Genomic DNA, 72,089 nt, shown 5'->3' on the forward strand with positions numbered 1-72,089 from the left:
AAAAAATACAGAACAGCACATCAAACAATCTATTTGAGTATGGGGGGCAGAAGAGGAGAGGGTAAAAGGACAGTATGAAATTCAGCTTAAGATAAAAGTTTTATTTTAGTAATCATTGAACTAAAAATGGCTATTCCACTATTTTAAGACTTAATTTAGGAGGCAGCCAAAATTGTTTGTTTGATATGGAGAAACCATTTTAGGGTATTGTGCAATGCATATCCCTCCCTCCATCCATCCATCCACCCATTATGATCACACTTATTTCCGGTGAGGTTCAGAGCAGCCCAGATGTCCTTTCCACCATCAACTCCCCCTGGGGGATGTCAAAGCAATCCCAGATATGGTGGGACATGTAGTCCCTCCAGCTTCTCCCCCAAGGCCATCTGGGAGATACAGTCCCTCAAGCATGTCTTAGGTCTGCCCCAAGGTCTCCAAACAGTCAGCTATACCCTTACCAGGGGTCTGAACCACCTCTTGGAAGGAGCGGTAGCTTGACTCCGGGATCGCTGAACTCCTTACACAAGGTGTGTGTGTGGTGCATGGTGCGTGAGTGTGTGTGTTTGTTTTTGTCCTTTTATAATTAGTCTAATTGTAACTGTAACCATGTCTGTTATTTGTTGCATATTGTGTTGTATCTTATGTTGTGTATATTTTATTTTTGTCTTTTGTCAGGACCCCCTCGAAAATGAGATGGTACATTTCAAGGGGTTTTATCCTGAAAATAAAATAAAATTTGTTACAATTTGTTACACTATCATTGAGAGTGAGGCTAGCCACTCTACAGAGAAAATGTATTGAAAATACATTCTCTTTGAATACAATGTCAAAGAATATATGTTTGTGACAAATCCATGTCCAATGGACATCTAAGATTTATATATATTCCTTGTTTGCCCGCTCTCGGTACCCATTGCATGTCTGACCGTCCTGGAAGAAGGATCCCTCTCTCTGATTCCCTTCTCAAGGTTTCCTCCATTTTTTGTTTCCTAACTAGCATTTAAGTAGCATTTAGGCTGCTACCAATAGAATTTGAAATTTGATGACTTTGGCAATCCCTTGAGTCCCTTAGGAGTAGTGTTTTACATCACTGTTGCAAAGACGACTTGCCTCTGAACTCCTGATGTGATTTGCTACTCTCTTAACCTCCTTGCAGGCTGGTTTGTCAGATAGCTGATATGAAATGATACAACTTACACATTACATCCTCCATTGATAAGTCTCTTAGAAAGGGAGAGGAGGCGGCACACACATACACACACATGGAGCAGCCTCTCATTTTGAATCAAAGAAATTAAAAACTGTGTAAGGACACTAATGGATACTGCTGCATACACACACACACAACACACTGTGTTTCTGTGACCGCTGGACAACGCACACTGTTCTTCTTTCTCTCTGTTGGATAGAAGATCTTCTGTTGTTATTTGACTCACCAGCATCTTGTGCAGTGAGCTGTTTCATCCATCTGAAGAATACAGAGTTTGTTAAACTAACCTGTTGGCTTCTGCCTTTAATCTATGGCCTATATTGTTCTTTTTCACTGCCTCACGCTACCGGAAACGATTGTGATGTGGATAGCAGGGATTGCCTTTACCCCACGGAAGGAATGGTGTCAAACTGTGAGTTGACTGCTCTCAAGTGTACTGTCTGATTGACTCTGTCTGGACTCTGGGAGGGAACTAAGTCAGAGCCAAGAGCTCCCACAGTACACTAGAGATCAGATGACTTCCAGTTGCACTGCTTTATTTCTTACTAATGACACAAGACTGGCAGAGTGTGTCAAGTGTTGAACTAAGAGAGAGAGAGAGAGAGGGCAGGCAGGCAGGCATAGAGAGAAGGAGGGAGGGAGAGCCGGGCAGAGAGGGAGGCAGAGAGAGAGGGAGGGAGGAATCCCCTGATTCAATCTGATTCCCTGAACCAGCTGGTATCAGACCTCAGCAGCATGTGTCAACACCAAGACACACACCAACACACACCTAGAGACAAAATAAAGTGTACTGACCTCCACTTAAAACAGCACTACACAGATAATTGGAATAACAAAATGAATAACCAATTAAAAAAACTGAATAAACTTCAGTGCTATCACACACTTAACAGAGAAATTACATTGGCCAAATACCTTAGCATTTATGAAATTAAAGAAAGAAAAATATACAGACTTCGGGACCATAACCTGAAAATTGAAAAAGGAAGACATTCAAAAACCTGGAAACCCAAAGACAAGAGGCTCTGCAGCCCTGTAACCTCATGGAAACTGAGACAGAAACACACTTTCTGTTCTCATGTCCAAAATATGACAAGATAAGAGAAACCTATGACCCTAAATTTAAAGAAATATTGCCAAATTTTAGCAATTTGTCACAGATAGAAAAGCTGCCTCTGGTCCTTGGTGAGGATGAGACTCTGTTACTGGCAGCAGGATCTGTATCAGCCTGCCACCGCCTCAGACAGAGAGAATAGACCAAACTGCTGAAGAGGGAGGGAGGCAGGCAGAGAGAGGGCCTGAGCACTGTGAGGCAGGGAGAGAGAGGGAGGGAGGGAGAGACTATGAAGCCTCAGCCTCCCAGCAGCACTGTCTGCTGCTCTCTAACCTCTTTACACTATGATGTTCTCTATGGGGATTAAATGGCTGGTGACAGCTGCACTGATCAAATGGATCCTGAGTGAGTTCTTAATAACTTACTGATCTTTTGTATTGAGATACTGTTGCCTCTGTTTCATCACAGACAGGCTGGTAGTTTGTATCAAACAGTTAATTCAGTGAACAAAATGAGCAGAGAGGTTCCAGTTCCAGTCTTCACATTAGTTATGTTATCAGATTAGTTCAGGTAGGTTTACATAGTAGATGATGTGCTCTGCTTTATGAATTATTTCCTACTAATGAGACCAGATTGACAGAGTGTCTCTACAGTAAGCCAGGCTGTCTCTCTGCTTCATAGCATCTGTATGAAGTGTGCAGTGAAGTCAAGTGAAATTATTATTGTATGCACTAGATGTACATTTTACATGGAGCTAGTAGGCTGTGTGTGTGTGTGTGTGTGTGTGTGTGTGTGTGTGTGCGCACGCGCGCGCACTGTGACTGAGTCATGTGTGATTCCCTCTCTGACATCCCAAACCCCAGCCCTGACATCCTCTCTCTGAAATCTCAAACCACAGCCCTGACATCCTCTCTCTGAAATCCCCTGACATCCTGATTCTGTGTCTATATTGTGTAATTACATTAATCATCACACTCCACAGTTATTTTAGCAGAGTAAAATCACACACATCCCAATATTAACCAGCAAAATATGGAACAAAAGTAGAGTCTCCACACTGAAAGCTGCTGCCAAAGTGGATAACTGTATTATTTTATGTATCTATTTGTATCTATTTATCCACCTTGGCAGCAACATTTACTCTGCAGACTCTACTTCTGTTCTTTATTTAAACACACACAAATCGTTGTGGTGCAACTGATAGGAGTGTGCAGATGATTTCATGTGGTTTACATGAAATCATCTGCTGTTTCCTCCATCTGAAGAATACATAGTTTGTTAAACTTGTAACCTGTTGGCTTCTGCCTTTAATTTATGCTCCATATTGCTCCATCTTTTTCACTGCCTCACGCTACCAGAAACTATTTTTTCAAGGGTGGTATAGCTGGTATAGTTGCAGTGGTAGTGGTTCCAGGAGAGGTAAGAAAAAAACAACATCAAATACACGAATTCTGCTACTACTGCTATTACTGCTGCTTCAGTTTCAGTAGTGGCAAGAAAAAAGGAAAAAAAAAAGCCCCTGCAGTCGCAGTGGTAACGGTAGTAGTTCCAGGAATGGCAAGAAAAAAAACAAGGGGGGGATGGGGGGGTGAGGGGGGGAGAGAGACCGTGACCAGGGAGACGTGTCAGCAGTGGGACTATAAAGCCTCAACCTCCCAGCAGCTCTTCTGTCTGCTGCTGTGCTCCTGCCTCTTTGCACTGTGATGTTCTCTATGAGGATTAAATGGCTGGTGACAGCTGCACTGATCACATGGATCCTGAGTGAGTATTTAATAACTTATTGATCTTTTGTATTGAGATACTGTTGTGTCTGTGTCATCAAAGACTGGCTGGTAGTTTGTAGCCTATCAAACAGTTAATTCAGTGAACAAAATGAGCAGAGAGGTTCCAGTTCCATTCTTCACATTAGTTATGTTATCAGATTAGTTCAGGTAGGTTTACATAGTAGATGATGTGCTCTGCTTTATGAATGATTTCCCACTAATGGCAGAGTGTCTCTCTACAGTAAGCCAGGCTGTCTCTCTGCTTCATAGTGTCTGTATGAAGTGTGCAGTGAAGTCAAGTGAAATTATTGTTCTATGCACTAGATGTAGTTTTAAATTAAGTAAGGAGGGTGGTGTGAGTGTATGAGTGTATGAGTGTATGTGTGTTTGTGTGTGCATTGTGACTTAGTCGTGTGTGTGATTCCCTCTCAGACAAAACCTCAGCCCTGACATCCTGATTCTGTGTCTATATTGTGTAATTACATTAATCATCACACTCCACAGTTATTTTAGCAGAGTAAAATCACACACATCCCAATATTAACCAGCAGTTAATATAGATTAAGTATAGATTTAACATCAGTATATACATGTCTATGTATGTGTGTGTGTGAGTGTGTGTGTCTGTGTGTGTGTGTGTGTGTGTGTGTACGTGTGTGCTTGAGTATTGAGTCATTGGGAGACTAGGGGAGTATTTGTGAGTTTGACTGCCATGGGGAACACTGTTGTGATGGTGTGAGGTTTTGGTCTTGCTAGACCGCAGCCTCTTGCCGGAGGGGAGATGTTGACAGATGGGGTGGCTGAGGTGAGAGGGCCACGATCCATTTCCTTTTTTCTTTTAACTTAAGGGTTGAAGTGTGTGCTGTGTGTCCCGGTGTGTCACAGTGACAGTCAGGACCCTTGATCATGACCCTCACGTCATTCAGGCAAAAAACACATAAGAGACAGAGTAAAAAGAACAAGGACACATAAGAAACAAAAAAAAAAAAAGTGCAATAAAAGGACAAAGACACACAAGTTCTGTAAAGACATTCATGTTGAGAACTACTAATGGGACTAACAGGGGAAATGACACCCAGGAAGTGGGTTCAACTGAGGGAGAAACATAATGGGAAGTTCAGAAACTGCATGTGATTATATGAGGCTTGGGCAGATATTCGATATAGATACAGAAGGTGAGTATCCTCACAGAGTCATTGGGAGATTAGGGGAGTATTTGTGAGTTTGACTGCCATGGGGAGAAAACTGTTGTGATGGTGTGAGGTTTTGGTCTTGCTAGACCGCCGGATGTTGAAATCTTATCTACCTAATTGCCCTCTCTAAACTGCTAGTGTCACTTGCTGTCTAAAAAATAACTAGCTTCATAATGTTACTCCAATGTTTGTGTCTGTCTGAGAGAGGAGATGGAAAGTTACAGAAGGTGAGTATCCGCACAGTCAGTGGAAGACTAGGGGAGTATTTGTGAGTTTGACTGCCATGGGGAAAACTGTTGTGATGGTGTGACGTTTTGGTCTTGCTAGACCGCAGCCTCTTGCCGGAGGGGAGATGTTGACAGATGGGGTGGCTGGGGTGAGAGGGGTCAGCCACGATCTTTTCTGCCCGCTTTCTGGTCTGGGAGGCATACAGCTCTTGAAGGGAAGGCAGGTTGCAACCGAACCAAAGGTCTTTTCTGCGGCCCGGATGATCCGATGATAGTGGTGCTGATGTTCTGCTCCCACTTGAGGTCCTGAGAAATGACTGTTCCTAGGAATCTGAGTGACTCATGAGTCATCAACAGAGTTTATCATGGAGAAGGGCTGGGATGATTGTATTGAAGGCAGAGCTGAACTCCACAAACAGGATCCTGGCGTATGTTCCGGGGTGGTCCAGATGCTCCAATATAAAGTGCAGTGCCATGCCGACAGCGTCATGTACAGACCTGTTGGCTCTGTAGGCGAACTGCAGTTGGTCTAGATCGGAGTCGGTGATGGTCTTGAGGTAAGTTAGCATGAGGCGTGCAAAGGTCTTCATTACCACAGAGGTCAGGGCGGCGGGTCTGTAGTCATTAAGGCCTGTGATTCTTGGCTTTTTGGGGACTGGGGTGATGGTGGATGCTTTGAAGCATGCAGGAACTTTGCATTCTTCAGGCACAATGTCCTGGGAAACAAGATGTGTAATGACTCAGCAGAAATAATGAAGCATATTATTTCTTCCACACAAACCATTCATTTAAATGGGACTGTTGTCACTGTACATGTAATGGAATCAAACTTTGTCCTGGCTGCATGTCTGCTATCCACATGTTATCCACAGTATAAATAGGCTATGCACTCATTGATCTGTGTTCACCTAACTGTAACACCTACTAATGTATGCATGTATGCATGCAACGGACTCCTCTCCTTCTTTTAACTGCAGTGATCAACGGCTCAGTTCCTTTACACACTCCAGATGTTTATTCTTTTCAGTCCAGCAGTCTGGATATTACAGAAGGGGAGGGTGTCTGCTTGGATGTCTGCCATCCAACTGGATGTCTGCCATTTACAGGGATGCAAACACATGTATGGTGAAAAAAGAGAGAGCTACCCGAAGTCGGAAAAAAAAGGGACGTAATGTGGGCGTGCGTCTTCAGTCATTAATCGGACTATGCTCTGTAGCATGTAAACGGGAATATGAATGGAATATTCTATAAGCAACTCATGTAAACACATTGATCAAAATATTGTCTTATTTAGAATAAGGTCAATAGTCGGATTATTGCAGTCCATGTAAACGTAGTCATCTTGAATGTTTTTCCATAGTACAATATTCCAACAATTTCTATCATTAGCTTAGTAGTATATTTACCCGCAGACATTTTACACCTATGGCTTCTCTTTTGTATGTCGCAAAATGAAACATGAGCAGCGCTACAGTGATACTCAACTTACTATCAAGTGATTATATGATATGCAGCGAATCAGTACGCACACACACACACACACACACACACACACGCACACACAGCCTCAGTCCTGTTGTAAATGAGTATCAGTATTTTAGCTGAGCACTAACTGGATGTATGGGTAATGTTAGTGTTGCTCAACATTGTGAAGCAGAAAACTTGCCCACATCTCTGTTCTGTTTTAGGATGGATTTCCTCTTTTAGGTTAGCCAGAACAAAGTGTGAAGCCAGAAGAAATTAGCCATAGAACAGTGATTCTCAACCTTTTTCATATCAAGGACCCCTAATTTAGTCCACGTTAGAGCTACGGACCCCCATTTGATTAGATTTTGTGTCTTGGATCCAAATCTGAGAATAATCTATATTGTTAGATATGATTTTGTCCAGAATTACTATCTGTGTTGTACGTAGAGAAAAGATAGTGAAACTATGATCAAAACAGTAATTCTTCTACATTCTCTGTGTTAACTTTTTGTAAATGAAATAATGGTGAAGTTTAACAATTCATCCATTTGCTGGGGACCCCCTGGAACCCACTCAAGGACCCCTGGTGGTCCACGGACCCCACCACTGCCATAGAATATTGTCAATATTGCCACTCTACTTATTATGCAACAGCTAAATATTATTTGGCTAAACATGGTTCTCCCTCTTCAGTACTCTGTGTTGGCAGAGACCATGTAACCTAAACATCTTTCACAAAGGGAAATGTGTTGGACTCATAAACTTAATACAACAAAACCTTCAGGATTTAATGATGATTTTTCATACAAGCTGTTGAATAAAACATCAGATGTCCGTCTTATGAGCAAAGCAGTTTATGGAGAGAAGCACACAGCAGTGGAGTGCAGTTCTCTGAACAAACAGGTTACATGTTTATGACTTCAGCAGGAGAATCAAGCAGTGTTTAGGGTGGAAAGTGTCCTTCAGTGTCTGATGGAGACAGGCACATGTCCTGGGAAACAAGATGTTTAATGACTCAGCAGAAATAATGAAGCATATTACGTATTTCTTCCACACAAACCATTCATTTAAATGGGACTTTTGTCACTGTAAATGTAATGGAATTAGACTTTGTCCTGGCTGCAGGTCTGCTATCCACATGTTATCTACAGTATAAATAGGCTATGCACTCATTGATCTGTTAACCTAACTCAACACCTACTAATGTATGAATATTTGTGACCATATGATGCAAATGACCACCAGAGCTGAGTGGAGTTTCCCTCTGACTATGTGTGTGTGTGTGTGTGTGTGTGTGTGCGTGCGTGCGTGCGTGCGTGCGTGTGTGTGTGTGGACCTCCACAACTGCTAAGAATCTACAACCGCTCACTGTTATGTGACTGATGAATTGTGTGTTTGTCTCAGCCATGCCATCCTGATTGCGTGTGTGTTAACATTAATAATAATAATACACTTAATTTATATAGCACTTTTCAAAAAACAGAGTTTACAAAGTGCTTTACAGAAAAAAAAGACAGAAAGATAAAAGTTAAAAGCCAACCCGTAACAATGGGTTTTGAGACGCGATTTAAACATCGTATGGGAGGCAGACTGTTCCACAGTCTAGGTGCCATTACTGCAAATGCTTTATCACCCTTTGACTTCAGTCTGTAGGAACAGCCAAGAGATCTTGGTTTGAAGACCTAAGGGACCTTGTGGTCTGGTATGGATGAAGCAATTCCATGATGTACTCAGGCGCCTGGTCATGCAAGGCCTTATATGTAATTAGAAGAATTATAAACATATTTCTGAACTCTATTGGAAGCCAGTGTAAACAGGATAAGACAGGTGTAATGTGTGTTGTATGCTTAGTTTTGGTCAACAGTCTTGCTGCAGAGTTTTGAACTAATTGGCAGACTGATTCAGGCAGGTAGACAATGCATTGTCTAAACGTGATGTCACAAATGCATGAATAACCCATTCAGTGTTGTGAAAAGAGAGAAAAGCACTGATTTTGGCAATATTTCTTAATTGAAAAAAGCATGACTGTACCAACTTCTTAACATAATGTTCAAAATTTAAGTTTGGGTCAAAGATGACCCCTAGGTTTTTTGACACAGGCTTTGCTTGCTTATAAAAGAGCCCAGGTACTGCTGATTTGTTTAGAAAAGCATTCAGGACCATGATAAGAACTTCAGTTTTATCTGAATTTAGCTGGAGAAAGTTGTGAGCCATCTGATCCTTGATATCAGCCAAACAATCACATAAGATGATCAGATATACAAGAGCAGCACAGCAGAGTAAAACCACACACATCCCAATGTTAACCAGCAAAACATGGAACAAAAGAGCAGATATTGAAAATGTAAATAAACATGGAACAGAACTAGAGTCTGCACACTGAACACTTCTGCTAAAGTGGATACATTTATCAATAGTCTGTCTAGTTGTTAATACATTAATGAATACATTAATCATTTTTAAATTAGTTCACATATTTAGAGAAAGAGAGAATTTGATTGATGCTAGAAAATGAGAGACCAAGAGTAGGAGGAGCCGCAGGAGGAGGGAGAGAGAAGGGTGAATACTACAGTAAGTGAGTAGAGAATGAGGTGTTGCAGCGAGGTAAAAGCAAGGCTCTATATTTACACCTATCCAAGTAGAGCTGAAGCTACGGGGGACTCGGGCCTCTCTTCTTCAGGGATTGGGCAGCGCTGTCTATCTTCTTATGAGATGAGAACACAGCAGACACCAAAATCATCCATGGCTCCCTGGCAGATCATTGGCTACCCCATGCTTTTCCACTTGAAATGTTTATTGTTTTTCTTAAGCAGGGCCGGCGCTCCCTATAGGCTGAATAGGCAAATGCCTAGGGCCTCGCGCATCCTTTATTTATTTTTTTCTACAGTCGAAAAAAAAAAAAAAAGTTGTTGTTGGATAAATGACGTGCCAGTGATCATAAAACCCCAATCAAAAGTACTGATTCTGTGAAGCCCCCCCCCCCCCCCCCCCCCCCCCAAGTAAGAGATAGATCTTATTGGTTGCCAAATCTACACTACTTTATGAATCATTTCCTACTAATGACATAAGACTGGCAGTGTGTCAAGCATTTCTACAGTCATGCAGGGGAATTTAGTGAGGGCGGAGGAGAAAAACAAAGAGAGAGTAATGTTGGTGTGGAGGAGCTGGGGAGGAGCTAGTCAAACCATAAAAACCTCCTAAGTGAGTCTGCACAGAGCCACACAGCCTGTCAGCACTTCTTTACACTATGATGTTCTCTATGGGGATGAAATGGCTGGTGACAGCTGCCCTGATCAAATGGATCCTGAGTGAGTACTTCATAACTTATTGGACTTTTTCATTCATATTGGAAGTTCCAGCTCCAGTCTTCACATTAGTTATGTTATCCGATTAGTTCAGGTAGGTTTACATAGTAGATGATGTGCTCTGCTTTATGAATGATTTCCTATTAATGAGACAGTGTCTCTCTACAGTAAGCCAGGCTGTCTCTCTGCTTCATAGTGGCACTTTAGTATTTTCCACATCATTGTAAGTAGTGGCTACTTACAACTGACCATATTTCTGTCCTCAATGCTCCACTAGGAAACAAAGAACAATCAATGAGAGCAAAAATGAACTGAATCATTGAGGTCATATGTTCTTTCAAATTATCATTCTATGCACTAGATGTACACTTTACATCTGTGTGTGTGTGTGTAAGTGTGTGTGTGTGTGTGTGTGTGTGTGTGTGTGTGTGTGTGTGTGTGTGTGTGTGTGGACCTCTAACACTGCTAAGGATCTACAAGCTCTCACTGTTATGTGACTGATGAGTCATGTGTGTTTCTCTCTAAGGTCAAAACTCAGTTTTAACATACAAGAGCAGCACAGCAGAGTAAAACCACACACATCTCAACATTAACCTGCAAAACATGGAACACAACTAGAGTCTGCACACTGAACACTTCTGCTAAACTGGATACATTTATCAATAGTCTGTCTAGGTGTTAATACATTAATGAATAGGCTACACAAATAGATTTTCAATGTGTGAACTCTACTTTTGTTCTTTATTTAAACAGAGACAAATCAGATTTAATGAACTGATAGAGTCTGCAGAAGATTATCATGTGGTTTACAGAGAGAGATTTGGTCAACACAGTGTTCCCTCTTGGCTTGGAGCCCAGCACAGTGTCGGCATGGTTGCCAACACACTGTTGGAGCCAGCTGGGTATATAAAAGGAATATTACCAACAGAGTATCTGACAGGAGAGCAGCCGCACACAGATACAGTAAATAGCAATACAATAACTTAGCAGTCAAACAACTTCTGTGAAGACATTTATGTTGTTATTTATGTTGAGAAATGACAACCAGGAAGTACAGCTGGTGAAAGGGTTGAACTAAGGGAGAAACTCTAAGAACTGAATGGGAAGTTCAGAAACTGTATTACTTAACCAGTTAGCTCAGTGGCTGAAGGAAAAAAAACTCTACACATCAGTCCTGTCAGTGACCTCTGATGTATAGTACTAGACCTAGTACATCAACGTTGATGAGTTTAAAAGCTATGATTGGATGGTTGTTTTCTACCATCAATGACACTCGGGTTAACTTAGCAAAATTTGTATGGCAATACTAACAACATATTTACAAGAAGGCCACAGGGAAATTCTGACTTTGGCCCATTGGCCAACTTTGTAGCCATATAAGTTAATCAACTAAAATTCAAGATAGAATTTCAAATGCAAGTCCAGTTGTAGAGAAGAAATACTAAATTCAGGTACTGAAGCAGCAGCCAAAAAACACCAGCATCCGAACCGGAAGTCAATGTCATCTCACCTCAACTCAGTCACTCAGAGAGAGGAATCATGGAATTAACTTACCTGTTAAGTGATGAAAACATAGACACCAAAATCACCCATGGGTCCCTGGTAGATCATTGGTTACTCCATGCTAACACTTTAGCATACACTATGTTGAGTGATAGTAGCCCACTAGCATTATCCAAAGTAAGAAGACTGACCTTTTAGTAATAAAAAGTTGTTAGTGATTTTTAGGGCTGTAGTTAATCATTATCTCACTACAGCTGATTTAACTCACTCAATAATGTGCTAAAGTGTTAGCATGGAGCTAAACAGCCAATGATCTACTGGAGACACATGGATGATTTTGTTGTCTATGGTATGTTCTCAATACTTAAAATGCCACCCATCTTAAGAATTCACATTCCTAAAGCTAGAAATCAGAGAGAACAGTTGAATTGGTGAGGTCACTGGGATGTAAAATCAGGGGCTGCTCTATAGACAATGAATGGGGCTCTGACCTTGTGAAGCTATAAGATGCTAAGTTGAGTTGTCACTCAAACTCAGTCAAATGAAATTTATATTCTAGCATTGCTAACAAGTATGAAGCAGAATTTAAACCTCATCTGGGCGCAAGAACACACAAAAAAATCTTATGGGTCAACAAAGTCAGCGGCCCTTTCTTGTTGTGTGGCACAGTGCCAGATTTGACATCGCACTGACATCACAAATTCAAGGGTCAGTTCTCCAGTTTTAGCAGTAGGAAAGAGTGGTGCAGTATTGTCTGAACTGTCCTGGGGCACAGGAAAAACATGTGAAATAATCATCTGACATTTCATTTTGAATGTTTTTCCACGATACAATATTTCAACAATTTCTATCATTAGCTTAGTAGTATATTTACCTGCAGACATTTTACACCTATGGCTTCTCTTTTGTATGTTGCAAAATGAAACATGAGCAGTGCTACAGTGATACTCAACTTACTATCAAGTGATTATGATGTGATATGCAGTGAATCAGCTAGTAGCACTTTGCTGAACATCTACTTTCTGTTACCTGATAATTGAGTATCAACGTTGGACGATTCAAATAAAGTATTACCGTGCTTTATATACTAATTCCATTCTTTTGAAGCCTTCATACACTAACAAATGATTCCATCAAATGCCATATGTCATGTCAGAGACATGTCGTGATTCATTTTGCTCATCCCAGCTCCCTCTGCCATCTTTCCTGTTACTCTTTATACTGTCAATAATAAATATTATAATAATGCTAGCTGTTTAAATGGAGTTTGACTTTCACTACAGTGGGATGAATAAGTTCTCCCTCTCTGTCTCACTCTGTCTCTTTTATCTATACAGGCATATAGGCTTATTTGATATAATTTCATCATGCATGTTGTGCATTTCATGCATCTGATTCTTTTTTTTTTTTTTGCAGTTACAGCTGTGCTGCTAGAGGGAGAGAGTAAAATCCAGAATGTGTCGGGGAAAGTTGGAGAGAGCATCACTCTCCAGACTGGAGTTAGTGGCCTGCAAGGCGACTATCAGGTCCTCTGGTCAGATGACTCAGATCAATCTGTCCTAGTCAACTATAACGAGGGCAAGTTGAAGCCAATCTACATTGAGAGTTTCAGAGGAAGACTCCAGCTGGACAGAGGGAGTGGATCTCTCACCATCACGCACCTCAACATCAACGACACCGGACTTTACCTCGGACAGATCATCAATGGAGCCGGATCAACGCACCGCTTTAATCTAACGGTCTTGGGTGAGTAGTAGGAGACTTGAATTCTCAAAGGAACAGTTCACCCAAAGAACAATATGACCTTTAAAACTGCAAGTCAAATGACACGCTGCATACATACTACTGCCACTATTTTGCACAACCTGTTAATGCTTGAATCCATACTTTTTTTTGAGCAGCTCCATTTTTTTCTACATTAATATGTCTGAGTGTTGGAATTACTGGTTGAATATGTTCATATAATCCTCTGGATCTCACAGTCTGTTGTTTCTTGTTTCACAGAGGCTGATCCTGTCCCACCAACCTCTGCAGCCCCAGTTACCACTGCTCCCTGGACTCGTCTAGCAGTCGGCCTAGCAGTTGGCTGTTTTGCTGTTGTTTCATAGTGCTGCTGCTGCTCTACTGTGCAGTAAAACATGCAAAAATTGGAGGTTAGTATTAACAGATTTCTGACTTTGTATGAAACTAGAAGCTATATAAAAGAAGAGTATAATAAGTTGTAACTACAGTTATCAATATTAATGATATGTGTTATATATATAAAACATTTAGGGTCCCAGATGAATGTTAGTAATTTTAGTGATTTTTGGAAATTTTTCAAAAATATCAAACATGATACAACATCAAGCATGATAAATAGAAATAATTAACAAACTGCTATTAGACACATTCTTTAAGATACTGAATTTAGGTGTTACTCATGAATGGGTTAAGTTTGACCCACATGCCTGTCTGCTCTTAGATTAATACAGAACAGGGTTAGTACATTATGATAAACAGGTTTTATTTCCATCACATGTGCTTTACTAAACACAGTTGGGCATCGTGTTCCATTTCCAAGTGTCCCTTTTCTTAAACAGGCTGCTTTTGCTAGCTTTCGTTCTTTATTGTGGCTACGTTTGGGGGCAATTGAACATGCCCCTGGTCTTTAAAATGAAGCTTTTAATTTCTGCAGCAGTGCTAACATCTGCTTCTTGTTCATGTTTTCTCTCTCTGCACAGGAAACTGTCTCTCTTCTGCCAGCAGAACAACCGTCCAGGAGACAGCGGAGTGGTCTGATGTCAGAGTTTGACTCTGCATCAGATCCAGCTGAGAACACACACTGACCTCACTTCTCTATGGATATGAAGCAAAGATCGGCAGTTGATTACAGTGGAGTGTACTTTCAGGTACAACCTTCAGGTCATGGTGGGCAGCATCTGGTGAGCAATGTTCAATTTGGGGATTTTTGTTTTGATGCAGATTCCTCACACATGAATGTATGTTTAATCTGAAGGGTTTTGTGCTGTATGATGATGCTGCTCTCTCTTATACTGACTGATTGAGAATGTAGAGTTTTTTTTTCCTCTTAAATGTTTTCTTCCTTTGTGGCCGAAAGGTTATGCTGCATAACTGTAGTACATCTTCTGGGTCTGGGTTCAAATCACAAATATTTTTTTAATGTGTATGCAAATGTATTTGAAAAATAAAGTTGATTTAAAGAAAATGTAAGCCTCATTTGCCCCTTGATAGAACAATTTCTAGTCTGACCTTTCCGACTGCAGCCTGTAGAACTTGTAGAAACTCATTAGCATTATCACAAGCACGAGGCAGTGGGTTTAAATGTGAGCAAAGTCCTTGACGGGGGACTCAGCAACACCTGAACAAGATTTGTATGAGTGAATAAGGCTCAGCTACAAGGCCAGTGGATGAGAAATCCCACATCAATCTGCTTGTGGTTTCAAAACTGGTAAATATCTATGAAGCTTGCTTAAGAATACAGATAAGATGAGATAAACACTATAAACACATGAAGGGTCTGGTGAGGTCTGGTCTGGAGAAATGAAAACAGACGGTGGTGAGTCATAGAGGTGACAAAGACGTCTCAGTTTGAACAAAGAAGTGGTGAAGAGATACAATCAGAAATCCTTTCCCCCCCCAGGAAACCTTTTTTTATTGAATCTATTTTTTCTCTGCTCCAGTCTGAGTCTCTGTCTACCTGTCTTTACTTAATGTTATGCTACTCTATAGCTGAAGAGCTCTATAGCTGAAAAATATGTGGAAATGGATTTAGCTTTCCCCTTGAATTTTCCCTTAACTCATCAATAAGAAGCTCAAAAACCAACTTTGCTTGATTCTAAGTAACTATGTACCATGAAATGATAGCTAACTGAACAGTAATAAACATTTGCCAAGGCAGGCCGACTCTCACAGAAATATGCTCTACACATGCTATGTGCATGGTAGCACAGCCGTTACACTGAAGGGCTAATGCTGAAAACTGCCAGTCTGCCAGCTCAGTGTTAATAAACTCTTGAATTTTTGTGTATACCCAAGGAGAAAGCCATCATAAAACCATAATAAACCTGCCAGGCTTGTATCACACTAGAATCCATCACTGACACTCCCTGATCCCTGGTGCTAATATGCTAACATGCATATAAGTCAAGTACTACATATTTGTGTGGTCTGTATTCGTCACACACCACAACTGTGAAAGTGTTGAAAGTTAACATGGTTAGCTGAGACCAATGGATGGCAAATTCAAGTTCAAGTTTGGCTAATTCCCCTCTTGCTAGCAAACTTCAGTGCTGTTAGCTTACATTCAGGTTACAACACTCATGTTAGCATGTGCTACTGCTACATAGCATTAGCAACTGGTATGTCACTGAAAGTGCTACGCAGGGCATAATCTTCGGTATGCTTTTCACGTTTGTTGTTTTCCTTTTACTTCTTTGTGTTTGTCTTTACCAGCGTGAGAAATACCCAGAAGAAGGGTGACATATCCCTGAAAAATATATAGGACAGTTGTATGATGCTAAAGGACTTACAGGACAGTTTTATTTCTTCTTTTCTTGTTCAATGCATTTCATTATGAAGAGATCAAATATCAAAGAGAGATCAAATAGAGAGCTGTTAATGTAATTTACAGAAGGAAAAGTATTTATTTATAAGTAATATAACATAATAGTAATAGTAATAGTAATAATTTATAAGGATTTATAAGTCTTTCTACAGATAAGCCACTGGTATTATTTCATCACATCAGTGGTACTGGGTATCTGTGTATCATGACACTTCCTCTGTCTGCTTATACAGTCCACAATGGGTATGTGTGCTGTGCTGTGCTGTGCGTATGCCAAACCCATAAACTGGACACACACACATACACACACACACACACGAGGGAAAGCTCTAGCCCTGCTCATACCCCCATACCCCTATGCCTGAATAGAGAGAGAGAGAGAGAGAGAGAGAGAGAGAGAGAGATGATAGCAGGGTAGTCTTCTTCTTCTCTACCACTAAATCTTTCCCCTCCTCTTAATTTTACACAGACCCAGAAGCTGCCCTGTCAGGCAAATCCGTAGTCTTTCTACAGATATTTATTTCATCACATCAGTTGTATTGGGTTTAGTGGGTGTCTGTGTATCATGGCATTTCCTCTGGCTGCTTACAGTCCAATGCTTCTCTCTGGTGGATTTTTAGATCAGATCAGTCAATGGAAGTAAACTTTACCATGCAAATAATATTGACTGCCAAACAGATCAATATGGCAAATTATCTATCTGAGAGGATAAAGTGCAGTGCAGCACATAGCAGCACATTGTATGTGGTGATGGAGGTGCAGTGTTTCAGCTGCATGATGAGCTTTGGTTGGTTTATAGATACTTCTGATGCACCTGAACAGATCATAAGTGAGGTGACCTGGGTGGATGTTTTGGCTCTTTATGTCTCTTTCCCAGCCAACCCAGTCAGGGAGATCAGTTCCCAGCTTGTGTCCATGTAGCATGGATAGTAAATGATGTCTCTTCATCTTGAGGCCGTCCCTGCAAGCTCTATGGTGGCTCTGCAGTCTGTGAGGACCAGCAACATGTATGTAACATAACATTTTCTAAGTGAAGGCAGCCAAATCCCAGCATGTTGATGCCTCCATAATACCAATGTGGGGAAACCCTCTTTCATGCCAACTGGACACATGAGCGAGACTGAAGAGGTGCAGACTGGAAGACCTCAACACTTGATGAAGAGGAGGTTTATCTTCACTGCTGTCAATACAAAGAAGAGATTTTCAAAAAGAGACGTTTTGATAGGAATAAACAGGGTTCAGGAATGTTGACACCATTCAATATTTATTTCTCTGTCATGCAGCGGCTGCAGAGAATACGCTCCTTTCTTCCTGTGTTAGTTGTGGTTGCAGCTTGACATAACACTGTAGTCTTATGCTGACAACATAACCAGAGGTGAACAGTAACCATCACTGAGGTCAACGTTCCCAATAATGACTTCCAGGTTTCATCCACTGGTCAGTTACGACTTTACTTTCAGAGATCATTTCTATAGTTTCTGACTGGAGAAATGTGTTTCTAAAGTGTTTGGTCTCACTAACCACCATGATGAGTTGTGATATTTCCTTCTGACAGTGAAGTGGACAGTGAATAATGATTCAGTTCATATGTTCACTGTCATTGATGACTGTTCTTTGCTTGCTGGTGCAGCATTGACAGAGGAAATATGATCTGAGTCGTTACTTTTAGTGATGTGGAAAACAATTTTATCTTATGTCTTCTAGCAGTCATGCTAGAAGTCATATCTTAACAGTCATTAAAGACGATGAATTAATGAACTAAATCATTTTCCACATCCTTCCAGTCTTCAGGTTGACTACTGTATGTTTCTGATGGTGTAACAGCAGTTCAACACTCATTCATTCAAAGCATCATCCAACTATAATGTCAACACAATTACTGAAGATTTTCAGGATAGTTGAAGGACCACTTCTCTTGTTGAAGCTCTTCTGATTTATCAACACTTCAGGAGTTTGTATGCCAGTTATTGGATTTGTGTGCTGCTTTAAATTTAAACATCTTATTAGACATAAAAAAAAAAAGATTAGAACCAAACTTGTTTTGCTTTGATAATGCTGAACGCATAAAGAATTTATTTTCTACATCATAGTAAACAACCACTCAGATCATCTTCTCTTCCTCAATGCTCCACTAGGAAGCAAAGAACAGTCATCAATGACAGTGAACATATGTGAGTTACTTACAGTATTTAACTAAGTTTCAGGCTCTCATAACAGTAACACAGCCACAGAAACAGACTGACTGACTGCTGCTTTTCCTTTTAGATCACTTCTTTATAGAAACCAAATACTCACATCAACACTGCACTCACAACATCTAGATCACATATTCAGCCTTATCCACATAGGATACTAACGTTTCTTAATGATGTAATTTTATGGGACAACTTCTGGATGACATGTTTTCCTTTACAGTCAGCAAAACGTCTGTTCCTCACAACTTTGTAAATACTGTAATATGCAATATTTAATAGTTTCACATGGAAAAGGTTCATTTTGATGATGTCATGTCTGACAGTTTTATGTGTTGTGTGATACAGTGAGGAGGCAGAAGGATTGATGAACATGATAAAATCACAATTTGCTTCAAAAGAAACAAGTTTAATGTCCTAACAAATGGCTTTATTCCTCATTTTACAGTTTTTCACAACTGGTTACAAGCATTTCTCAATACTGAGTTCACTTTTCAAAACACTTGATGCACAACAGCGTTTGATGTGGGCCAAACTGAATGACTGTTCATTGCTTTGACACAAAATGCATTCGATTTGCATGATAAACTTTCATACACTACATAATGTAGTGAATAACAATGTTTTTGATTTAAAAAAAAAAGATATTGAGAGATTAGAGACAATGACATTGTGGGGTTATTTTTATTTTTATTGTAAACTGTTGTTGGCATGTCTGGAAAGTCCTAGAGATCACACAAGGCTGAAGTAATATTTTACATCAATATCCAATAAGGACATCCATACCTCAATGTGGTTCTCACCCTTCCCGATGCTGCTGCTGCTGCAGCTGGAACACTGATCACCTAAATGTAACCGGTAGAGTTACTAGTGTGGGTGCTGTTGGCAGACACACCCACTCCCTCAGAGTTCCCCACAGCCACTTTCTGAGAGCTTCACACCAGAGTGCTGCCAATCATTCATTTAGGTGTGTGATATTGATATATACCTCCCAGGTAGAAGCACTACCAGAAGGCTCCCTCCTTTTGCCCTTATGCTCTGATGTCCTTCATTGAGAGGTATGTTTTATTGTGTAGCCTTTGTTTCCTGCAACCGTTTCATTTTAGTGATTGTTGCTGTTTCAGAGGTACTGTTCCAGTACTGCTGCACTTTGCCTTCCACCATAGTGCTTCCACAATAGGTTGCTGGGAGATCCATGGTTGGTAGGAGACACAGACTCTGTGGGAGTGTTTGTGTCCACTGAGGTAACCTCCACATTCGTTTATCCCACTTCTCAGTATACAGTATGTGCTCTGAGCAGAGCAACTAACAAGCTGTTTGTATCTTCTAGGATGTTTGCCACTGCTGCTTTGCCTTGTTCTATTTTGATTTTGTTTTTATCAAAAACTGCAGTTGGCCTGCAGCCCTCTATTGTCTCAATTGAATTGTTTGGTAACTGTGAAAGTTATTCTAACTAATTAGAACTGTTTTAGGAGATCTAGGATAGTAACTGGTGTGTTACTCTTAAATTGTGGTTGATAGACTGAAAATAAATTATGTTTTTATTGTGAAACTCGCATCTCTGTCCTCTATTCTGTAGACTTAATCTGTGTATGTGGAAACCCTCTTTGTTATAAGTGAGTTCAACCAGCTAGTTCATTGGGTGAGTCCCAAGGTGGCGTAGTCAACTTATTTTGCCTATAACTAAGATTTAGTTGAGCCATCCCCATGGCCCGGTCACATAAAGATTATGAATATGTTAGAACTTAATTGAATTTAAAAGTAATTGTGTAGCTGCAAACATACCTTAGTGTAGTAGCAACTGCTTACATTGGGTTACTGCTCAGACCACCAGTTAAACACCTATAGGCTGTTTGCTTGAAGTGTATTACATGATGAACTCAAGAGCCAAAAGGGCCAGATAAAGCTCAAGTGACACTTACTCCACTCCAAACAAATGGCCATTCAGGCTAGTGGCTAATTAAGTAAATTAGTGCATGCAATGCACTGCACATGAATAGGTGTATACAGAATAAGGCTTGGACCTGGTCCTCCCACTGGCAGTCTAGTCCCTGCAGCCCAGACCCTCTCTGACCTGTAATTTAAGAAACTAAATATGTAACACATAAATAGACAAGACATTTAAACGTGCCATAATGAAAAGGCAATTTCCTGCTGTCAGGTGAAACACCCTCCCAATGTGCAGGAAGGGTGACGTCTTGGACTTTCCCCAGCTTAACTAAATATCTGCAGCTGGTTGTGGAGATGTGGTGGCTGATTTTGAGTCAACATTGACATGCATCTTCAGGTAAAGATATGACTCTTAATCCTATCTGTTCAGGATTGCGTTTGTGGCCCCAAAACTCCTCAGCCATAACCAAATCACTCCCAGCTCCATAACTGCATGAAGTGCAGGGGTTAAATTGAGATTTGTGATGTGATGATTGGCAGATGTGTGCATGTGTAACAGTTAGAAATAACCTATTATGAATTTCTACAAAATTGATATGCTTGTCTTACATATAGTTTTAGAGCCAACTGCATAGATGGGGTTCCTTCTCGCGCACCGTACGTGCCTCAGCAAAGGAAAAATACTTCCCAGCTGGAGGTGGGTACACGTGAGCAATGTTGCAACCAATATTTCTATGTTTAATGCTTTAAAATTGTTTTTGCAACAATCATGTAATCGGAAAGTTGCAGACATTTATGTGCAGGAATGGTAACTTTATCCACGAGCAGCACTTTTGGTTGCATGTTGAGCTAATGCTAGTTAGCTAGCCATGCACTTGCTGGCTTGCTCCCGGCCATAATGTTTTCTAGTAATTATTTTAGATAGTAATTTTTCTACTCTGTTACACAGATCTGAATGCTTGCAGTTGCATAACACTGTTGATGACGATTGTGTGTTGCTGATTTTTGTACCAGCTCCAGAATAAAGAGAACCAGAGTGAGAGCAAGTCCTGTGTGGCCGTGCCGTCCTTCCTGCACCATAGACATAAGGGGACACATCCACCATAAGTCCACAGATAGACACAACCCTGCAGTGGCTGGATATTATGTTTTATAAGTAGAATATGTCAAGCCTTTAATCATCTCTTGGACATGAAAGTATTGAACCTTATCTTGAGTAAACACAATAATGATCAGTTATTATTTTTTTTAACTCTGAAGACAGGTTTCCAGCAACTTAATACACTCTAGTTGATTCTTTCCAGTCCACCAGTCTAGACACTTTTCTGTTTACCATGACAGTGTTAAATGATAATGTTATCTTATCTACCTATCACTCTCCCTGAACTGCTCTTTGTAAAAAAAAAAAAAAAAGAGGCTGTTTATTTATGTAGCATACTATCATACTGTAATGTTTGTAAGACAATGTGGCACTTCCTGTCTGACACAACTAGTTTCATAATGTTACTCAGTGTTTGTCTGTGTGAGGGTGGCAAGATGGAAAGTGACAGAAGAACAAGCAGCTGTGAAAACAAAGAGAAGCTCTTCTTAATTCAACACTTAACAGGACCTGGGTCCATGTTGAAACCAGTTTTAAGATGATTTATGATTTTCCCCATTCTGGATTTGATACATGGACTAAACTATAAATGTCTGTTAAAGGGAAAGTCACTCAACTCAGTTATTTTTCATACTATCTGGTTCTTTCTCTTCCTTTTCTCTTCATTGTTGTTCATATAAATGCAAAGTAAAGCAGTTGTATGAATAACAGTGTTACTGAGAGTAAAATGTGCAAAGATTCATAACAACAGTCGTGTGTAGAGAACAAGCAGGATCCTTTGTGTTGACGGCTGCAGGCAGGAGGAGAGAGTTTGGTGAGTTTGTTTTTCATGGCAACTCATTACAGTTGTAGCTACAGTTATAGTACAGTATGTTGTAGCATATTATAGAGGTGAATTGGATCAGTTTTTCGTGTGAAAATAACCTGGTCCTGCTGCTCCTAGTTGCTTTAGCCCCTTCACAGACAAAGGCAGTTCTCCATGGGGGGTTGGATACTGGAGGTGGTAGGGAGTTGATGGAAGTTCGCTTGTCCTCCAGGGTGGCCGCAAGGCTCTTTAGAACTTGGTTGTGGCGCCAAGTGTACCGCCCTTGGGTGAGACTGGTCTTACACCCTGTTAGTATGTGCCGGAGAGAGGCTGGTCTGGAGCAAAGGGTACAGCCTGGATCATCGCCAAACCACTGATGGCAATTGGTTGGTGTTGGAAGGACGTCGTAAGTAGCTCTGATGGTAAAGCTCAAACTTCGTGCTTCCATGGCCCACACATCCCTCCAGCTGAACCTCCTCCTCTCCACACTGTCCCACCGTGTCCACTGTGCCTGTTTGCCAAGGGAGACCGCCTTGGCCCACCTTGCAGCCTCCTCCTGACGGCGTACTTCCTCCACCACCATCTTCCTCCGTGCTGGTGCAGTGGCCTTACTCCAAGCTGGGCGGTTAGTTGTTAGACCAAGGCCTCCTCTTCCGTGCTGAACATTCCCCACAATGTCAGCATGTCTGAGCGCTGATGTTGCCTCCTCCACTGCTGTTGCTGGTGTCCATTTGCGTCCAGTAGCCAAGGTTGGTGCGTTGTTCCTCACCACTATGTCTTGGGATTCGTTCAGTGTCATCTGGAGTCGCGTTTTTGCGCACTTGAACTCCTCCGTGAGACTGGTGAGGGGCAATTTGAGGACACCATCTCCGTAGAGGCCTATGGTGGTGAGGCATCGTGGAAGTCCGAGCCACTTTTTGATGAATGCTGTGACTCCTCTTTCCAGCTTCTCTACTGTCGAGATGGGGACCTCATAGACTGCAAGGGGCCACAACACCCGGGGTAGGAGTCCAAATTGGAGGCACCAGGTCTTTAGCTTCCCAGGTAGTTGGGTGTTGTCAATGGATTGTAGGCCAGCGCTGATGTCCTTGCGCAGTTGTTTCACCTGGTCTCTGTCCTTCAGGCTTGCATCGTAGCACCTTCCGAGGCTTTTGACAGGCTGTTCAGATACTGTGGGGATTGGGTCGTCTCCGATGAAGAATTTCAGGCCAGCAAGCACTCCCTTCACCACTGAGATGCTGCGTGACTTAGATGGTTTGATCTTCATACGGGCCCAGCTGATGTTCTCCTCCAGTTTTCTGAGCAACCTCCTGGTGCATGGGATGGTGGTGGTCAGGATAGTGATGTCGTCCATGTAGGCTCTGAGTGGAGGGAGGCGCACACAAGAGCCGACTCGCTGTCCACCTACAACCCATTTTGAGGCTCGAATGATGATCTCCATCGCCATGGTGAACGCCAAGGGAGAGACGGTGCATCCGGCCATGATGCCTACTTCCAGGCACTGCCATGAGGTGGTGAACTGGGGGGTTGAGAAGCAAAACTGCAAGTCCTGAAAGTAGGCTTTAACCAGGGCTGTGATGGTGTTTGGGATGTGAAAGAAGCTGAAGGCAGTCCAAAGGAGCTCATGGGGCACAGAGCCAAAGGCGTTAGCGAGATCCAGGAAGATGACGTGGAGGTCCTTTTTCTCCAGCTTTGCCATTTGGATCTGGTGCCAGATCATGCTAGCATGTTCCAGGCACCCAGAGAAGCCTGATACCCCCGCTTTCTGTACAGATGTATCGATGTACTCATTCCTGCGCAGGTACTCGGCCATCCTCTGTGCAATGATGCTGAAGAACACTTTACCCTCCATGTTAAGTAGGGAGATTGGGCGGAACTGGCTGATGTTCATTGCATCCTTCTCCTTTGGGATCAAGACCCCGCCTGCCCTACGCCACACTTTGGGTACAGTCTTCTTCTGCCATACTGTCCTCATGAGCCTCCAGAGAAACCTCAAAACATCTGGTGCGTTTTTATACACCTTGTATGGGACCCCATTTGGCCCAGGGGCTGATGCTGTTCTCGCCCGATGAACTATGCCTTCTACCTCTTTCCAGGTTGGAAGGCCGATCTTAAATTGATGTTCTGGGGGGGCGATTGGTGGGATGTCTGATGGGATGGCCAGCTGTTCGTAGCGCCTTGGGTCAGAGTGCGTTGTTTTCAAGTGCTCCTCCAGGTCGTTCTTTGTTGTCTTTAGAGCTCCACTTTTTTCTTTGGTGAAGAGAGTTTTTAGGAATTTGAAGGGATCTTTGTAGAACTGTGTTCTTGTGTGTTCTTTCTTCCTCCTTCGTTTCCTTAAATTCTCTGCTCTGCGGAGGGATGCCAGACGGATTTTAATGTCGGCTTGGAGAGCGCTTATGCCCTCCTTTTCCACTCCAGAGGCCTTCTTCCACTGTTTCCTGAGCTGTCTTCTTTCTTGAACGAGGCGCCTGATCTCTTGTTGCCTCCTGGAAACTGGTGGGGTAGGAACCTCTTTAACGCCTTGAGTCAGTTCAGCTCAGCTCAATAGTGCTTTACTGACATGAAAGTGCAGCAAACACACAAAAAAAAAAAAACGAAACGGGACAAGCAAGCTTGTCTTTATTGTAATCACACAACACACCACAACACTTGCATGCAGCGACCACACACACACACACACGCTGACAGGTGGTCGGTGAAATTTAGTCTCTGCTTTTAACCCATCCAAGGCTTGTCCTTCCTCCGGGGGGCAGCCAGGACCAGTGGGCAGCTTTACAGTACAACTTCAGTCGTCGTCGCTGGTCAGGCGACGATCTTCTGCATGTTTTTAGTGAGGGTCCTTACCAATGTTATATGGAGGAAACCCCATGTGAGCACGGGGAGAACATGCAAACTCCACACAGAAAGGCCCTTTTTACGAGATAGCCCACTTGGGCACAATGTTGCCATAGCAGGCATTCCAGTTGAAAAATGGTAGCTAGCATGAAGCTAACCTGAAAACATATGAACAGTTGAACACTGATGTTATTATGAAACTTGTAACAACAGTAATGATACAAACACACAGAGTGAGTCTGACTGGAGAAAGGCTTCCTGGTTGTCCCTGCTACAGGTGGACGACCTCCTTCCTCTCCCCCAGCAGAGAGGGAGCTTCTCTTCTCTTCTGCAGTTGAAGTTGACCATGATGATGTGGAGAGATCTTGTTCATTTTATTGTATGTGTCACATTCAGTTAGAAAGTGCAGCTCTCTCTCCTCTGCTGTCGACCCTTTTCCATAGCCAGGCTGAGTCTGTGCTTTGTTAAGGTCTTCTTCAACCCTTAGTCAGATACTTTGCTGCTGGGTCAGACAGAGCCATGTTAGCTAGAATATACATTTTTATAGATTTTTAATGGCACAGAAACATAATTTACTTATTTACACACACACACACACACACACACACACACACACACACACACACACACACACACGTGGAGCAGCCTCTGTCATGTTGATGGCACAGCAGCAGAGAATCACATTGCCATGCTGGTGTTCCCTTTCCAAAGAAATGGAAAAACTGTGTAAGGACACTAATGCATACTGCTGCACACAAGCTGTGTTTCTGTGAGCGCTGGGAAAGGCACTGTTATGCTTTCTCTCTGTTGGATAGAAGCTCTTCTGTTTTTATTTCACTCACCAGCATTTGCAGTGCAGTGAGTGGTTTCCTCCTTTTGAAGAATAGTTTGCTAAACTTGTAACCTGTTGGCTTCTGCCTTTAATTTATGCTCCATATTGTTATTTTTCACTGCCTCACATTACCATTAAATGATTTTCAAAGGTGAAACTTGTTTTTGTTGTTGTAAAGAATAGCATCGTTCATTTTAAAAATTGCTATCCTATTTTGTTTTTAGGCCTATTTTTTGCTGTATTGAATATGACATTTTGTATTGGTATTGTGTCATAGTTCAGCATTGTGGTATCATGACACTGTAGTTTGGATAGTAGATTAGATGAATTGAGTTGTTTGCCGCTGTAATCTCACCGCTTTATGAATGGTTTCCTGCTAATGACATGAGACTGGCAGTGTGTATGTGTTGCAGGGGAATTTAGTGAGAGGGGAGGAGTAAAAACAAAGAGAGAGGGAAATACTCCAAGCGCGTGGGTAGGGGAAGAGCGTCACAGAGGCACTCCGTACTTAAACAGTCTGCACAGAGAGACACAGACTCTCAGCAGCACTTGATGTTCACTATCATGTTCTCTATGGGGATTAAATGGCTGCCAGCTGCCCTGATCGAATGGATCCTGAGTGAGTATTTAGCCTAATTCAGTGAACTTTGTGTTTGTTTGATCAAAGAGAGGCTGGTTGCATATGCATTTGTGGGTGTTCCAAGGCTGAGGCGCAAAATAACGGGAGTGAGTTAAGGAAATTGGCAGTGGACGTGGTTTATCAAGAGGCGGTAGCCGTTATCATCTGTTGATTGCGCACGGAATTGAAGACCTATAGGAAAAGCATGTCTTATTTTGCGCACAGAATGACTTCACCGAGACTGTCTCCGGAACCGGTGTGCCAATGTACTTATCCCCGAAAGAAAGTGTATCCCCTGGCCGCGGGAGCGCGCATGCATTCAGCGAAGGTTGCTACGCTTCGATTTCACCTAAGTAAATGAAAAATAGCAACATGTGGATTGTTTAATTCATCGTTTTAGTATTGTAGTTTTATCAACGAGGTTTTGCAAAGTAACACATGGCTCATCTATAAAAATAAATGCTTTTATTCTTCTGTACGTGTTATCGAACTTAGTATTATTCATTGCACTGAACTGAGAATGTCTAGTGAAAAACCAAGGCAATCATATATTTTTCCTCCTATAATTTGACAATGTTATAATGTACCACGTAGTCGATTACTTAGACATCCTATGTTACTGTTTGGAAGCTAGATCCAAACACGCTGTTATTCAACCTTTTGTAAGGAAGTTGTTCATTCAAATACACGTTCGGTACTGTAAAATCAAGATCACTGTAATCATTTTAACACATTGCTCGCCTCAATTACATCTACTTGACCCGAAATGTACATTAAACTGAATGCAGCATTGTAAACAATATTTTGTTCCTGTAATCCACTTTTCCATTGCAAATGATAGCCTACCTTTGGATATTGTTGTAAATTATTCTGAATTCCCCCTCCTTAAAGGGTAAATAAAAATAATCATAATAATCATCATGATAATAATGTATTGCATTTATATAGCGCTTTTCATAACACAAAGCCATTAAGGTACTTGTCCTACCAGACTGGACATGCAGTCTACCAAAATATGTAACCCCCTCTATAATGCACAGATGATGCAATGAATAATACGAAGTTCGATAACACGTACAAAAGAATAAAAGCATTTATTTTTATAGATGAGCCATGTGTTACTTTGCAAAACCTCGTTGATAAAACTACAATACTAAAACGATGAATTAAACAATCCACATGTTGCTATTTTTCATTTACTTAGGTGAAATCGAAGCGTAGCAACCTTCGCTGAATGCATGCGCGCTCCCGCGGCCAGGGGATACACTTTCTATCGGGGATAAGTACCTTGGCACGACACCGGCTCCAAGATCAAAGTCACACAGTCATACACACTCACACACATACTACACAGCATAGCATGCACTCATTAGATCGCATCCCTATTACAATTGCAATTAGGTGTAAACGAGTAGGCTATTCCGAGTTTAAACTGCACCATTTAAGCCTCACTGGCAGAACAGCAGAATGCGCACTCAATATGCAGACTATCACCTAAATCTACAAAAAGGAAAAGTCGCGCGCTCTTCTCTGAATTTGAACCAATTTCTAAGTGACATTGCCTTGCTAAAACATGTGTGCATAGTAACTGTCGCGACAGTGGAGAGGTGTGTGCGCGGCTTCTCCAGCTATATTTAACCGTACCTTCACCAGGTCTCCATCCCTCCCACACCTGTCACCTGCGTCTCCCTCAGGCTGTGCTGCACTTCTCCTCCAAGAGAGCAGAGAGGCTTTACTTTATTTGTGGAAAGTTCTGGTTCACTTGCTCCGCACCTATTACCTCAGCTAAATCGCGCTTCTGGTGCCCAACTGTATTCATTGTATTTGTGTCCTTCCAGAGTGACTTTCTACGTGCTGGTATCTTTGCAGCTCTTTGGGGTTTTTTCAGGTGTGCAGTGAAGTCAGGTGACATGGAGTTATCTCTCTCTCTCTTTCTCTCTCTCTCTCTCTCTCTCTCTCTCTCTCTCTCTCTCTCTCTGTGCATATAGTATATGTATGGACCTCTACAACTGCTAAGGATCGACAAACTCTCACGGCTGTGTGACTGATGAGTCATGTGTGTGGATTTCATATTCAGATGATGTCATGGTGATTTGTGGCTTACAGAGGGTTGAGTGGGTGAGGCCAGTTTGGCACCGACAGAGTAGGAGATACAGTAGCAATACAATAGCTAACCAGTCCAACAACTTCTGTAAAGACATTTATGTTGTTATTTATGTTGTTGCTAACAGGAGAAATGACAACCAGGAAGTACAGCAGGCGAAGGGGTTCAACTGAGGGAGAAACTCTAAGAACTTAAGGGGAAATTCAGAAGCTGTGTTACTTAACCAGTTAACTCAGTGGCTGAAGGAAAAACCTCTTTACTGTAGTCCTGTCAGTTCAGGTACTGAGAATAGTATACTTAGGTTTATACTTTTTAATGATACTAGAAGTTTACTTAAAGTACAGTAACTTGTCGCGACAAGTATTCTTAAGGTACTTAAGCCACAACAGGTTACTGTTGCAGCAGCCTAACAGTATGACCTCATGAGTCATGGTGGCTCAGTGTTAGCAGTGTGGCTCCCAGCCAGAGGATCCTGTGTTGGAGCCTCTGCTCTTGCTGTGTGGAATTTGCGTATTCTCCCACCTGCTGGGATAGTAATTTACCCAGACGTATTTGTGTTAGTAAACTTCAAGTATGCTAAAAGTATAGCCTACAGATATAAACTTAAATGGACTATTTCAGTCCCATCAAGTACACTGGTAGTTAACTTTAAGTATATTTACAAGTATACCTGTCTAAACTAAACAGTGGGCCAATTTAGTCCTTAAGAGCAACAAAAAAGTAAAAACACTTATAGCTCCTCAAAGTTAGTATACTTTTTATACTTAAGCATATGCATTTTTTATACAATTTTATCATGCATGTTGTATATTTGATGCATCTGACTCAAATATTTGTTTTATATTTGCAGTTACAGCTGTGCTGTCAGAGGGACAGAGTGAAATCCAGAATGTGTCGGGGAAGGTTGGAGGGAGCATCACTCTCCAGACTGGAGTTACTGGACTGCAAGGTGACTATCACGTCACCTGGTCAGATGATGACAATTCTGTCCTAGTCAACGATTATAAGGGAGACCTGAATCTAAACTACACTGAGAGGTTCAGAGGAAGACTCCAGCTGGACAGAGGGAGCGGATCTCTCACCATCACGCACCTCAACATCAACGACACCGGAGTTTACCATGTACAGATCATTGATGGATCGTCAAAAAGACACAATCGTAGTTTTAATTTAACTGTCTCAGGTGAGTAGTAGGAGACTTGAATTCTTAAAGCAACAGTTTACCCAAAGAACAATATGACCTTTAAAGTTGCAAGTCAACTGACACGCTGCATATGATACTACTGCCACATCCTGTTAAAGTTTGAATCCATACTTTTTTGTTCATTCCATTTTTTTCAACGTTAATATTTCTGAGTGTTGGAATTATCGTTTCCATATGATCATATAATCCTCAGTTCTATTCTTATTCATAGGAATAGAGCAAATGAGTCAATTCCCCTCCTGATCTCACAGTCTGTTGTTTCCTCTTGTCTTGTTTCACAGATGCTGATCCTGAACCACCAACCTCTGCAGCTCCACTTAGCGCTGCTGCTGCTCCCCGGACTCATCTAGCAGCCGGCCTAGCAGTTGGCTGTTTTGCTGTTGTTGTCATAGTGCTGCTCCTCTATGCAGTAAAACATGGCAAAATTGGAGGTTAGTATTAACAGATTTCTTACCTTTATTTGAAACTAGAAGCTGTTCTTTTTCTCGCAACAAGAAGAAAAAGCCAGTTGGGGGAGACACAAGAGTATAAAAAGTCATAACTGCAGTAATCATCAATATTAATAATATGTATTATCCTATTTTTACCATATACATATGACATTTAGGGTCCCCTGGTTAATGTTAAAGTCATTCAAAATATCAAACTTTGACTACCATTTAAGGCACGATAAATAGAAATGATTAAGAAAATGCTATTACACAGATGTACCCATGTGCCTTGAGAGCACTCGCACCAAATTTCATCCTTCTACACCCAACAGAAAGACATCTGTGGCAGTTTTCCCTAACATACTCATACATACGTCAGAAATGGGTTAAGTTTGACCCACATGCCTGTCTGCTCTTTGATTAATACAGAACAGAGTTAATACAATATGACAAACAGATGAGATTTTCATCAAATTTGCATTACTAAACACAGTTCTACATCATGTTAGTTATATTAATTAGCTGTGTTCAATCAGAAACAGGCTGCTTTTGCTAGCTTTCGTCCTTCATTTTGGTTGTTAAATTGGCTTAAAATTAAATCCAGATGGCATTAAAGTTGTAGTACTCTGAGAAACCCAGAAGCTAACGCGACACAAAGTGAGAGCGTCGCACGAGCTTCTGGCGGCAACGGATAGAAATCCTGTACAGCAAACAGAACGAGGCCGCGGGAAGGTCTGAGGGAGGACACGCCCGATATTTATGCTGTTGTTGCAGTGAATATTCAGCGACAAGGAAACCATTGAATGGTAAAAAGTCGAAATGGAGCTAAGTGAGGAGGATTTTAACAAGTTTATTGCTGTTGTGGAATGCGTATCTGGACTAGACGTTCTGGCTTGTTTGCCCGGAGGGTTTGGGAAATGTCTAATATATCAGGCCCGGGCGACGTTGAGCTCCACGTTAGCTAAAGAGGGATGCAGGTGCGTTTCTATTTACAAGCTGCACACCAAACACGCTGAGATGACGCTGAGGCTTAAAATCCCCACCCCCTCAACCATGATTCGTGGTTTTCTATGTCAATGTTTTTCAATGTCAAGAGTCTGGTAGCGAGACTAAAGTTGTAGTAGAAAAGCTGATATCTAGCTAGCTAGCTAAGCTAACCGGCACCTAACTGGCTAATAGAAAACAGGCCAATTTTGCGTTGTCACATTTTGGAACGAGCCTTGTCTGCTTGGCATTTCGCCTCGCTGTACTTGTGTTTTTTTCACCGTTCTGGCAACCTCGTCTGTTGAGCTAGGGAGGACGGGTCAACTTTGAAAGTAGGGCTGAACAATGTATTGTATTTTTATCGTTATCGCGACATGAATTTCCGTGATAAACACATCGCAAAGGGCTGCGATAACTGGAGCATTTTATGCAGGCTGTAGTCGCCCGCAAGTCTAGAGTGACGCGAATTGCGTGTGCCTGCGCAGGTAACATACAGAGAGGCAGAGAGCGAGAGAGCTTGCTCCGGCCAGCAAACGGTAGCCTACAAAAATGAGTGAAAAAACAAATGAAGAAGAGAATGTAAGTGGAGCAGCGTCTGACGATTTAAACCTGCAATAAGCGACTTCAGACCCTATAACCAATCCTGAAACTAACGTGTGCTATGTGGAGTACGGTGACCAGACGTCCCGGTTTGTCCGGGATTGTCCCGGTTTCAAGATGGGTGTCCCGAGTCCCGACAAATATCTGTAAAACACTAAAATGTCCCGGTTTTCAACATTCACTACCAAATTGTCCCGGTTTTCACCACAATTAAAATAATAATAATAGTATTATACTTGTTTTCAGCGCTTACATAGACGTTTATCATGTTGTGTCCCGCTCATTATTACCTAACCCAATCAAAGAACATAAACAATGCACCACGCGTCTGAATTCAACACTGATTTGTCTGTATGTGTGTCAATCAATCAATGTGTCGTTGTCAAGGCTGTTGCTAGCCTACGACGCTTGTGGCTCTGTCTGACAGAATCTGTCAGTACGCTAACGGTTAACTTAGCTGTCATGCCGAAGAGAAAGTCGGTCTTTTCTAAAGACCTCCAGAAGGCTTTCTCTTTTCTTCGTGAAGTAGTCGGCAACAAAAATGCTGCGTTCTGCACACACTGCAAGAGTACATTTTCGGTCGCGCACGGTGGAAATGCCGACATAAAAGATCATATTAAGACGGCCAAACATAAGCGGTGGCTACAAGCTAGTAGTAGCACCGTTGCAACCTGCTTCAGTGGGGCAAAGTGGCAGTGATCTGAAACTGGCCGGTGACAGTGATCTGAAACTGGCAGCTCAGGAGGGGACCTTTGCAACCATCTGGTGAAACACAACTAGAGCTGAAAGGTATCTGACAATCAAAAAATATGTTATATTACACCAGTGCAATCCTTGTGTTTTGTGTTTACTAGTGTTATTATACAGTTTTCAAATAAACTATGTTTTGGTGGATTTTTGGAGACAAAACATCATTTTTTGTTTGCTGAGGAGCTGTCCATGGTGTTGAAAGGTGCAGTCACTAGGTGTGCTAAGCGCTGAAATAATTGTCCCCCATCCTGATGAAAACGCCTATGGTGCGTGCATAAGCACATACATGTGCGTGTGCATGAACGTGCGGTACACTTAAGGGTCCCGGTTTGGGGGTTTGAAAATGTGGTCACCCTAATGTGGAGATTTCCATGAGACATAATGATATAAACAAATAGCCTCACACGCGGACCAACTGTGTTGCTGTATTCACCTCTTTTCCAAAGCTTGTTGTCAAAGTCGGTCTGAATCGAAGATTTTCCTGTTTTTTTAAACTAGCTGGTCTCCTCCCATCCCTGAAAAAACTTCTCGTAATGGCGGAATCGATGAAGCGAAACGTGTTCAAGTAGTAAACTTGCTACCTACCTCTTCACTTGTCATTGTGGGACATGTAACCTTCAGCGGGAGAAAAATCTGGCAAAGTGAGACTGGTAGGCCTAACCGGCAACATTTCTCCGTAGGTATGTTTATTTTAGCCATTAGCCTTTATGCACGGTTTGTCCTAAGGGGCTTCCGTAGTTTCTGTCACCCTCAAGTGGTCGGAAAATCGCTTAGTGTAGCTTTATATAAAAGACAAGGTAATGTTCGGATGTAGGCTTTCAGGGAATACTGGCTGTACTTCTTACAGCTTTTTTGATTTTATCTAAGACAAGGAGAAGATGGTGGGTGGCATCTTTTGTGCTTTAGGTTTTGGCCTTTAGGCCTATTATTTTCACAAATAAAGTTTTCAGTGCTGGAAATTTATTTAATTACACAGCCAACAATATTCATTTTTGGGGTCCATACTTTCAGCACATGCATTCAGAGACACATCTATTTATCGCATTTCATATCACCATTGCAATATCCAACAAGTTTGTATCGCACATCGCATATTTTCTCCATATCGTTCAGGCCTATTTGAAAGTTGTGTTTACAAGCTACAACCAGTAAAATCCTACTCAGTATGCCTTTAACATAAAAGTTTGTGCTCTGGCATGACACCCTTAGAAGAGGCTGGTCTTCAAAATGAAGCTTTTAATTTCAGCAGCCAGTGCTAACATCTGCTTGTTGTTCATGTTTTCTCTCTCTGCACAGGAAACTGTCTCTCTTCTGCCAGCAGAACCGAACGTCCAGGAGACAGTGGAGTGGTCTGATGTCAGAGTTTGACTCTGCATCAGATCCAGCTGAGAACACACACTGACCTCAGCGAAGCGAAGACCAGTGAATTACACTGGTCCATCTTACAAATGATTCCTGCTGTTTACTTGTGTGATGCTATTTTACTGTAATGTGAGATGCACTGATTCACACTACTTTTGCACAACATGTACTTTCAGGTACAACCTTCAGGTCATGGTGGGCAGCATCTGGTGAGCAATGTTCAATTTGGGGATTTGTGTTTGATGCAGATTCCTCACACATGAATGCATGTTTAATCTGAAGGGTTTTGTGCTGTATGATGATGCTGCTCTCTCTTAAACTGACTGATTGAGAATGAAGAGTTTTTGTGAACGGCATACACTGTTAAAAACCAAGAATGTTGGAGATTAGCCACATGGAAACATCTCAGCTTATGCAAAAAGTCATATACAGTGAGTTGAAGCACCTTCATTATGGTCTAAAGAGCAGATTGATGCTATTAGATATGATCTTCTCAACTGTCTGAGATGATCTTCCTGTTCATGTCTGTCAGAAAAATGTTGAGTTTATTTATTGTGCCAGACCGAAACAGGTTGTTGGATGTAAGGATGAAGTTGGTTTCTGAATTGCAGCATCTTATGCTAAAGAGACAAGATAAAATGTAAAGGGAAACCTAAATGTGTTTTAACCAATAAAATGTCAATACACAGATTTTTCACCTCAGCCATGTAGAGTAACATTTTTTAACATGGATTTCTATTGAATTATGTCATATGGAATAACCATAACCGTATCAGTGTTTTCACTGATATAACAACTAATTTATAATTACAAGCTTCATTTTTTTTTTTAAATTGCAGGAACAAGAAACAGTGCTCATTTAATTATTGGTTAAAAGAAAGTTTCCTCTTCAGTTTTGTCTTCCTTTGTGGTCAAAAGGTTATGCTGTCAACCACAAATATCAACCACAAATATCTTTTCCATGTGCATGGAAATGTATTGGAAAAATAAAGTTTATTTAAAGAAAATGTAAGCCTCTCTTGTCCCTTGATAGAACAATTTCTACTCTAACCATTCCAACTGCAGACTGCAGAACTTCATTAGCATTATCACAAACATGAGGCAGTGGGTTTAAATGTGAGCAAAGTCCATGAAAGGGGACTCAGCGACACATGAACAAGATTCCTACAGGTGAATAAAGCTCGGCTATGAGGACAGTGGATAAGAAATCTCAGATCAAACTGCTTGTGGATTCAAAACTGGGCAATCTATGAAGAAGTGACCTGAAAATACACAAACAAGATAAGGCAAAAACTGTACACATGAAGGGTGGAGAAAGGCAGTGTCCACAGAAAAATGAAAACAGACGGTGGTGAATCATAGAGGTGACAGAGACGTCTAAGTTTGAACAAGGAAGTGGTAAAGAGATACAATCAGAAATCCCCCCAACTTCACCTTACCGAAGGGTTTGATTATACTGTACAAATGAAATGAAATTGAATTAAACTGAATTAAATGATAGGTCTAGTCTTATACTCTATGCGGCAACCACAGTGTATTTCATTATGAATCCATTGGAGAGAGATCAAATAGAGAGCTGTTAATATATTTTACAGTAAGTAGTCTTTCTACAGATAAACTACTGGTATTATTTCATCACATAAATTGTATAGTGTGTCTGTGTATGATGACACTTCCTGCTTATACAGTCCAATGCTTCCCTTTGGTGGATTTTTAGATCAGATCAATCGATCCATTTGGTTTCCATTGCATTTCATTTTGTGAATTTTGTAATTACTGTATGCCAAAAAAACTCAAAGTAAAAGCACACTGAAAAGCACACATTTCTATGACTAGTTCCTGTAGCATATACTGTAGTGCATTCTATAAAAAGGAACCATTCTGTTTTGTAATAGGTTTGCAAAAAAAAAAAAAAAAAAACATAATTGATACATTTCTTATACTATCAGCCAAAGAACAAAATACTTGATCTATTTACAATTCCCAAAGAAGAAAATATAAAAAAGAAAAAGTAAACATACTACTTCAAAGACTGACAAAGTGGTGCATCTACTGTAATGCTGCCTGTTGTAGTGTGTTTTAGGTCATTGTGTTACGACTGACAAAGTGTTCCTGTTGGAGAAAACGAGTGCTGGTGTTTCAGTAGAATGATTTGACTTTGAGACATGCATGCAGTGTTTTGGTAGTTTTGGTGCATTTTGGTCATGTAAAGAACTGTTGTGCCAAGCTGCACGTTGGTGCAGAGAGCTGTATGAAGAGTTTTGAAAAAGCGAACTCAGTATTGAGAAATGCTTTAACCAGTTGTGAAAATATGTATTTCTGTCAGGCCAGAGAGTGTATGGGTTATGTCTTTGTCTATGTCTTATGTGTGCATAAACAATAAAAATGGGATTATTAGACTATTACGTCAAGGAACTATTAGTATTGCAAAGAATGTAGAGTTAGTTTTGCCAAATGATGAAGGGTTTAGATGGTAGTGTGAACTGGTTTGAAAGCAGGAGCTTAGTTTGGAGAAATGTGTCAAATCACATGAGAGAAATTAACAGCCTGTTCCTCAGTATTTCAGAAATCATGAATGATGAACTTCAGATAATGTAAAGTATATTTGCTTCATTTTCTGAGTATACATCCCCAACCTCATGACCATTTTTTATACTGTACCCATATGAGCTAAAGCTTCTTTTCTGATCTAAACTCAAGGCTTTGTTGAGTTTCTCCTCAATACAGCTGCCCTTGTCAGTGTGAACTGGTGTCAGTGAGCATCCACACTGGTTGTTGCTCCAGTGGTTCGCAGTACAGGACCTTTAAAGAAATCACCGCTCATTATGTATGTACATGTATGTGTCAGTATTTTAGCTGAGCTCAAACAGGATGTATGGGTAATGACACGTGAAGCAGAAGATTGGCCCACCAACTGTGGAAAGTGACTGCAGTCTTATTTTTCTTGCTCAGGGAGAGACTTTAAGATTATTTCCATGGCTCTTCTGCTTCATTCCACAGTTCACAGTAGAGAGACAGGAGAGCAGCCACCAGGAAGCCCCACAGAGAGACTTACTCATACACTTTTACTTATTACTCATACAAACGCAGCAACGCAGTCCACCATGTTCAGCCTGTTTGTCACATGACTGAGCACAAAGCGGTTCGATCAAGGCTAACCTCCTGTACTGCAGTCAGGCTCTTCAATGCCATGCTGACACTGTGCCAAAAGAGCAGCAAGGCTCAAAGCAGTAAGCAAGCTGATGGTAAAACTGAACATGAACTGAGAGATTATCTAGAGCTGTCAAGGCCCTAAAAGCCTGTTCATGTGTCAGCCATTGTTAAACCTGGTTTAATATACAATTAAAAGAGATAAAACTCTGATTGAATAAGAATACATAAAACAGCATTAGCAGGTACTGACTCAGGAATGATCATTTATCAGCTTGGTTAAACAGGGAATGGCAGATTTTCCATAATGTTCGATCGTGTCCTGTTTTGCTGCATTCTTGGTGGGCCTGGCAGACACAGTTGGTTGGGAGGAACTGGTCCTTCAATCATGATGTCACTGCATTTTTGGCATAACTGGGGAAGAGCTCCTACCTCTTTTCAGAGAGGACAAAGGTTCAGGTGGTAAGGGCAGAGGAGTAATGCTGGGAGGTGTGGACCAGCATGATGCCACTTGCTCGCTTTTGGACTTTCTCCAATGGGATTGCTGTTTGGTTAGGGATGAATGCCAGGCTGGTGTGCAACATTCCAGAGAGTATACAGCACTGATGCAGTACTGACTGCAGGTTGTGGGGTTGACTGGGGGTCCGTTGCTCGGCGATTGACATGTCGTCCACATACTTCCATCTACTTGGATGGGAGCGGAGGGCGCTGTCAATGACAGTCAGAAAATAGGATGGGGCCCAGCAAGGTCCTCTGGGCCATGGCACAGGATAGCTGAAGCCAGGGTGATAGGGTGTTTTGGTATCTCACCCTTTGTCTTCTAGCTGTTATGAAAGCCAGGATCCAGGGTAACAGAGCAGGTCAACTTAAAAGGTGGCCTTCTAAGGCATTTGGCTGCAATATTGTGATCTCTTCTGTTGAAGGCGTTGGAGAAGTCTACAACGCTGTATGTTGACTGTGATTGGTGTGTAGATTTGTGGAGGTAGCCTAGGACGCAAACAAGGACATCAGTCTTCAATCTCCCCTTTCTGCAGCCAGATTCCTGTGGGTCAATGCTCCACGCGATGTCTCTCCATCGCATCTGTGGTGCATTCAATATAGAAACAAATCTCTGCTAAAGCTAGAAACCTGTGGTGCCATCAGGAAACCCCACTTCTACTAGTCAACTCAGGCTGAATTAGTGGACTCATGAGACAGAATGGTGGAGGATAGGACTGCATGTTGTACAAGGATGGAAGACGGGGAAGGTGGCTGTAGAAATGTGGTGGCTGCTTCTGATTTGACTCTGTGAGGAACTGAGTCAATACTGACATGCTCTCCTCAGGTAAAGGTGTGACTCAACCAGGTCTGTTTCCAGTGTGAGTTTCCTCTTTCTGCTGCTGGAGGTAGTGGCAGACGAAGAAAGGCTTGAAGGCTTGACAGTTGTGGTTAACCAGATGTAGAAAGGTAACAACTTTTTTATGCTCTCTGCCATACAAACAAAACCTCTATCTCAATGTTACCAGGTGGGAAAAACAAAGGTTCGTGGGACTTTGTGCTCTCTCTATGGGACTCAGAGAGTCCACATCTGTTCAGTCAGTTTTACCCATAACAGTACATTTGTGACAGATACGCTGAGACATTAGGACCAAAAACATCAGTGATCATCATGATGTGAGTCTGCACCTTCACTCACTACAGAACAATAACGTTAGCTAAGCAGCAGGTTGACAGCTTGTTGACACGAGTCAGTAAGGTCAGAGCTGGTTCTTGAATTTTGGCTCAAAACAAGATTGTGTTTGTGGCCCCAAAACTCCTCAACCATAACCAAATCACTCCCAGCTCCATCATAATAATAATTCCATGAAGGGGTTAAATTGGGATTTGTGATGTGATGGTTGGCAGGTGTGTGCATGTATGTGGGGCTGGATACAATATTATACAAGTAAAATATATCAAGCCTTTAATGATCTCCCTTGGAAGTGAAAGTATTGAAGCTTATCATCAGTTAATACAATAAGTTACACTTTGTTTATTTTCAATATACAGCAGTAACTATCTTTGGTCTGAAAGAGGTGTGGTTTCAGCTTCACTCCATTTTGAGGAGTCTATAGTCTAGTCTAGTCTAGTCTAGTTTATTTATATAGCCCTTTATCAGACAAGCATGTCTCAAAGGGCTTTACATAGCATAATATACAGTACCAGTCATATACGTACTACATCATACATACATACTACATATACACATCTATGTCATATAGGCTACATACTTCATAAAGGCCTACATCATACACATACTACACTACACTCTTTGGTTTCAATGCAGTCATTTAGATATAATACAGTGTATACAATCTTAGTTAAGTGTTAGCTGGCTTGATTGAAAAATACTCAATGACCATGGTTTTTACTCTCATCACAATATGGTTCTAGGACATCTCATTTAATCTGAATATAAGGCCAATTCAAATTTCCATACATACTTTACAAAAAATCCCAAATGAATGTGTTTTGAAATAACTGTAGCACAGTAAATGTGGTGTTTCCATTATTCTGTCAGTTACCTGCTAATTGTACCAAGCGCTGTCAATATGAGTACACCACTAGCTAAAAACGGATTGATCCAAACCAATCCAGTCTACAGCCTAGTTCTGACTGAACTGAGGCGTTTCCCCAAATACCAATCAGGTCTTCTGTTTGTCTTTCTTTCCATTGTTGTGTCTCCTTTTCTTCATGCCAACACTGCTCAGCCAAGCTGCCAAAATTATGATAATTGTGTGCCACATGTGAGGGAAAAAATCAGAGTTTATACACATAACTATTCATTGTCAATGGAGCGGCTCCAGGAAACGATCCTTGATGATACCACACTCACACTGAAAAATCTCAGCTATCTTCTTTGTAGCTGAGATTTACACTTCTTCATGTAAACAAATTTATTTTGTCCAAAATCTAAGGAATCATGTTTCTCTGTTCTGTCTTAGGATGGATTTCCTCTTTTAGGTTAGCCAAAAGAAAGTGTGAAGACAGAAGAAATGAGCCATAAAATATGTGTCAGAACCCAAAATAGCCAATACTGCCACACTGGCAATGCTGATTATGCAACAGCTCAACATTATTTGGCAGCTAAACAAGGCTCTCCTCTTCTTTGTTGGCAGAGACCATGAAACCTAAATGTTCATCACAAAGGGAAATGTGTTGGACTGATAAACTTCATACAACAAAACCTTCAGGATTTAATGATTTTTCAATCAAACTGTTGAATAAAACATCAGATGTCCATCTTCAGATGAGCAGAGCAGTTGATTTGAATGGCTCATGGAGAGAAGCACACAGCAGTGGAGTGCAGTTCTCTGAACAAACAGGTTACATGTTTATGACTTCAGCAGGAGAATCAAGCAGTGTTTAGGGTGGAAAGTGTCTTTGAATGTCTGATGGAGACAGGAAGATGTCCTGGGAAACAAGCTGTTTAATGACTCAGCAGAAATGATGGGACTTCCATGTAATGGAATAAAACTATCCACTATCCACATGTTATCTACAGTATAAATAGGCTATGCACTCATTAATCTGTTAACCTAACTGTAACACCTACTAATGTATGAATATTTGTGGACATATGGATGAAAATGACCACAAGAGCTGAGTGGAGTTTCCCTTTCTTTTCATCTTTTAACTGCAGCGATCAGCAGCTACACACTCCAGTTGATTATTCTTTTCAGTCCAGCAGTCTGGATATTTTTTCGGAACATTTTTCTGTTTGCCATGACAAAGTGCTAAATGATGATCTCTTCTACCTAAACTGCTCTTTGTTCTATGTAGTGTGCTATCATTACTGTAATGTTTGTAAGACAAAGAGTCACATGCTGTCTAAAAACAACTAGTTTCATAATGTTACTCAGTGTTTCGGTGTGAGAGGGGAGATCAAAATTAGAGAAGCCCAACAACAAGCAGCTTGTGAAAACAATGAGAAGTGTGGGTGGGTGGATGTGTATGAACCCAGAGGTGTGTGTCAGCCAGGCTGGGTAAGACCGGAAAGGAGCAGTGCCAGCAGTCTTGCACAACTTTCAGTCAGTAGTACCTCCCCATAACTAGGTGTGTATGAGTCAGCATACACACCTAGTCACATTTATAAAGAGCCAGCCTGTCACTCAAGCACCATTTCAACTTCCACTGCTGTCTGCTGTTCTCTTTAACTTGGGAAGCTAGCCAGTCTCTTTAGCTACACTATGATGTTCTCTATGGGGATTAAATGGCTGGTGACAGCTGCTCTGATCAAATGGATCCTGAGTGAGTTCTTAATAACTTATTGGTCTTTCGTATTGGGATGCTGTTGCCTCTGTTTGATCAAAGAGAGGCTGGTAGTTTGTATCATATCAAACAGTTAAGCACACCTAAGTTGTCAATTAGGTGTGCAATAAAGTCAAGTGAAATTATTATTCTATGTGCTAGGTGTACAGTTTACATGGAGTTAGTAGGATGCTCTGTGTGTGCGTGTGTGTGTGTGTGTGTGTGTAAATTTTTTTATTTTTTTTTGCAGTTACAGCTGTGCAGTCAGAGGGAGAGAGTGAAATCCAGAATGTGCCGGGGAAGGTTGGAGATAGCATCACTCTGCAGACTGGAGTTAGTGGACTGCAAGGCGACTATCACGTCACCTGGTCAGATGATGACAATTCTGTCCTAGCCGACGATTATAAGGGAGACCTGAATCTAAACTACACTGAGAGGTTCAGAGGAAGACTCCAGCTGGACAGAGGGAGCGGATCTCTCACCATCACGCACCTCAACATCAACGACACCGGAGTTTACCATGTACAGTTCATTGATGGATCGTCAAAAATACACTATCATAGTTTTAATCTAACTGTCTCAAGTGAGTAGTAGGAGACTTGAATTCTCAAAGCAACAGTTTACCCAAAGAACAATATGACCATTATAGCTACAAGTCAAATGACACGCTGCATACTGCCACATCCTGTTAATGCTTGAATCCATACCTCTTCTTGCTCATTTCCATTTTTTTCTATGTTAATATGTCCAAGTGTTGGAATTATCGATTGAGTATGATCATATAATCTTAATTTATTCAATCATCATTTATAAGAATAGAGAGTCCATTCCTCCCCTGATCTCAAAGTCGTTAAAGTTGTTTCTTGTTTCACAGATGCTGATCCTGAACCACCAACCTCTGCAGCTCCACCTAGCGCTGCTGCTGCTCCCCAGACTTATCTAGCAGCCGGCCTAGCAGTTGGCTGTTTTCTTGTTGGCATAGTGCTGCTGTACTGTGCAGTAAAACATAAGAAAATTGGAGGTTAGTAAAGAGATTTCTGACGTTTGTATGAAACTAGAAGCTGTTCTTTTTCTCACACAACAAGACTTTTTTCATTCAGTTATCCAGTTATTATTAGTCAACATTGTAATTTCAGTTCTGTAAGAGATTTTCATTTTCTACTTTCACTGCAGCATTGTGCAATTTTACTCAGCTCTTCAAACTGACCCTGACTCCCCATTTGTGTGTGTGTAGGTGTGTGTGTGTGTGTGTGTGTGTGTGTGTGTGTGTGTGTGTTGTAGAGTAGGGTTAAAGTCGTAACTACAGTTATCATCAATATTAATAATGTGGATTTTTTCCATATACATATGACATTTAGGGTCCCAGATGAATGTTAAAGTCATTTTAGTGATTTTTGAAAAAAAAAAAATTAAAGATATTGAACTTTGACTACCATAAGGCATGATAAATAGAAATGATTAAGAAAATGCTATTCGACATATGTAGCCATGTGCCTTGAGGGATCTCGCACCAAATTTAATCTTTCTACACCCAACAGAAAGACATCTGTGGTAGTTTTCCCTAACATACTAAATTTAGGTGTCATGAATGGGTTAAGTTTGACCCACATGCCTGTCTGCTGATGACAAACAGATTATGTTTTCATCACATGTGCTTTACTAAACACAGTTCTACATCGTGTTAGTTATGTTCATTAGCCATGTTCTGCTTTTGCTAGCTTTCGTCCTTCATTTTGGTTGTTAAAGTGGCTTTAAATTCAATCCAGGTGGCATTAAATTTGAAGTTGGTTTTCTGAAACCTGCAGATACTCTGTTATCAGTGTTCATTTGACATGTAGGCTATCATACACATGATATCATGATTTATTTAAAAATAAAGCATTAAAGTCATACTGAAGGGAATTCTCCCTTGAAATAGCATGAACTCATCCAAAAATTATCCTACTCAATCATGACTTATGGCCCATTGGTAGTGTGTGACAGTGTGTGTGTTTGGGATGTTTCTGGGTGTTGACATTTTGGCAGCAGGTGTATCCACCTGCAACCAAAACCACTGCTTAATCATTTTATACCTAAAAGCCACGCTGCCTACAGTAGCGGTCCCAAACTCTAATACAGACTAACTGGAGTTCTGGTCTGAGTGAGTGTGAGTCACGAGCTGGCAGCTAGCTGTTGTTATCGTAGCTTCATTGTAGTAGAAAAGCTGATACCTAGCTAGCTAGCTAAGCTAATCAGCACCTACCTGTCTAACAGAAAACAGGCCGTAAAACAACTCTGCGTCGCTCTTCATCCCATCCTCTCCTTCAATACTCTCCAACAGGTGAAAGCCAACCCAGACTCACATTTTGGAACGTGCCTTGTCTGCTTGGTGTTTTGCCTCGCTCTAGCTACTTGTGCTTTTTTACCATTTTGGCAACCTCGTGTGAGCTTCATGTCTTATTGAGCTAGGGAGGACAGGTCAACTTTGAAAATTGTGTTTACAAGCCACAACCGGCAAAATCCTACTCAGTACGCCTTTAACATGCGTCCTACAATAAAAGTTTATGCGCATGACCAGTAGAAGATGGGGCATGTTGAATTGCCCCAAAACGTAGCAAAACGTAGCAAACAGGAAGTAACTGAAGGAAACGGTAGTGCGTTGAACACAAGGCTGTTTTATGAGCAAACATATCTTTCAACTGGAAAACGTTACTTCCTGTCTGCTACATTTTGGGGCAATTGAACATGCCGCTGGTCTTCAAAATGAAGCTTTTAATTTCAGCAGCAGTGCTAACATCTGCTTGTTGTTCATGTTTTCACTCTCTGCACAGGGAACCGTCTCTCTTCTGCCAGCAGAACCAACCGTCCAGGAGACAGTGGAGTGGTCTGATGTCAGAGTTTGACCCTCTGCTTCATACCCACTGACCTCACTTCTCTATGGAGTGAAGTGAATTGCAGCATCTTATGCTAAGGAGACAAGATAAAATGTAAAGGGAAACCTAAATCTGTTTTAACCAATAAAATGTCAATACACAGATTTTTCACCTCAGCCATGTAGAGTAACATTTTTTAACATAGATTTCTAATTGAATTATGTCATATGGAATAACCATAACCGTATCAGTGTTTTCAGTCCATAAATCTATGGGTTAAATGATTTTGGGCCACTGATATAACAACAACTGATTTATAATTACAAGCTTCATTTTTAAAAAAAAATTGCAGGAACAAGAAACAGTGCTCATTTAATTATTGGTTAAAAGAAAGTTTCCTCTTCAGTTTTGTCTTCCTTTGTGGTCAAAAGGTTATGCTATCAACCACAAATATCAACCACAAATATCTTTTCCATGTGCATGGAAATGTATTGGAAAAATAAAGTTTATTTAAAGAAAATGTAAGCCTCTCTTGTCCCTTGATAGAACAATTTCTACTCTAACCATTCCAACTGCAGACTGCAGAACTTCATTAGCATTATCACAAACATGAGGCAGTGGGTTTAAATGTGAGCAAAGTCCATGAAAGGGGACTCAGCGACACATGAACAAGATTCCTACAGGTGAATAAAGCTCGGCTATGAGGACAGTGGATAAGAAATCTCAGATCAAACTGCTTGTGGATTCAAAACTGGGCAATCTATGAAGAAGTGACCTGAAAATACACAAACAAGATAAGGCAAAAACTGTACACATGAAGGGTGGAGAAAGGCAGTGTCCACAGAAAAATGAAAACAGACGGTGGTGAATCATAGAGGTGACAGAGACGTCTAAGTTTGAACAAGGAAGTGGTAAAGAGATACAATCAGAAATCCCCCCAACTTCACCTTACCGAAGGGTTTGATTATACTGTACAAATGAAATGAAATTGAATTAAACTGAATTAAATGATAGGTCTAGTCTTATACTCTATGCGGCAACCACAGTGTATTTCATTATGAATCCATTGGAGAGAGATCAAATAGAGAGCTGTTAATATATTTTACAGTAAGTAGTCTTTCTACAGATAAACTACTGGTATTATTTCATCACTTAAGTTGTATAGTGTGTCTGTGTATGATGACACTTCCTGCTTATACAGTCCAATGCTTCCCTGGATTTTTACTTGGAGTGCTGGTGTTTCAGTAGAATAATTTGACTTTTTATTTTTATTTATTTATCCTTTATTTAGCCAGGAAGGTCCCACTGAGATACAGGATCTCTTCTTCCAGGGAGTCCTGGGACTTTGAGACATGCATGCAGTGTTTTGGTAGTTTTGGTGCGTTTTGGTCATGTAATGAACTGTTGTGCCAAGCTGCATGTTGGTGCAGAGAGCTGTATGAAGAGTTCTGGAAAGTGAACTCAGTATTGAGAAAAGTGTTTGGTCAAACAGCGTTTTAGTGTTGACAGTTGGCAGGCCAGAGGATTTATGGGTTATGTCTTTTTGTGATGTGTGCATAAACAATAAAAATGGATTATTAGACTATTATTTCAAGGAACTATTAGTATTGCAAAGAATGTAGAATTAGTTTTGCCAAATGATGAAGGGTTTAGATGGCAGTGTGAACTGGTTTGAGAGCAGGAGCTTAGTTTGGAGAAATGTGTCAAATCACATGAGAAAAACTAACAGCCTGTTCTTCAGTATTTTAGAAATCATGAATGATGAACTTCAGATAATGTAAAGTTACTTCATTTTCTGAGTATACATCCCCACCAGCCTAATGACCATTTGTACCCATATGAGCTAAAGCTTATTTCATATTTAAACTCAAGGCTTTGTTGAGTTTCTCCTCAATACAGCTGCCCTTGTCAGTGTGAACTGGTGTCAGTGAGCATCCACACTGGTTGTTGCTCCACTGATTCGTAGTACAGGACCTTTAAGGAAATTATTATGTACATGTATGAGTAGCTAAGCACAAACAGGATGTATGGGTAATGACACTTGATTTGCCCACCAACCCTGGAAAGTGACTGCAGAGTCTTATTTTTCTTGCTCAGGGAGAGACTTTAATATTATTTCCATGGCTCTTCTGCTTCATTCCACAGTTCACAGCAGAGAGACAGGAGAGCAGCCACCAGGAAGCCCCACAGAGAGACTTACTCATACACTTTTACTTATTACTCATACAAACGCAGCAACGCAGTCCACCATGTTCAGCCTGTTTGTCACATGACTGAGCACAAAGCGGTTCGATCAAGGCTAACCTCCTGTACTGCAGTCAGGCTCTTCAATGCCATGCTGACACTGTGCCAAAAGAGCAGCAAGGCTCAAAGCAGCAAGCAAGCTGATGGTAAAACTGAACATGAACTGAGAGATTATCTAGAGCTGTCAAGGCCCTAAAAGCCTGTTCCAGTGTCAGCCCACTGAAGGGAGGTCATGGCTTTGTTTGTTTGTTTGTTTGTTTGTTGTTATGCACAACTTGCAGAAGGAGTAACCCATCTGAAATGTATATAAGGGCTAAAAAGTACATTGTTAAACCTGGTTAAATATACAATTAAAAGAGATAAAACTCTGATTGAATAAGAATACGTAAAACAACATTAGCAGGTACTGACTCAGGAATGATCATTTATCATGGTTATATAGGGGAATGGCAGATTTTCCATAATGTTCAGATGGTGTCCTATTTTGCTGGCAGACAAACAATTGGTTGGGAGGAACTGGTCCTTCAATCTTGTGTCACAGCATTGTCACAGCATTTTTGGCATAGCTGGGAAAGAGAGGACAAAGGTTCAGGTGGTGAGGGCAGAGGAGTAATGCTGGGAGGTGTGGTCCAGCATGATGCCACTTGCTCGCTTTTGGACTTTCTCCAATGGGATTGCTGTTTGGTTAGGGATGAATGCCAGACTGGTGTGCAACATTCCAGAGAGGATACTTTGGTCAGGCAGGCTTACGCCGAAGCATTTCAAGTTTCTTAAAACCAACAAGTTTTTTTTTAGAACATTGTTGATGTTGTTATGATGCGGCCTAACTATTCATTGTCAGTGGAGCAGCTCCATGATGATACCACACTGTAGAATCTCAGCTATCTTCTTTGTAGCTGAAGTTTAGACTTCTTCATGTAAACAAATCTATTATGTCCAAAATCAAATGAGTCATGTTTCTCTGTTCTAGTTTTAGGGTGGATTTCCTCTTTTAGGATAACCAAAAGCCAAAAGAAAGTGTGAAGCCAGAAGAAATGGCCAGGAGATGAAGGCTTGGCACAAGTCTTATTTATCTAGGCTATAATTATTATATCCCCGAAATGAGTTTCGGGGATATTATGGATTCACCCCATCCACCGCAGATCCTTTGTGTGAACGCGATAACTTGAACAGTTTTTATATGGTATGGACATTGATGACCCTTAGGAACAAGGGGTCATCAATGTCCATACCAAATTTGTCCATACTAAAGATTCTTATAAAAACTGTTCAAGTTATCGAAGAACTGATTTGATTTTGATATGTTTATGATTATAATCGGCCTGATGGTAGCGGTATAATCAAAGGTCAAAAATAAAAAGTTTAAAGGGCTGTATCTCCCACACCGTTTGTCCGATTTACATGAAACTTGGTACATGTCCACCTATCCGTACTCTACAAATTTGCCATAAGGACCCTCAAGGTCCGCCTGGAAATTTTTTGAAAAACACATTTTTAACATCTCCTCCGTTTGACCGATTACCACCAAAATCAGTCAGTAGCATGGTCCTCCTCTTAAAATTTTGTCTATAGATTGTTGATATCTGCTGTAATTATTATAGGCGTGGCCTATAAGCTAAACTGTTAAAACTTTGTGATAGATGGTCCAATCATCATGAAACTTGGACAATGTGTTCACATGTAATGAATGAACATGTGTGCAAAGCAATTCAAATATTGACCAATGGGGGCGCCACAAAAGCCAGAAAACTGTATCTCCTAATCCAATAGGTGAAATTGCACGAAATTTGCTACGCATGCTGTAGGGCCATGTCCTAGACAAAATCTGAAGTTTGGTCGTCATTAGTGAAAGTGGGCGTGGCCTATGACATTTTGGCTTACAACTCAAACAGAATTTCACCAATTACTATGAAACTGGGTAATCATGTTCCAACCTTTATGTGGAACATGAACATGACAGTAATGTTAATGCAAACTTCCACATTTCAGCTCTGGCTGCTGTGCTGGCATGAACCCAGCCATCGCCGCTAGCGGCCATATTTAATTAGTTAAATTTATTATTGAGTGTTAAAGAAATTGTTAAGGTACATATGCTTTATTATTGGCGAGACAATCCCTAGAGGATTGTATCTATTCATTTTGGAATGTTTAGAAGTAATAATAATATAATTAACTTTAGATTAGCCCAGAACAAAAAATTGTATTACTTGACTAAATAAAAATAGTTGGGACACACAACCAATATAATTAGGAAGATTAACCCTGGAGTCTTATTGTTTGATTATTGAATGGCTTTTTATTACATTTGACTTAATGGGGCCTTTGAGGATCGGGCAATTTCGGGGATATACCGACAGCATCCTAGTTTTGATAACCTCTTCTGCCTAAACTGCTCTTTGTAAAAAGAGGCTGGTTCTATGTAGCGTGCTATCATTACTGTAATGTTTGTAAGACAAAGAGTCACTTGCTGTCTAAAAACAACTAGTTGCATAATGTTACTCAGTGGTTGTGTCTGGGGAGATGAAAGTTACAGAAGCACAACAACAAGCAGCTTGTGAAAACAATGAGAAGCTCTTGACACTGTTGGGAATCCCATTAGGGCCTGAGGCCATTTTAAAACCACTTTAAAGATTACATATTTGAATAACAACCAAAATAGTTTGCTCTTCCCACATGATTTGAATAACTGAAGTAGTTCACGCTTCCAGAGATATCTGAGTAATCAAAATATTTCATTCTTCCAAATATATTTGAATAACCAAATTAGTTTTCTGTTCCCAAAATATTTGAATAACCAAATTACTTTGCTCTTCACGAAATATTTGAATAACCAAATTAGTTTGCTCTTCGCAAAATATTTGAATAACCAAATTAGTTTGCTGTTCCTGAAATGTTTGAATAACCAAATTAATTTGGCAAACTTTCAACTTATTTACTGTTCACCCTTTATCTTTCGTCTCTAAAATGACTGCATGTGTAACAGTGTTACTGAGAGTAAAATTTGCACGGATTCATAACAACAGTCTGGGTAGAGAACAAGCAGGAGCCTTTGTGTTGAGGCAGACGGGAGGAGAGTGTTTGGTGAGTTTATTTTGCATTGCTCTCATTACAGATAATAGCTATAGGTATAGTGCGTTGGTGAGGCCTGAGCCAGAGAGAGAGAGAGAGAGAGAGAACTGGTTGAGTTGGGTGGTGGATGTGTATGAAAGAGGTGTGTGGCTGGGTAAGCCCAGCCTGGCTGACACACACTGATATGTCACTGCTGGCAGCTGCAGTGTTGCACAACTTTCAGTCAGCAGTGGAAGTGAATACATCACCATGACCGAGAGACAGCAGTGGGCGTGACTAACACCCCATCATCATTTACACATTTACAGTATAAAGAGCCAGCCTGACACTCCAGCACCATTTCAACTTCCTCTGCTGTTCTCTTTAACTTGGGAAGCTAGCCAGTCTCTTTAGATATGATGTTCTCTATGGGGATTAAATGGCTGGTGACAGCTGCTCTGATCAAATGGATCCTGAGTGAGTTCTTAATAACTTAGTGGTCTTCTGTATTGAAATGCTGTCGCCTTTGTTTGATCAAAGACAGGCTGGTTATTCGTATCAAACAGTTAAGCACAATTAAGTTGTTACTTAGGTGTGTAATGAAGTCAGGTGACGTTATTATTCTATGTGCTAAGTGTACAGTTTACATGGAGTAAGTAGGATGCTCTGTGTGTGCGTGTGTGTGTGTGTGTACATCTGACTTTTTTATTTTTTTTTTTGCAGTTACAGCTGTGCAGTCAGAGGGACAGAGTGAAATCCAGAATGTGCCGGGGAAAGTTGCAGAGAGCATCACTCTGCAGACTAGAGTTAGTGGACTGCAAGGTGACTATCAGGTCACCTGGTCAGATGATGACAATTCTGTCCTAGCCGACGATTATAAGGGAGACCTGAATCTAAACTACACTGAGAGGTTCAGAGGAAGACTCCAGCTGGACAGAGGGAGCGGATCTCTCACCATCATGCACCTCAACATCAACGACACCGGAGTTTACCATGTACAGATCATTGATGGATCGTCAAAAAGACACAAACGTAGTTTTAATCTAACTGTCTCAGGTGAGTAGTAGGAGACTTGAATTCTTAAAGCAACAGTTTACCCAAAGAACAATATGACCATTATAGCTACAAGTCAAATGACACGCTGCATACTGCCACATCCTGTTGATTGATTGATTGATTGATTTTATTTATGGATTAGTAAACAAAAAACAAAACAAAGAAATCCAAAGGATAACATGTTAAAGTGAAAAACACTTATTTCCAACATGGTCCCAAGATGTTAAAAAGACAAAGAAAAAACACAAGGAAGCACAAGACATTGAACATAAAAACTAAACAAACACAATCCTAAAAAAAAACAAAAACACATCACCACCATTACAAGATAAAAAATAACTCCTACATCAGAAAAACAAGGACAGCTAAAGTAACAATGTCATTGCAGATTTCATTATAAATCTGTTACCCTGTTCCATAAAAAAGTCCTAACCTGACTTCTATAAGCCCCTCTCATATTTAAAAACTTGACGTGTAACGGAAGGCTGTTCCACAACATGGCACCAGTATAAAAAAAGGAACTTCTAGCTACATTATTCACTCGAGGCACTTGACATGAACGCACACTGGCCCTGGTATTATAGTTATGCTGAGTATGGACCATTGTTATCTGAGAACACAAGTACTGAGGAGCATACCCATTGATAATATTGTACATATGATGCAGCTTCTGTTGTTCTACTCTGAGCTGTACTGGCAGCAGTCCTACCCTTCTGAATTCATCACTACCAACATGAGTTCGAGGGGATGCATTTAATAAATACCGAATAATATTATTTTGCATCACCTGCAGTTTGTTCCTGAGTTTAGCTGTCAAACCACTGTACCAAGCAGAGCATGCATAATCGAAATGACACTGTATCAATGATGACACGAGAAGTTTCTTAACAGAAAAGTCGAAAAGCCTTGTTCTGCGAAACAGGAACTTGAGTTTGCTGGCACACTTAGATAATATTTTAGCAGCAATATATTCACAGGAGAGTGACTGCTCCAATATTATTCCTAAATATGAGACATTTGTCTGAGATACAATTTCAGCTCCATTACAAAAGACTTTCAACGTATTTGTTCTTGACAGCTTCTTCTTAGTTCCAAACAGGATTGACTCGGTTTTGCCCAAATGTATTGAGAGCTTGTTATCTATGAGCCACTCTCTTACACTTTCTAATTCATTACTAAGAGTGTTTTCAATCTCACTGACATTATTCCCAGATACCAGTAACGCAGAATCATCAGCATACAGTAAAAGCTTGCATTTCACAGCCGCTGGCATATCATTTATATACATAAGAAATAAAAGAGGCCCTAAAATAGAGCCTTGCGGCACCCCACATGTAATATCCTGAGGTTCTGATATAACCCCTTCAACATCACAGACTTGAGTTCTTCCTGTAAGGTAAGAAGTGAACCATTTTACAGCAGTATGTCTAAAACCCATGCACTGTAGTTTTGATAACAGTATAGTATGATTCACTGTGTCAAAGGCTTTTTGCAAATCAAGCAAGATCATGCCAACATACTTTCCTTCATCAAAGTTTTGTCTAATAAAGTCAAACAGATGAATAAGACAGGTTTCAGTAGAGTATGCTGCTCTAAAACCAGACTGAAGCTCATACAACAAATTTTTTTTAACTAAATATTCCTCAACCTGCTCAAACACAAGACGTTCAAAAACCTTAGACATGGATGTTAAAATTGATACTGGCCTATAATTTCCAACATCTGATTTACTATTCTTCTTAAAAAGGGGAACAACCCTTGCCCTTTTCAGTTCACATGGGAATTTACCCTGACTTATAGATAAATTTACTATATGAGTAATCACACTAGAAATTACACTGGCACTATCCCTCAGAAATCTGGCTGGAATAAGATCCAATCCAGTTGCTTTGTTTGTGGGTAATGCGGATAGACACATCCTTACCCTTTCCACTGAAACAGGACTTATCTCAAATACATCAGGAACAACATTTTTATCTTTGTAGAAAGAGTTCGCAAATGATAGGCCATATCTCCCTGAGCCACAAGGTAATTTAGTAACCAAACTAGCAGCAATGGTTGTAAAAAAATTATTAAAATAACTAGCAACCTTCCATTTATCAAAACATATCTTATCCTCAATGACTAGTCCAATATTGCCAGATTTTGTTTTGGACTTTCCTGTGGAGCCCATTTCGTTAAGTACTTTCCATAATTTTTTGGGCTGGTGTGAATTTTCAGCAATAGCATCCTCATAAAATTGGGACTTTGATTTCTCTGTCTTATATCTGGCTTGATTTCTAAAATGAACATATTTATCATAATCAGTAGGCAATTTTGACTTCTTAAACTTTCTAAAATATAAATCTCGTTGTCTAATAAGATCTAAAATATCTGTAGTCATCCAATTTGCACTTCTCTGTTTAATTCTAGTCTCCTTCATTGGAGCAACAGCATCAAGTGCAGCTATAAAATGCTCTTTAAAAAGGGTCCAAGCCTTATCAACATCATTGCTACCCAAAACATCAGCCCAATCCCTCTCAGAAAGCCTATGTTCAAATCCCTCAACTGAGTAATGTTTAGTACATCTGGACCTAATAGAGCGGTGATTTCCAGTATTTATCTGTGATTTAAATATCTTACGAGTGCAAAAAATTACTTTATGATCACTTAAGGCAATATCAAGGACGCCTGATTGGGAGATCTTTTCACACTCTGAGACCAATATCAAGTCCAATATGGACTGGCTATTTACAGACACTCTAGTAGGTTCAGTAATTAGTTGTTGCAAACCAAACACTTTACAGAAGTTTGAAAATGATTTAACTAAACAACTCTTACTAGGAGGCAATAGCAAGTTTGTATTAAAATCACCCAATATAATACATTCCTTCTCCATGCATACATTACTCCTAATACAAGACATCTCTAAAAGTTCATAAAAGTCTGTTTGCTTAGGAGGTCTGTAACAGACACCAATAATAATGGGTTTAGTCTTGAGAAGCAGCAGCTCAATCCATGCCGTTTCCAAGCCCTCCACCTGGAGGTCGGCTCGCGGATTGAATGTTAGATCACTCCTTATAAACAAGCATACCCCACCTCCATTTCTGTTGCGATCACGCCTGTAGACGGAGTAACCGGTGAGCTCAATTTCTGCGTCTTGAATGGAGCTATCAAGCCATGTCTCGGACACTGCGACCACAGCAGCTTTAGAAGTAACTGCAAGGTGCTTGATCTCTTCAAGCTTAGGCAACAAGCTCCTTGCATTTATATGAATAAAGTGAAGTCCTCTCCGATTAAATAAAACATCAGGATCTTTCCACGTATCAAGCGAACCGTCCTCAGAGCAACACGTTATCTCCGGGGTACTATCAAACACATCCGCGGGACACATTTCCTTCAAGCAGCATCCATTGCACACCAGGGGAATGTCAGAGTCACTCCTTACGGCCAGATCATAAGTTTTTGATGTGATATTTCCACATTTTATGTGAACAAATGTATCACAAAAATCACAAGCAACTGCTTTAGCATTAGCTCTCACCACCTTCCCACAGTTAGGGCAGTAACCACCCGGGTTGACATCGATCCTGTGTTTTATCGCCTGTGAGTTGTTTGGACCAGGACACTGGTGAATGTCTCCCGAAAGCAGCAGGCAGATAGACAGTATGATGCCGCCAGCGTCAGCTTGTTGCTTGCCTCTGGCTCTACTTGCCTTGCCAGAGAGGCTGGACTGAAGAAGCCTGGTGATCAAAACTTCATTGCCATATCCAAAATGTTTTCCCTCAGCATTTGCTGAAAAACGACAGTCTTTGTCCAGAAGCTCTTGGACAAAGGCACAATTTCTATGACGATCAAGGCTGTTATAATCGACTCTAAAACCTATGAAGTTTAAAAACAACACGTGAACTAACACTGCTGACAGCCCTCCACAGACACCTGGCGCCATCTTGGAAGGTGCATTAAGTCTTGTTAATGCTTGAATCCATACCTCTTCTTGCTCATTTCCATTTTTTTCTATGTTAATATGTCCAAGTGTTGGAATTATCGATTGAGTATGATCATATAATCTTAATTTATTCAATCATCATTTATAAGAATAGAGAGTCCATTCCTCCCCTGATCTCAAAGTCTGTTGTTTCTTGTTTCACAGATGCTGATCCTGAACCACCAACCTCTGCAGCTCCACCTAGCGCTGCTGCTGCTTCCTGGGTGACTCATCTAGCAGCCGGCCTAGCAGTTGGCTGTTTTCTTGTTGGCATAGTGCTGCTGCTCTACTGTGCAGTAAAACATAAGAAAATTGGAGGTTAGTAAAGAGATTTCTGACGTTTGTATGAAACTAGAAGCTGTTCTTTTTCTCACACGAGAAGACTTTTTTCATTCAGTTATCCAGTTATTATTAGTCAACATTGTAATTTCAGTTCCATTTTCTACTTTCACTGCAGCATTGTGCAATTTTACTCAGCTCTTCAAACTGACCCTGACTCCCCATATGTGTGTGTGTGTGTGTGTGTGTGTGTGTGTGTGTGTGTGTGTGTGTGTGTGTGTTGTAGGGTAGGGTTAAAGTCGTAACTAGAGTTATCATCAATATTACAGTTTTTTACGATTGCTAGCAACCTTTTATCAGTTCTGTAGTCACATTTTCATAACTCTTAACACAGTTAGCACAACATCGGTCTGTTGCGGGCCATACCGTTAACACATTTCTTGTTCCTTTGACACAAAATGCATTCAGTGAACACATTTTAAAAACTCTTGAATTTCTTTTACACACAAGCTCAACCAAAACCAAAACTATGGATTTTTACTGCCAAATTTACAAATGCTTGCACACTGTATGTCAGAACAGATAACCTCATGTTCTAAACCTAACTTATAGGCTACAGTTGAAGTGAACAGCAGTTCACATTGTATATATATATATTGTATATTATATATTGAAACACAAATATATGTCCTATATTTTTTTATTGCTATTGAGAAACAGCTGATTGAAGTTATGCAAATAGACCCATCACAGCTGAACACTGCCAGGGGTGGATAAGGCACGCCAAAAGATACTTCCCAAGGTGCATAGCCAGAGAAAATATAAGGAGTGATGTGGACGAGAACATGTGGCCAAATGCAGAAGACCGGGTAGATTAGAAAAGGATTGTGTATTTTTCTTTTTTTTTCTTCAGTGCCTTTTTCTGTTTGTATATTTTATTTTTACACAACTGTAACCAGCAGCTATATTGCAGATTTTTGTTGATCTCTTGCAGTAATTTCCTATTTCCTATTATTCCTATGCCTTTACTATAGCAATTCTGTCACTTATTCCTTTTTCATATACTGTACATTCTATAAAGTAAAGATGAGTCATTCACTTTTGATATAGAATGTTTGCAAAAAAGAAGAAAAAAATGCATACATTTACTACACTCAACAAAAGAAAAATGTAGAGTGACTTCAAAAGAAACTGCAGTACGAAAAACAATTGACTATCAATATACTGTCTATTGTATAAGGGTAAAACTGACACATGTAAAGTAATGCATTTTCTGTAATACCATCTGCTGTTAGTATTTTGTATGTCATTGTGCTGTGATTGACTAAATGTTCCTGTTGGAAGAAAACATGTGCTAGTGTTTTGAAAGAATTATTTGATTTAGTGTATTTTGACAAAGTATTCATGCATTTTGAAAATTAGTGTTGGTGTTTAGTTTACAATATGTGATTTTGAGCATAAAATTAACTGTTTTGCCAACTGTGTGTTGTAGGTGAGTTGGTGTGTGAAGAGTTTAGAAAAAGTATTATAAGTATTGAAAAATGCTTGCTAGCGATCGTAAAAAACTGTAATAATGTGTATTTTTTCCATATACATATGATATTTAGGGTCCCAGATGAATGTTAAAGTCATTTTAGTGATTTTTGGAAAAAAACTAAAAAAAAATGAAAGATATCGAACTTTGACTACCATAAGGCATGATAAATAGAAATGATTAAGAAAATGCTATTCGACATATGTAGCCATGTGCCTTGAGGGAACTCGCACCAAATTTAATCTTTCTACACCCAACAGAAAGACATCTGTGGTAGTTTTCCCTAACATACTAAATTTAGGTGTCATGAATGGGTTAAGTTTGACCCACATGCCTGTCTGCTGATGACAAACAGATTATGTTTTCATCACATGTGCTTTACTAAACACAGTTCTACATCGTGTTAGTTATGTTCATTAGCCATGTTCTGCTTTTGCTAGCTTTCGTCCTTCATTTTGGTTGTTAAAGTGGCTTTAAATTCAATCCAGGTGGCATTAAATTTGAAGTTGGCTTTCTGAAACCTGCAGATACTCTGTTATCAGTGTTCATTTGACATGTAGGCTATCATACACATGATATCATGATTTATTTAAAAATAAAGCATTAAAGTCATACTGAAGGGAATTCTCCCTTCAGAAAACAGGCCAACTCTGCGTCGCTCTTCATCCCATCCTCTCCTTCAATACTCTCCAACAGGTGAAAGCCAACCCAGACTCACATTTTGGAACGTGCCTTGTCTGCTTGGTGTTTTGCCTCGCTCTAGCTACTTGTGCTTTTTTACCATTTTGGCAACCTCGTGTGAGCTTCATGTCTTCTTGAGCTAGGGAGGACAGGTCAACTTTGAAAGTTGTGTTTACAAGCCACAACCGGCAAAATCCTACTCAGTACGCCTTTAACATGCGTCCTACAATAAAAGTTTATGACCAGTAGAAGATGGGGCATGTTGAATTGCCCCAAAACGTAGCAAAACGTAGCAAACAGGAAGTAACTGAAGGAAACGGTAGTGCGTTGAACACAAGGCTGTTTTATGAGCAAACATATCTTTCAACTGGAAAACGTTACTTCCTGTCTGCTACATTTTGGGGCAATTGAACATGCCGCTGGTCTTCAAAATGAAGCTTTTAATTTCAGCAGCAGTGCTAACATCTGCTTGTTGTTCATGTTTTCACTCTCTGCACAGGGAACCGTCTCTCTTCTGCCAGCAGAACCAACCGTCCAGGAGACAGTGGAGTGGTCTGATGTCAGAGTTTGACCCTCTGCTTCATACCCACTGACCTCACTTCTCTATGGAGCCTGCAGTGGAGTCCATCAAATGGTTCCTGCTGTTTACTTGTTTGTGAGATTTGCACTAAATGTACTTTATAGGTACAAACTTCAGGGCTTTGTGCCGTATGTGGCTGCTGTTAGCCAGTATCCTTAATAGAGTGAAGACGGGAGAGTTTTTTTTATGTGTAGAAAGATATTGAAGTGTGGTGGGACATGACATGCTGGTTGAGGTTGACGCTCATCGCCGCAGCATTCAGCTCCATACAACAAATTATATATATCACTCTCATCTGTACATATTTTTCAATTTGTTTTTTCTCATCTCTATTTTTGATTATATTTTGCTTATAGCCTGATACCATGTCTACAGACGTTGCAGTTGCATCATAGAAAAGAGGAACTTTAGTTGCATATGTTTATTGGAATCAGACCAAACACATATTCAGCATATAAACTATTAAACTATTAAAGTTCCCTTCTATTTCCATTAGAGTTCAAATCAGTTTTTGCTCATATTCATACAGCTTTGCTAAACATAAAAAGTCAAACTAACATGATATTTCTCCTGAAAAATTACAATCAGGGTTTGAGGCATCACACCTGCACATTTCAAACTGTGGTTCTCTTGCATCGCTTACAAAGTAATTTATTACACCTCTCTCTTTGGGGAGATAAAGCTTGTATAGGTTCAAAATGCAGGTTTGACCCTCGGTACTGCAGTAGGCATTACATCTCAGAGGGAGTTACAGTGAAATATTTATTAAGAAAGCCAGCGGGGTCTTCTACCAGAGGATTATGTCTGGTGTCTTCATCCAAAATGGCTACTGTTGATCTTTGGACCAGCAGGAACACGACATCCTCATTTATTGTTTGGAATAAAGAACTTTTGACACAAGGGAGAAAAGAAGAGTTGAGTTTTTACACCAGAATCAATTTACAGCAAGATAAAACTGGTAAACTTGGTTAGTTAATGAAGACACAGTGATAAAGTGGAAAGTTGCGAGAAATAAAGTCTCAATTTCCTCTGACGTTTTGTCTTCCTTTGTGGTCAAAGGGTTATGCTGCATAACTGTCATACATCTTCTGGTGCTGGGTTCAAATCACAAATATGTTTTTAATGTGCATGCAATGTATTTGAAAAATAAAGTTTATTTAAAGAAAATTGAAGCCTCCTCCTTGATACAACAATTTCTACCCTGACCTTTCTGACTGCAGCCTGTAGCCTGGTAAGATCTTCCTAATCACGTGACCTCACATTCTGTTTCGCTCCATGGATTAGTCTGGACTTCTAGCCGCCCACATCGATTTCCTGAAATTACAATGTAACCGGGCCAATCAGGGACTGCTACATGCATACACTTCTTTGTGTTTGTCTTTACTAGCATGAGAAATAGCCAGAGGGAGGAAGGGTGACATATATCTTTAAAATATATAGGACAGTTGTAGGATGGTAAAGGACAGTTATTTTTCGTTTCTTGTTGTAGTGTAAGTAGAGAGCTGTTAATAAAAATTAAGCAGTCTTTCTACCGAAAAGCACTGGTATTATTTCATCACATCAGTTGTATTGTGTTTGTCTGTACATAATGACTCTTCCTTCCTTCCAGTCCAATGCTTCCCTCTGGTGGATTTTTAGATCAGTCAATCCAAATCAACTTTGTGTTTACCATGCAAATAATATTGACTGCCAAACAGATTAATATGGCAAACAATCTATCTGAGAGGATAAAGTGCAGTGCAGCACATATTCAGTAGACAGCAGCACATTGTACCTGGTGATGGAGGTGCAGTGTTTCAGCTGCATGATGAGCTTTGGTTGGTGTATAGATACTTCTGATGCACCTGAACAGATCATAAGTGAGGTGACCTGGGTGGATGTTTTGGCTCTTTATGTCTCTTTCCCAGCCAACCCAGTCAGGGAGATCAGTTCCCAGCTTGTGTCCGTGTAGCATGGATAGTAAATGATGTCTCCTCTTAATCCACATCTTGAGGCCGTCCCTGCAAGCTCTATGGTGGCTCTGCAGTCTTGTGCATGGCTGTGTACCAGCAACATGTATAAAGGCCGTGCAGAGGAACTGGTTGGTGAATCCTCTGCAGGTCACCTCAATGGGCACATATCACACTCACTACCAAGTTTTCATCTTTGGCCCTCTTCCTCCTGTTGGCCCTCTCTCCATCTGATCTTAACAGTCACAGTCAACTCCAGCAAGACCAAGTGTCTCCATGTTTCAGCCTGCAACAACTGCTGATCTAAATGTGGTGACTGTGATGATTTGTGGAAATGTGAGCTGCCTAAACGTGTTACTACACAGAAAAAACAATTTCTGCTTTGTTACCGCTGATTGTATCAGGGATTTATTTTCCACATCATTGTAAGTAACCACTCTGATCATATTCCCTTCCTCAATGCTCCACTAGGAAACAAAGAACAGTCATCAATCACTGTGAACATATGAACCATAGGCGCCGATTCACGGGGAAAATGCACTTGATAGGCCTACTGTATATGCGCCAGCGGCCGGGGCCAAATTTACATTGATTTGATAGCAAACGCCACCCGCTGCGCGGCATAGCCCACGTTGCAAAACAAGTAGGCCCCTTGTAGCCTATACTGTTATGTTGCGTTCTTTATGGGTGTAAGTTGCTATAGCAGCGGTGTCTCACAGCCACGGTGGTGTCGGATTGTGTTGGACTGTGCACTTGGCCTATGATTTATGTTCATGTGAGCCTTTTTAATAAATAATTTCAGTGGCATTGATTATTATTTTCCATGCGTTTCATGGTGTGTATCATTAGTTAAACTTTTGATCTCCAATGTGTGTGTGTGTGTGTGTGTGTGTGTGTGTGTGTGCGTCGGTCGCTGTTAATTTCCTATGGTGCTGAAATGCGTGCGTTTGACTACTTTTTCCAAATCCGTATAGCAACAAGTCATGTAGGCTATGGTTATTGCAGAAGGCTTATCTTGTGCGTGGGGGTGGGGCATTCAACTGTTTTGAGCACCCACCGGCAGAAACATAAATCGGCGCCTATGATATGAATGTTACAGGTCCTGAAAGCGCTGGGCCCAAACTGGTGCAACACATTTATTTATAGGGGGGTTACCTGTGCAAAACATTTAACACAGTGGTCAGCAATGCTCATCATCTCTTTGTGGCACTAGCTCTATCTCTGACCTCTGAACTTCCCTGTATATACTTGAGCTTAGAGTCCTGCTTTACACATACACTCAATGGACTTATTTTAGCCATCTAGTACGCCATGCTACCCACATTTACAGGCTGCACCTTGACATCTTCCACATAAAACAGAAACAACACTGAATATATATATCAATAAACATAATTTAAGTTCCATAAATGTCTCTTGCTCAGTTAACTAATTCAAAACATCACATTACACATTAACCTCTATTTACAGGATGACCTAGCCAGTCTAACTAGCCCTGCTACCCATTATATCTGCTGGCAGGGAAATACAGTAAACCTAGCTTTCCAACCTATATTTCTACAGGCTTAACGTTACAGGTCTGACTTGGCTGGCTAACTGCCTGTATTCTAGCAATATTCTTACTTTTAAACAATCTGAACACAAATAACATCATCTACAAGACACAGTAAAATGCTATTAACAAAATCCTATTAACCCTCTAGACCCCAGTAGAATTCTAGAATGTTGCTGCAGTTCACTGGGAATTCTCACTTAAATCAGCATTTTCTTGTTAGTTTTTCCATTTAAAAAAACACAACTTTCCCTTTAATTTGGTACCAAATACATGGCAAGGCGATTCAGGGCGTCTCCTTCAGTGTCATTCAAAGTATGACAACAAAACAGATCCTTCCTATCTTGGCTAACGATAAGCTTTCAAAATCCATACAAAACCTCCAGCGCTTCAGCCCACACAGTAATAAGGTCAGACAGTAACAGTCGCCAAACAAATATGGAAAAAGTTGCCAAACTTATATGGATAAAAGTCGCTGCAACCCGGCCAGTCCTACCGACTCTTCGGCGCACTGCCTCCCGGAAAACAGCGTCTGTCTCCGGCGGTGAGAGCAGGTAGCTCCCGCTGTTTAGTGAAGGTGATCTTGTGTCTTGTTTTATTGAGCAAGAACAAGCGATTTCGATCAAACTCAACTCACATTGGGCCTCATTCACAAACAGTGCATACGCACAAATCTGTGCTTAAACCGTGCGTACGAACGTTTTACGCACAAATCCGGGATTCATCAATATTTTCTTACCTGACTTTGTTCGTACTCTGCGAACAAATTTAGAACTGCCTCAGACCATGCGTACGCACAAATGATGAAGGCCTGGCTGTCTTAGAAAATGTAAACACACACCTTTTAACTAAATGCATAGCATATTAAAACCGCATTCATTAAAAAAGGCTTTAATAGACAACAATATTTAAAACCGTTAATTTACTAATGCATTGGCCAAATGTATTAAAAAACCATGAAATTGATGCCCTTTCATCCTCATCAATTATTGTCATAATTAAAATATTCAACTATAAAAACTGAGTGTCCCAGTCCTAGCTTACAATGGAGTATGAGAATGTCCATATTGAAATGTAACAGTTTTGGTTTTCATTGTTTTTATTGACTTGGCCTATAATGATCGGCTACTCCCACCAATTTCTAGTGCCATGAAATTGCGCATATGTAGCCAGTGTTAATTGGTAGCCAACTGGTTAATTGGAAGCCTATTAAAAGGCATGCAGGGTATATAAAAGATTCCGATTTACCTCCAAGCAAGTGTTAAGATGGCATATCTAGCCTTGCTGGAAGATATTGCAGCCCGTGCCTTCAGGAGAGAGCGCATCTTCAGAGTCCCGCCTTGTCTCCTCCCAGAATTAACTATGCAAATGACTATAAATACGCCCCTCTTGTCACCTTCTTGTCAAAAGCGATGGTGAACGTGCCTGTGTTCAGTGCTCCCCTCTCCAAATATTTCCAATGTGCTTTTACGCATGCAGTGTTTTTGTAAATAAAGGTAAAATTGCACAATTTAACAGATTCAAAGATTAAAAACAAAACCATATAATGTGACATGTCCAGTGTTCGCAGCGCTGTCGCTCCAAATATGGCAATGTGCTTTTCCATTTGTGGCATTTCTTTCTACACTATTTTTTTTTTTTAAGTGTTACGCACGGGTGGCCTTTCCTTTCTTACCGTTCAGTCCCGCAGTCAGCGCACAGCTTCAGTGGTTTGTGTGAGCAGGTACTGCACACAAATCGTTTGGACATCACACAGTTGTTCCAGGACTTATTCCGAGTGCATCTGCCCACCCAACACTGCGTTTTCTTCCCAGGAGAGATGGATCTGTACGCCTCGCCTCCTGTGCGCCATGGATCTCTGCGCGCCTCGGCAACTGTACAGTCCCTGACGTGCGCTAACATCTCCATGTCACATAAACAAAGAAAACTGTCCAGTTTACTGGCGATCTTGGTTTCGGCATTGTGAGTTAAGGCCTGATGTCATCTGTGGGAAATTAGTTTCACTAGGTTTTCATTGTGCTCAATTATGAAATGAATTACCTCTGGGTGAAAGTCCTTGCTGGATGTCATCACTTTCACCCTCATTTCTTGGAAGTATGTGAGGCCCATTGTCTTTGTAACTTTCCACTACATACGGCGGGTCAGGTTCTGTCTCACAGCACAATCTGACAGCTTCCAGAAGGTTTTAAAAGCGTGACGCTTAGCCGGCGAAGCCATTTTTACCGGTGGAGGACGACTAAACCCGGGGGAAAATCAAACGTCTGTGTCACCAGCTAAATTTTCCGGTTCCGGTTCATCTATGACAACTTGAAGTATATATAAAACAAAGCTGATAACTTGATTTTCAGTTTTTAGTACATTTTAAGCGATTTAAAAATGACGGGCGCTCTTGGGCGCTATGGGGTCTAGAGGGTTAACAAAACACATAAACGTTTCACGGACTTTACCGAATCAAAATGGCCGCTAACGCTAACTGTTAATACTCATTACACTGTGAATTACCCCATGCTAATCGCCAATGCTAATATTAGCCCATGAATCGCTAATGCTAACCGCTAGCGTGAGTTGCTAATGTTAATCGCTAGCGCGATTCACTTATACTTTCAGCACATACTCACATCCCGGCCCCACACATTCAAATTCCCTTTGTATCCGACCCCAAACCAATGTCCATAACACTTAAGAGTTTACTTTTGTCACCATAGCAGTTCTTACCTGTGCAAAACATTTAACACAGTGGTCAGCAACGCTCATCATCTGTTCGTGGCACTAGCTCTCTGACGTCTGAACTTCCCCTAGAGACCCTATTCATTATTCAAATCGTTCTGTTACTGCCAATTTAATTACAATCCCCCTCCAGCCTTCTATCGCTACTTCTGATCCCACTCTAACCACTCTATTTAACCCACTTACCTTTAAGAACAGAAACGGCCTAGGGATAATTCATTTAAATATTAGAAGTTTACTTCAGAAGTTAGATCATGTAAATATATTAATTCTGCTGACTGATCCTGATATCTTGGTGCTGAGTGAAACTTGGCTCAAAAAGAGTGTCAATGACTTGGATGTAGCTCTAAAGGATTACAACTTATATAGAATAGACAGAATTGGAAGGGGAGGTGGGGTGGTTATATATGTTAAATCAGGTCTCTCTGTAACAATTCTAAATGCTGTGACCATACCAAAATGTTTTGAATTTCTTGCACTAAAGGTTCAGTTAGGGCCTAGTTCAGTAATTGTGGTAGGGGTCTATAGACCCCCATCTGCTGATACAAATTCCATTGACAAAATAGCAGATCTACTCTCTCAGTATTCCGATGTTGAATTAATTGTTGTGGGTGACTTTAATTTGAATTATAATAGGCTGAATAATACATCTGATTATCTCAAGGAGGTTAGTAGTAACCTCAACTTATCCCAGCTAATTACAGAACCCACTAGGCCAAATTTGAAAGATTACTCTAGGTCTACCCTAATTGATCTCATCTTTTCCAATAGGATTGATAAAATTATTGCCTGTGGTGTCTTCGAGCTAGGAATTAGTGATCATTGCCCTATAGCATGTATTAGAAATACTCGGTTAAAGAAAACAAAATCTCACACAGTTACTAAGAGAAATATAAGACATTTTAGTGACCAAGCCTTTTTAACTGATGTTTTCCATAGCGACATACATTATACATCTGAAATCCCAGATGTTGAAATGGCACTGGATTTTTTCACAAAAACCCTTCTTTCAGTCATTAACAAACATGCACCATTCAAAAAGTTTAGAATAAAAGATAGATTAACCCCCTGGTTTTCACCCGAATTATCAGCTTTATTTAAGGAAAGGAACAGAGCCTGGTCACTTGCCAGACACTCTGGGGATCCATCCCATTGGTCGTCATTTAAACAGCTTAGAAATAAATGCACATCATCTGTGAGAAGCACCAAATCTAATTATTATTTAGACTTAATTACTAGCTCCTATTCAAACCCTGCAAAATTTTGGAAAGCAGTAAACTTAAACAAAAACAAAACCACTATTTCCCTACCTGCACATATTAAATGTGGTGACTGTTTGATTTCTGAACAGAAAGAGGTTTGCCAAACTCTCAATAGGCACTTTGTTGATGCTGGGCATTTATTTGAAAAGGATTACACAGGGCCCCCTCTTATTAACATTAATAATGATTGTGTATGTACCATGAACCACGTCTCTCAGTTTACCTTTCAACCGTTCTCTCCTAGTGATGTATTTGAAGCATTGCAAGCCATTGACACCAGGAGTTCAACAGGAGAGGATAAATTGGATCCTTTTTTTCTAAGAGTGTCCGCTCCATTTATCACAGAGCAATTAACACATATATTTAATCTTTCTATCACAACAGGCATATTTCCTAGTGTTTGGAAATCGGCCCATGTAACTCCATTACATAAAGGAGGTGATAGAAATGATCTAGATAATTACAGACCAATCTCCAAATTATCTTGTCTAGCAAAAATCCTGGAATCCTTGGTAAATAACCAACTCAAGGCATTTCTTTCAAGTCACTCTGTATTACAGTTTTTTCTGAATGCTTAAACACTAACAGTGATTCTTGAAGCACTATCTCTGAAACCATTAACACTTGTAGCCAATGCATTTACCAAGTGTGCCAAACTGAATGCACGTTCTCTGCTTTACACTCAGTTTGTAATTTTATAACACACTTTTTGCAAAATTGTAAACACAACTCACTGCTTTACACTCAGTTTGCAATTCTGTAAAGTTTTGTCATACATGTAGTAACGTAAACACACATACACACAGGTATCCATATGTGTAAAGTATGGATGTGTATTCCGAACATAACACACTATCAATACAAATAAGGGGAAAAAGTTTTTTGTTTTTTTTCTTACAGTAAGAAATAAGAGACAATAAGAAACATTGGTTTCGGAGTTATTTGTTTGAGAGACTTCAGAGTGTAAAGTCGGGAAGTGTCCAGTCTGAGTTCTTGCCGGTAACAAAAGGTGTTCCGCAAGGTTCAATTTTGGGTCCTGTCCTCTTCACCATTTATATTAATGATATTATCTCTTCATTGAGTGGCTGTCAAGTCCATCTTTATGCTGATGACACCATTGTATATTGTATTGCTGATTCTGTACAACTAGCCATTGAGAACCTGCAACTTTCCTTTAATGCTCTACAAGATGCTCTTATTAATCTTAAACTGGTACTTAATGCAAATAAAACAAAATTCATGCTGTTTACTAGAGCCAGTAATATTGATTACAATAGTATGCATATATCCGCTGCGAATGGATCTAACATTGAGAGAGTTACTGAATATAAATATCTTGGCATCTGGCTTGATGAGAAATTTACTTTTAAATACCATATAGACAATCTTGTCAGCAAACTGCGTCAAAAAATTGGCTTCTTTTACAGAAACAGAACCAGTTTCCCTATAATTAGTAGAAAGAGGATTGTTGAGGCAGTTTTCCTATCAGTGTTGGATTATGGGGATGTAATTTATAGAAATGCTGCTCCTTCCACTCTTAAACCCCTAGACACAGTCTATCATCCTGCCCTCAGATTTATTACTGGTGACAGCTATGGGACTCACCATTGTATCCTGTATGATAAAGTGGGTTGGTCTTCTCTGGCAGAGAGGTGAAATAAACATTGGTATTTGTTTATATATAAAGCCCTTGTTGGAAAGCTACCACCTTACATTTCAATGATGCTGGATTGGAACTTTGGACCCTATCAAACTCGCTCAAATGACTTGCTTATGCTTAAGGTCCCCCGAGCCCGGTCTAAATTTGGTAAGTCAGCCTTTTATTTTAGTGCCCCTATTTCTTGGAATGATCTTCAACACACGCTAAAAATCAATACTCTACTAACTTATGGACAATTTAAAACCATGATCACAAACCTCCCTGCCGCAATGTGTAACTGTTTTAATTGATTTTCTTTATTCTCATCTGTGTCTTGTCCTATTTATTTTTAACTTTTATCTTGTCTGTAACTCGACATCATTGTAAATGAGGGCAACCTCAATGGTTCTTCGAGTTTAAATAAAGGTTTGAATGAATGAATGAATGAATTTTCCACATCCTTCCAGTCTTCAGGTTGACTACTGTATGTTTCTGATGGTGTAACAGCAGTTCAACACTCATTCATTCAAAGCATCATCCAACTATAATGTCAACACAATTACTGAAGATTTTCAGTATAGTTGAAGTACCACTTCTCTTATTGAAGCTTTTTTGATTTATCAACACTTCAGGAGTTTGTATTCCAGTTATTGGATTTGTGTGCTGCTTTAAATTTTGATACAGTTACAACATCTTAGACACAGATGGTTCAGAATCATTCTTTTTCTGCTCATTGTACCTGGGATTTCTCTTCCTCATCTCTGTACATAACCACTCGGATCATATTTCATTCCTCAATACTCCACTAGGCAGCAAAGAACAATCATCAATGACAGTGAACATATGAACTGAATCATTATTCACTATCCACTTCACTGTCAGAACACAACTCACCATGGTGGTTAGTGAGACCAAACACTTTAGAAACACATTTCTCTAGTCAGAAACTATAGAAATGATCTCTGAAAGTAAAGTCTTAACTGAACAGTGGATGAAACCTGGAAGTCATTCATGGGAAAGTCCTTCTCACTCGGGGTTTCTGCCCTTCATTAAACACAATCCATCTTAAGTTTTTCATACACGTACAAAGTACAGTGCTTCACTCACAATATAAGCTTAATAATGTAAGTCCCAAGCTTTGAATATTTATGTTAAGTGGACAAACTGATTTCCATGCAGATGTTGTTGTAACAATTACAGTCATTAAATTTCAGCAGCTGATATTTGAGTTATGTTGCTTTTAAACAGCTTTATGTTGCACTATAAGTTGCAGGTTTATACTTTCTTTCACCTTTATTAAAGAAAGATATCAGATTAAATTTTAACACTACTTAAGAGCTGACACTGATCATATTCCCTTCCTCAATGCTCCACTAGGAACCAAACAGCAGTCATCAATCAACAGTGAACATATGAACTGAATCATTATTCACTGTCCACTTCACTCTCAACTGTCCAAAAGAAAAACATATAATCAGTAAATGTAACCAAAATCTTAACAAAGTGTTTAAATTTAGAATTTATAGATCATACAGATCATTGGTTCCTCCAATCTAAACACAAATACATTTGCATAAGAGTCCATACTACTGCCCATAGCTGTCCCTTGTATTGGTAGGCAATATTCAGATATAAATATGAAATAATATCTAGTAGTACAAAGTGTGCAAGTTCCAGTAAATAACTTGTAGGTGCATTCTGGGAAAGGTAGTATTTCAGACTCTATAAGTTGAAAAATAATTAAAAAATATGAGGTTGCACATGGAAAGTTACTCTGTTAAGCACAGGTGAAATCATCATCATAACATAATCTTAACTGAACAGCATATGTCTAGCAGTTAAAGGTTGCCCTTTGGAGGCAGCTCACATTTCCACAAATCATCACAGTCACCACATTTAGGCCAGCAAGTGTTGCAGGCTGAAACATGGAGACACTTGGTCTTGCTGGAGCTGACTGACTGTTAAGATTAGATGGAGAGAGGGCCAACAGGAGGAAGAGGGCCAAAGATGATGACACCAACCTTTATACATGTTGCTGGTACACAGCCATGCACAAGACTGCAGAGCCACCATAGAGCTTGCAGGGACGGCCTCAAGATGAAGAGACATCATTTACTATCCATGCTACACGGACACAAGCTGGGAACTGATCTCCCTGACTGGGTTGGCTGGGAAAGAGACATAAAGAGCCAAAACATCCACCCAGGTCACCTCACTTATGATGTGTTCAGGTGCATCAGAAGCATCTATAAACCAACCAAAGCTCATCATGCAGCTGAAACACTGCACCTCTGTAAGGTTTGCCCGAGCGGTCAAGGAGGCAAATGAGGAGAGCATCAAACCAGGTTGGCGTTCCAACAAGAAACATTTATTTTTCTTGCACCGTGAATAACACACTTGCCCAACACCTGCCAGCGTACACCTTCCAGCCCACCAGACACATACAGACTACCTCCCTTATAAAGGGTGTTGGCTCTACTAATGAGCTGGCACATACCATTCACAGGGATATGTAAACCCACATAAATATCTACACACATGAATGACAATAAATATTTACATAAACTATTACCACACATATTTACATTTATAATAAATATTTACATACCCAAAAATAGATACGAAAAATACCAATAAATAACCTACATCAATACATACCTTCAAACAGTACAACAAACTCCCCTCTACCCTTTTCCCGCTTGCTGTAACCCTCCCGGAACTAATAATAGGTGCGCGGGTCCCCGGGGAATTCTTTTGCCCAAACACCCTGGGAGAAGGAGAACAGGCAGAGGTAAGTTTGTGCATGACAATACATTTCATTGTACTGTTATTTAGCATCGCATGAGTCACATTATACTCCTTAAATATCTCGCTACAACTGAATTGCAAATCAATGCACCTTATTTTATGTTCACAGGCGAATGACGAGGCGGAACAGCCCAGCGTCCCTGCTGTGAAACACGCGACTCATGCGAGCTGCAATATACAAACAATCAATAAATAAGTACATTTATTACCTTACCACGTGTGTGTTTATTTAACCTGTGTACCAATATCTGCAAATCTGTGCATCATTTAACCTATTTAATCTAGCAATAGCATTTACTATTCACTAGGGAACCAGTAACGGCGACCCGTCGTTACATTTCCTCCCCCCCTCTCCCAAGTACCTCAGTACCTCAATTTTCATGTACCCGGGAGAGACAGTCTGCCACCAGGTTGGCTTTCCCTGCACGGTACTGGACAGTGAAGTCATAGGGTTGCAGGGACAGGTACCATCCTGTGAGAAGTGTGTTGGAGTTCTTCATCCTGTTCAGCCACTGCAGAGCCCGATGATCTGTCTCAAGGAAGAAGTGACGTCCCAACAAGTAGTACTTCAATGACTCAATGGCCCACTTCATGGCCAGGCACTCCTCCACTGTGGAGTACCTCGTCTCCCGGTCCAGGAGCTTGCGGCTCAGGAACAGCAGTGGACGTCTCTCCCCCTCCGTCTCCTGTAGAAGCACTGCTCCAATGCCGACACCAGAGGCATCCGTCTGCAGTGTAAATGGTCGGGAGAAGTCAGGACTGTGGAGAACAGACTCACTTGTGATGGCACTCTTGAGATCCTTGAAGGCTCTTGTAGGAGCCAAATTCATATTTTTTCAGTCACATAGTATTTACATATTTATATTTCTTTATATTTGTTCATAATTACTATGTCTTATGTATAATGCACATTAATCTGTACAATTTGAGTAATTATTAGTGTTAACTATTTACATTTTATGCATGTGTGTTATTAGTAGTAAACTCAGTGAGAGAAATGTGTTTATGTCTCTTTAAGAGCGGACCGGCGAATTTGCTGTATATAGACACAGGTAGCTCGCGTGACGAGAGTGGAGCCGCACAGTTTTCCGACTGTGTTGTGGAATATATAGATACAAGGCTGTATTTATCTATTAGATTTTTTATTTTTGAGCAAGTTTACTTTGTATAGACAACGCGGATCAATAAACCCACATTTGCTTTCATTCTGAAGAGGAATCAGTGTGAGTTATTTTCGTCAAAGAAGAAACACGTGTCGACTTAAGGTTCGCACTCTCAGGCTAGTTTTGGATTGTACATTAGTCAGAAAACTAGCTCCTCACGGAATAAGAAGCTCTCATAGAATAAGGATTGGATGGATTACTTTTTGTAAAAGGAAAATGTTGAAACGAGGAGCCAGCCTATTCATGGAAGGAGTCTGGTAAGCTGCCAAGTGCGCATACAAGCTAGCTGCAATATCTCCGCAATTCTGGAAAATTCCTTTGATAGCTTCGATAGCGTGACTCTAGTACTGTCAATCAAGTTCACGTGGATTAAGTGCATTAACAGTGCTACATGCAATACTGTGAAGCAATATAGAGCCTGATTGAAACGCTACGATGCAAGAACAGGTGGAACAGTCATCTACTGAAAAGAGGCAAGTAAAAATGACAGATAAAGCTGTAGAGGAAAAAAGGAATAAGCTTATACAGTTAAGGAGGAGTAAGCTAGCTCAGCTAACCGGCAAGACTAATGAGATTGAGCACCTCATGGATGATGATGCTAATGTAAGCACTGTAAAACAAAAGTTGAGAGTTGATTACCAAGAGCTGGTCAGAGAATTTGGAGAGCGTAACTATGCCCCACAACAGTTCCTGTCTGAAGAGGAATTTACAGAGGATCAGCTTTGTTGGTATGAACCTAAAGCAAGTGAGTTTAACATGTTCGTTGCTAAAGCTGAAAGATGGATGGAGACGGTTGAGGAACGTGTAAAGCAAGCAAAGTTATGTGATGAAGAGGTGAAGCCTACAGATAGTATATTCACAATATTATCTGCTACCAGTAGAAAGAGTAGAAAACGTGGATCTGAAATTGGGAGTTCTGTGTCATCCACTGCTTCATCTGTCCGCCTTAAGGCTGAAGTGGAAAGAGCTGCATTGCTCGCAAAGGCTGCTGCATTGAAACAGAAACAAGATCTGGAACGACAGGAAGCTGAATTAAAGGCGAAAAGAGAGGAGTTGGAGTTAAAAACTGCTATTGCCGCTTCAGATGCCAAACTTAAAATTTTGGATAACTTTGAGACTGGGCGCATGTCACCAGTGAATCCAACTCATGAGATGGATTTGGAAACAGGAAGTTTATCATCAGGAGAAAGGCATGAGCGACACAGCCACATGGAAGATGATCCATTCCAACCTCCCCAACCACAACCAAGTAATTCTAATCATTCAAGGCAGCCAATTAGAAATACTACTAGGAATGATGATGTTGTGGAAACGTTATGCAGTGTTATGCAGC

At 40.5% G+C, this 72,089-nt stretch overlaps 2 protein-coding genes and 2 non-coding genes across 5 annotated transcripts; 3 read left to right on the forward strand and 1 right to left on the reverse strand.

Moving 5' to 3' along the window:
* Window positions 1–2,612: 2,612 nt before the first annotated feature.
* Window positions 2,613–34,774, forward strand: LOC139910212 (CD48 antigen-like). 2 transcript variants are annotated; one of them, XR_013507554.1, is made up of 5 exons: window positions 2,613–2,669; window positions 13,139–13,468; window positions 13,727–13,875; window positions 14,446–14,586; window positions 34,058–34,774. XR_013507554.1 is itself a non-coding variant. In XM_071897436.2 (4 exons), exons 1-3 carry the CDS (start codon window positions 2,621–2,623, stop codon window positions 13,828–13,830), a joined length of 483 nt encoding a protein of 160 aa, XP_071753537.2. In that variant the 5' UTR covers window positions 2,613–2,620; the 3' UTR covers window positions 13,831–13,875; window positions 14,446–14,950. The 2 variants fall into 2 exon arrangements, 1 of the variants encoding a protein (XP_071753537.2); XM_071897436.2 differs by lacking the exon at window positions 34,058–34,774 and having other exon boundaries at window positions 14,446–14,950.
* Window positions 17,734–17,949, forward strand: LOC139910271 (small nucleolar RNA U3). Its single transcript, XR_011784561.1, has one exon. It is a non-coding gene; the product is annotated as a small nucleolar RNA U3 (small nucleolar RNA).
* LOC139910180 (T-lymphocyte surface antigen Ly-9-like) lies at window positions 26,485–58,823 on the forward strand. Its single transcript, XM_071897405.2, has 6 exons — window positions 26,485–26,561; window positions 29,516–29,848; window positions 41,666–41,998; window positions 50,283–50,615; window positions 54,748–54,900; window positions 57,576–58,823. The coding sequence occupies exons 1-6, from the start codon at window positions 26,495–26,497 to the stop codon at window positions 57,632–57,634; spliced, it is 1,278 nt and encodes a 425-aa protein (XP_071753506.2). The 5' UTR covers window positions 26,485–26,494; the 3' UTR covers window positions 57,635–58,823.
* Window positions 58,824–67,555: 8,732 nt separating this feature from the next.
* LOC139910278 (small nucleolar RNA U3) lies at window positions 67,556–67,763 on the reverse strand. The gene has a single exon (XR_011784562.2). It is a non-coding gene; the product is annotated as a small nucleolar RNA U3 (small nucleolar RNA).
* Window positions 67,764–72,089: the final 4,326 nt, after the last annotated feature.

This window comes from Centroberyx gerrardi, chromosome 3 (assembly GCF_048128805.1).
Source record: "Centroberyx gerrardi isolate f3 chromosome 3, fCenGer3.hap1.cur.20231027, whole genome shotgun sequence".
Taxonomy (NCBI): domain Eukaryota; kingdom Metazoa; phylum Chordata; class Actinopteri; order Beryciformes; family Berycidae; genus Centroberyx; species Centroberyx gerrardi.

Coding starts and splice junctions, on each gene's coding strand:
- LOC139910212 (XM_071897436.2), top strand. CDS start 2,621: ATGGGGATTAAATGGCTGGTGACAGCTGCACTGATCAAATGGATCCTG. Junction 2,670..13,138: donor ACTGATCAAATGGATCCTGA/GTGAGTTCTTAA, acceptor TTTTTTTTGCAG/TTACAGCTGTGCTGCTAGAG. Junction 13,469..13,726: donor CTTTAATCTAACGGTCTTGG/GTGAGTAGTAGG, acceptor CTTGTTTCACAG/AGGCTGATCCTGTCCCACCA.
- LOC139910180 (XM_071897405.2), top strand. CDS start 26,495: ATGTTCACTATCATGTTCTCTATGGGGATTAAATGGCTGCCAGCTGCC. Junction 26,562..29,515: donor CCTGATCGAATGGATCCTGA/GTGAGTATTTAG, acceptor TTATATTTGCAG/TTACAGCTGTGCTGTCAGAG. Junction 41,999..50,282: donor TTTTAATCTAACTGTCTCAA/GTGAGTAGTAGG, acceptor TTTTTTTTGCAG/TTACAGCTGTGCAGTCAGAG.